Raw genomic sequence first — 72,089 nt, forward strand, 5'->3', positions numbered from 1 at the left:
TAGATTGGTTCCACTGGTCGGCACAACATCGAGGGCCGAAGGGCCTGTATTGCGCTGGAATGTTCGATGTTCTATATTGTATGAATGATAGGTTTGGCCCAGAAGTTAAAATTATAAACTGGGGCAAGGGCAATTTTCATGATATCAGGCAGGAACTTTCAAAACTTTCAAAAGTTAACAGGGGAAGTCGGTGGGAAGGCAAATGGACGGCTGGTAAGTGGGAGGCTCTCAAAAGTGTATTAACCAGGATTCAGTGGAAACACATTCCTCTTAGAGTGAAGGGCAAGGCTGGGAGAATACGGGAACTCTGGATGACTCGAAATATTGAGGCCCTGGTCAAGAAGAAGAAGGAGGCACATAAGAACATAAGAAATAGGAGCAGGAGTCGGCCATCTAGCCCTTCGAGCCTGCCCCGCCATTCAATAAGATCATGGCTGATCTGTCATGGCTCAGTTCCACTTTCCCGCCCTCTCCCCATAACCCTTAATCCCCTCGCTTATCAAAAACCCATCAACCCGCGTCTTAAATATATTCAGCGAGGCAGCCTCCACCCCTTCAACAGGCAGAGAATTCCAGAGATTCACCACCCTTTGAGTGAAGAAGTTCCTCCACAACTCCGTTCTAAACTGCCCCCCCCTTTATCTTGAGGCTGTGCCCTCTAGTCCTGCTGTCCTTTCTAAGTGGGAAAATCTCTCTACCTCTACCCTATCCATCCCCTTCATTATCTTATACGTCTCTACAAGATCGCCCCCTCAGCCTTCTAAACTCCAACGAGTACAGACCCAGTCTATTTAGTCTCTCTTCATAGTCCAACCCACTCAACTCCGGCATCAGCCTAGTGAACCTCCTCTGCACTCCCTCCAAGGCCAAAATATCCTTGCGCGAGTGCGGCGACCAAAACTGCACACAGTACTCCAGCTGCGGCCTCACCAATGCCCTATACAGCTGCAGCAAGACCTCCCTACTTTTATATTCAATCCCCCTCGCTATAAAGGCCAGCATCCCATTCACCTTCCTGACCACCTGCTGCACCTGCAGACTGGGTTTTTGCGATTCGTGCACAAGGACCCCCAGATCCCTCTGCACCGTAGCATGCTGCAGCTTTACACCCTTTAAATAGTAATCCCTCTGACTATTATTTCTACCAAAGAGGGACATGACATACAGAGGCAGCTGGAATCAAGTGAAGCCCTTGAAGAGTATGGGAGCGTAGGAGTAGAGTTAAGAGGTAAATCAGGAGGGCAAAAAGAGCTCACGAGTTTGTTCCGGCAAATAAGGTGAAGGCGAATCCAGAGAGCTTCTCCAAATACATAAAGTGAAAAAAAGCAGCAAGGAGGGAGTAGGACATCTTAAGGATCAGCAAGGTCATATATGTATGGGTGAAATCCTAAATGAATATTTCTCGTCAGTATTTACTGTTGAGAAAAGCATGGATGTTAGGGAACTTGGGGAAATAAATCTGATGTCTTGAGGAGTGTACGTATTACAGAGAAAGAGGTGCTGGAAGTCTTAAAGTGCATCAAGGTAGATAAATCCCCAGGACCTGATGAAGTGTATCCCAGGATATTGTGGGAGGCTAGCAGATATATTTGAATCATCGATAGTCACGGGTGAGGTGCCCGAAGATTGGAGAGTGGCAAATGGCCTTTGTTTAAAAAGGGCTGCAGGGAAAAGCCTGGGAACTACAGGCCAGTGAGCCTCACATCTGTGGTGGGTAAGTTGTCGGAAGATATTTTGAGAGAGATCTACAGGCATTGGAGTTTGCACGTTCTCCTCGTGTCTGCGTGGGTTTCCTCCGGGTGCTCCGGTTTCCTCCCACAGTCCAAGATGTGCGGGTTAGGTTGATTGGCCGTGCTAAAATTGTTCCTTAGTGTCCTGAGGTGCTTAGGTTAGAGGGATTAGTTGTTATAGTATGTTGGGATATGGGGGTAGGGCCCAGGTGGGATTGTGGTTGGTGCAGACTCGATGGGCCGAAGGGTCTCTTTCTGCACTGTAGGGTTCTATGGTTCTATGGTCTATGGCATTTTGAGACACAAGGACTGATTAGCGACATTCAGCACGAGTGGAAAATCATGTCTCACAAATTTGATTTTTGAAGGGGTAACCAAGAAGGTAGATGAGGGCAGTGCAGTTGATGTTGTCTACATGGACTTTAGCAAGGCCTTTGACAAGGAACTGCATGGTAGGTTGGTGCATAAGGTTAAATCTCACGGCATCCAGAGTGAGGTATCTAAATGCATAGAACATTGGCTTGATGACAGAAGAGGGTGATTGTAGAGGGTCTCTTTTCAAACTGGAGGCCTGTGGCCAGTGATATGCCTTAGGAATCAGTGCTGGGTCCACTGTTACTTGTCGTTTATATCAATGATTTGGGTGAGAATATAGGGGGTATGGTTAGTAAGTTTGCAGACGACACCAAGACTATTGGCGTGTGGACAGTGAAGGAAGTTGTCTCAGATTGCAACGGGATCTTGATCAATTGGGCCAGTGGGCTGACAAATGGCAGATGGAGTTTAATTTACATAAATGTGAGGTTATACTTTTTGGTAGATCAACCAGGGAAGGACCCAGTTAATGGTAGGGCGTTGGGGAGAGTTACAGAACAAAGAGATCTCGGGGTACAGGTTCATAGCTTCTTGAAAGTGGAGTCACAGGTGGACAGAGTGGTGAAGAAGGCATTCGGCATGCTTGGTTTCATCGGTCAGAACATTGAATACAGGAGTTGGGACGTCTTGTTGAAGTTCTACAAGGCATTGGTAAGGCCACACTTGGAATATTGTGTACAGTTCTGGTCACTCTATCATCGGAAGGCTATTATTAAACTAGAAAAAGTGCAGAAAATGTTTACTAAGATGCTACCAGGACTAGATAGTTTGAGTTATAAGGAGAGATTGGATAGATTAAGATTTTTATTTCCCCTCTGGAGTGTAGGAGGCTGAGGGATGATCTTATAGAGGTCTATAAAATAATGAGGGGCACAGATCAGCGAGATAGTCAATATCTTTTCCCAAAGGTAGGGGAGTCTAAAACTCAAGGGCAGAGGTTTAAGGTGAGAGGGGAGAGATACAAAAGGGTTCAGAGGGGCATTTCTTCACACAGAGGGGGGTGAGTGTCTGGAACGAGCTGCCAGAGGTAGAAGTGGAGGTGGGAACAATTTTGTCTTTTAAAAAGCATTTAGACAGTTACATGAGTACGATGGGTATCGAGGGATATGGGCCAAATGCGGGCAATTGGGACTAACTTCGGGTTTTAAAAAGAGGGTAGCATGGACAAGTTGGGCTGAAGGGCCTGTTTCCCTGCTGTAAACCTCTGTGAGTCTATGACTTGTTGGTCGGCCTCACTTCATTGGTCAGTCAGCCATGATTGGTCAATCAGAGAGTTGGTTTTGTTTGATTAGTCAGTCGGCCTCACTCACTGGGCCAATCAGATGACCACACTCGGTAGTCGTCCTCCCTATCTCCGCCAGTCGGCCTTGTTCTGTTGGTTCCCGGGCCAGCGTTGTTTGTTCGGTCAGTCAGTCGGCCTTTCTCACTTGTTCAGTTATTTGGCCTCGCTCGTTGCCATCAGACGCTCGATCAGTTAAGTCGGCCTCACGCACTCAGTCAGTTATTCGGATTTGTCCAATCAGTGAGCTCGGTAGACTTTATGTAAGCCTTCTCAGGTTGATTGGTCAGTCTGAGTGGGTCAGTCAGGCGGCCTGACTCGCTCAGTCAGTCAGCCTCCCTCTATCCCTCGGTCAGTCTCTCAGCTTCACCAGATCGTTCAGTCAAGGAACCTTTGCTCCCTCGGTTGTCGGCCACTCTCAGTCGTTCAATGAGCCAATCGGACTCACTCGGCAAGTCAGCCTCACTCGGTTGGTGAGTCCTCCATCCTCGAAGTATCAGTCAGTCTGCCTCACTCACTCAGTCAGTCTGCCTCACTCACTCATTCAGTCTGCCTCACTCACTCAGTCAGTCTGCCTCACTCACTCATTCAGTCTGCCTCACTCACTCAGTCAGTCTGCCTCACTCACTCATTCAGTCTGCCTCACTCACTCACTCACTCAGTCAGTCTGCCTCACTCACTCAGTCAGTCTGCCTCACTCACTCATTCAGTCTGCCTCACTCACTCAGTCAGTCTGCCTCACTCACTCATTCAGTCTGCCTCACTCACTCAGTCAGTCTGCCTCACTCACTCATTCAGTCTGCCTCACTCACTCACTCACTCACTCACTCACTCACTCAGTCTGCCTCACTCACTCATTCAGTCTGCCTCACTCACTCACTCACTCACTCACTCGTTCAGTCTGCCTCGCTCATTCAGTCTGCCTCACTCACTCAGTCAGTCTGCCTCACTCACTCACTCACTCACTCAGTCGGTCAGTCAATAGGCATCACTTGCTCCATCTATCAGTTGATGTCACTTCCTCAGTCAGTCATTCAGCATCACTCATTCAATCATTCAATCTCTTTGTGATTTCATTCAGCCTTGCCCAATCAGCCATTGAGCCTCTCTTGGTTCATCATTCGAACTCTCTGGGTCGGTCACTCAGACACAATCAGTCAGTCGGTCGGCCCCATTTGGTCAATCATTCAGCCTTGCTTTGTCCGTCAGTCAGCTTCACTTGGCTTTTGGTTGCCTCACTACATCAGTCACAGACAAACCCTGGTCCCTTATCTATAATTAGAGGGTTATAGACCAATCTGTGTGAGGGATGAATATGATGAACAGATTGCCTGGCCAATTGGGAGCGCAGGAATTCTGGGAGGCTAGTGAGGGATCGCGACATTGGACAACTTGGCCAAACAACGGGAGAGCAGGAATGGTGAGTGGTCAACTTCTCCAGTCAGATACAGGAATCAAAATGATTGACATGTGGATCAACCAACTGGAGAGCAGAGTTGTTGCATCATTTGAGTGTTCAATATGAAGTCAGAGAGTCCATGTGAGTAGAGCTTCCCCTCAGGTTTTAATGAATTGTTGAAATGTAGTAAAGGGGAATTTCAGCACACTTTTCAACTCCTGTCTGAACTTAGTTTGCGTCACAGCGTAAATGGCGGTGTTTGTGCAGCAACTCAGGAGCTGCAGCATGAAGCCAAATTCCAGAACAAAACCATGTAACCATACAGAATAATAACCCAACCAAAACATCCGGTTCCATATCGAATAGACCAGTAATACTGACCATAACAGCATGAAATTGGCAGAGATAACAAACAATAAAATAATGGATTTCCTTCGGTTCTCCATCTCTGGATCTCCAGCACTCTCTCCAATCTTGTGAGCTTGGAGTCTCCTGCGTGCTCTGCTGCTTACTAAAATGTGTCTGATGGTGAAAATATTGAGCATCAGGATTATAACAAATGGGCAAAACGGGTTTAGAATGTAGTGGACAAACTCAATTGTCCCCCAGACCGGAGATTGCAGAACATCCCATGTGACAACACAAAACAAGGGGGTATTGAACAGGTAATATTTATCTAATAACATAAAATACCAGAAAATGTTCTTTAAACAGCTCAGTGCAGTCACTGTTCCCAGAACCACAGCTGCCGTTTTCTCACTGCAATATTTACTTTTCAGTTTGGGGCAGCAAATGCCCACAAATCGATCAAAGGTGAAAGTGACGGTGAACCAGACAGAACAATCCGTTGCTGCATAAACTAAAACAGCGTGAATATTACACACACGGATGGACTCCAGGAAAACAAACTGTTGCGCAAAGGTAATTGGAATTTGTCTCAATATCAGGTCAAGGATAATGACCAGTAAATCTCCCATTGACATGGCCATCAGGTAACGAGTGACACATTTGGACAGTCCACAGTTTCTGTTCTTCAGTGTCACAACTGTGATTATATTCACTGGAAGGAAAATAAAGAATTAAATTATACATCAGGCTGCGGAAGCAATTGTCTCTTTGAGTGAGGTGATGTTGCCAAATACACACACACAAAACACACACAAAACACACACAGACACACACAAAACACACACACACACAAAACACACACACACACACACACAAAACACACACAGACACACACAAAACACACACAAAACACACACACACACAAAACACACACAGACACACACAAAACACACACAAAACACACACACACACACACAAAACACACACAGACACACAAAACGCACACAAAAAACACACACACAAAACACACACACACAAAACACACACAGACACACAAAACACACACACGCACAAACACAAAACACACACACACACAAAACACACACAGACACACAAAATGCACACACGCACAAACACAAAACACACACACACACAAAACATACACAGACACACAAAACGCACACACACACAAACACAAAACACACACATACACAAAACACACAGACACACAAAACGCACACACACACACAGACACACATACAAAACACACACACATACATACAAAACATAAGCACACATACAAAACACACACATACAAAACACACACACATACAAATACATTCAGGCACACAGTCTCTCAGACACTTACACACTGACACCATTTCATACAAAAACACAAACAAAAAGCACCCACTCACAATCATGCACACAGGAATACACTATCCTCTCACACACACAAACACACACAGAAATACACTCACAATTATACACACTTACACACACACACACTCATTCATTCTCACTAAGACACATTCTCACACAGACAGAGTTAAATTCAATCACTCACACACATACTCATTCTATTTCACACACACACTTATATCCAGACATATATGGAATCCCACTCACACAGACAGTCACTCACACACACATTCACATACACAGACTAACAAACAAACATTGGCTCACCAAATGAAACTCACAGTCAAACACACACAAACATACACTCACACACATCCAACCGCACACACACAATTACATACTCAAAAACACAAACATGCAAACACACATGTGCATTCTCATGCTCACTATCACACACACAGACTCAAACACACACACACATGTACACACACCTTGTCTCTCACACACACAGGATGGAATGTTATTAGTGCGTCCATCCGAGTTTCACTCTATCCCACTCGAGGCCAAACGGGAATTCCATTCTCGAGCCTCACAAACCCCGGAACTGGTGTTGGTGTGTAGTAAAATTTCACTGCATTCTCTTCCACACACCCACCAACCCTTGACACACAAACACTCCCAACTCTGACACCCCCAAACACATACATTCACATACTCACACACGCAAACTCCCTTTCTCCCTCTTTCTCACACACACAGGAGCAAATAACACACAAAATTTACACACTCTCACACACACAAACACACACACACAAACACAGACAAACTTACACACGCTATTCTCTTCCAAAAACAAACACATACACAGATTCACACGCAAACATAAACACACTCATACATATAGATAGAAACACAAACCCTCTCTCTCTCTCTGCCTCTGTCCATCACACATACACACACACACACACACAAACATAGACACACACACACACACAAACATAGACACACACACACATGTACATACACACACACACAGAGGCACACACGCACACAACACATCCCACACTGGCACAGCCATGGACAAAAACATAGATAGATACACAGATATACACACAGACACTGACACACACACCGACTCTCTTACTCACCCATTAAAGCAGATACACGCTCACACAGACACTCACATATTCTCTCTGAATTATACCCACAGACCAACACACAAGCACACACACTCCCTCACGCACAAAGTCATTCACACACACAATCTCTGTCACGCACATATACATTCACACACATGCACACTTACTCTCTCATGCAAAATGACATTGAAACATTCTCACTCAGACAAATAAAAACACATACAGATATGCTAACACTGACACAAAAACACCTGCAAAGACACAACCTTCCTCTCTAAAATGCACGCACCCACTGAAACACACACTGGCAAACAGACTCTCTCACACACACACACACACACACACACACACAGTCTCCCTCTCTCATACACTCCCACTCAAATATAGAAACTCCCACACTAGAAACGTACACAGATACACACACACACACATGGATATTTACAAAATTGCACACTCTCTCTCACAAAAAACTAAATAGACAAACAAACCCTGACATAAAAGCACACACATGAACAAAGACACGGTTTTTTTCTCCCTTTCTCTCCCACGCACATACACTCAAACACATACTCACACACCCACATACACACTCACTGACCCTCGCACAGTTTCTCACTCTCATACATACCCACACATCCACACAAACTCCCACACAGAAAGGCCCATAGACGCATTCCCAAACAGAAACACACATACACCATCTCACACACTCAGTCACATAAACACACACACAAACTCACACTTTCGCACAGTTTCTCTCCCTCTCTCTCACACACAAATATACAAACACCCTCACAGGTAGAAAATATACACTCACACAGAAACACACACAAACACACACACAAACATACTTTCACAAACACAAATAATCAACCAAATTCACATAAACCCATACTCTTTCTCTCATAGTCTCTCTCTCTCTTACACACTCACTTATAGAAACACACACACTCTCACACACACTCACACAACCTCACACACACACACACTCGCATATACACACACACTCACCGAAACTCACATTCTCACATACACTCACATAGAAACACACACACACAAACTCTCACACTCACTCTCACAAACACACACGTACTGACACACACTCTCACACATGTACACGCAAGCAAACAGACATGCACATACACTCCCACACAATGACATTCTCAGGGATACACACAAGCATTGATGCACAGACACAGGCACACACACATACTCACACACTCAGCAACTCAAACACACACAAACACAAACATGCACTCTCCGTTACACACACACTCTCATTTACCAACACACACACATACTCACACACTCAGCAACTCAAACACACACAAACATGCACTCTCCGTTACACACACACTCTCATTTACCAACACACACACATACTCACACACTCACACTCAAACATGCACACACACAGATAAGCGTGCGGGCATACACACACACGCTGTCTCTATCACAGACACACACACGCACACAGTTACACACAAACAGTGACGCACACAGACACAATCACACAATCTCTCACCAAACATACACACTCACACACTCAATCACACAGACACCCAAACTCTCTCTTACACACACACACACACACACACACACACACACACACACACACACACACACACACACACACACACACACATGCCTGATATGTATCCCAAGTGTTTTTCTATCAATATGTTGAAAGTCCAATAAAGCACAGCCCAGTGCTGGATCTGGTTAACACCATAAGACAAAGGAGCAGAATTAGGCCCCGTGGCCCATGGAGTCTGCTCCACCACTCAGTCATGGCTGATTATGTTTTTCTAATCCCCATTTTTGTGTCTGCGTGGGTTTCCTCCGGGTGCTCTGGATTCATCCCACGATCCAAAGATGTGCGGGTTAGGTTGATTGGCCAGGCTAAATTACCCCTTAGTGTCCTGAAATGCGAAGGTTAGAGGGATTTGCGGGTAAATCTGTAGGGATTAGGAGGGAGGGCCTGGATTGGATTGTGGTCGGTACAGACTCGATGACCTTTTTGAGCAGTGTAGTGTTTCTATGATTCTATCATTCTCCTGCCTTTCCCATAGCTCCTTGTTTATTTGGAGTAAGGGGAATTATGAGGCTATCAGGCAGGAAATTGGAGGCTTAAATTGGAAAGTGATTTTCTCAGGGAAATGTACAGAAGAAATGTGGCAAATTTTCAGGGAATATTTGTCTGGAGTTCTGCACATCAACGTTCCAGTGAGACAGGGAAGTTATGGTAGGTTACAGGAACTGTGGTGTAGAAATAAATCTAATCAAGAAGAAAAGAAAAGCTTACAAAAGGTTCAGGGAGCTAGGTAATGTTAGAGATCTAGAAGAGTATACAGCTAGTAGAAAAGATCTTAAGAAGGAGATTAGGAGAGCCAGAAGGGATCATGAGAAGGCCTTGGCAGGCTGGATTAAGGAAAACTCCAAGGTATTCTACAAATGTGAAGGGCAAGAGGGTAAGATGTGAAGGAATAGGACCTACCAGGTGTGACGGTGGGAAAGTTTGTTTGGAACCGATAGAAATAGCAGAGGCACTCAATGAATACTTTACTTCAGTATTCACAGTGGAAAAGGATCTTGGTGGTTGTAGTGCAGACTTACAGCAGACTGAAAAGCTTGAGCATGTAGGTATTAAGAAAGAGGATGTGTTGGAGCTTTTGAAAAGCTTTAGATAAGTCACCAGGACCAGATGGGATGTACCCCAGGTTACTGTGGGAGGCGAGGGAAGAGATTGCTGAGCCTCTGGCAATGATCTTCGCGTCATCAATGGAGACGGGAGTAGTTCCAAAGGATTGTGGATGTTGTTTCTTTATTCAAGAAAGGAAGTAGAGATAGCCCTGGAAATTATAGACCAGTGAGTCGAATCTCAATCCTGAGAGGCAGGATTTATGAACATTTGCAGAGGTATAACATGATTAAGAATAGTCAGCACGGCTTTGTCAAAGGCAGATCATACCTTACGAGCCTGATTGAATTTTATGAGGATGTGACTAAACACATTGATGAAGGAAGAGCGGTAGATGTGGTTTATATGGACTTCAGCAAGGTGCTTGATAAGGTGCCCCATGCAAGGCTTATTGAGAAAGTGAGGGGGCATGGGATCCAAGGGAACATTGCTTTGTGGATCCAGTACTGGCTTGCCCACAGAAGGCAGAGAGTGGTTGTAGATGGGTCTTTTTCTACATGGAGGTTGGTCACCAGTGGAGTGCCCCAGGGATCTGTTCTGGGACCCTTACTCTTTGTGATTTTTATAAATGACCTGGATGAGGAAGTGGAGGGATGGGTTGGTAAGTTTGCCGATGACACAAAGGTTGGTGGTGTTGTGGATAGTGTGGAGGGATGTCAGAAGTTGCAGCGTAACAGAGATAGGATACAAGACTGGGCGGAGAAATGGCAGATGGAACCAAGGGGGCAAACTGAGTCTGAAACTGGAGGACATTTGAAGGAGATTGGATGAATATTTCTTATCAGTCTTCACTCAGCAAAAGGAGGTAGATTTCAAGAAAAGAGACATACAGTTTCACAAAGGAAAAGGGGAGTGTCCAGTTGCATACACAAAGTTTATTGCTGGGTCGCTTATAGATTGTTATGATACAAGTGACAATGTGGTGGATGACACATAGATTGGCAAGACGGTGAACAGTGAAGAAGATGTTTGTCGGTTACGGGAGGATATCAATGTCTCGATCACATGTGCAGAACATTAGCAGATTGTTCAAACATCTGACAAGTGCCTTGGGGCGCACTTCGAAAAAATAGATAGCCTTGGGCTTGTACTCGCTGCACTTCAGGAGAATGAGTGGGGATCGCTTCAGGCTCTGTAAAATACTGAAGGGGACTTTGAACAGATGTCTGTTCCTTTAGGGATATCTAAAACAAGAGATCACAGAGATTGAGAGAAGTTCTCTTCACTCAAAGGTGAATCCATGGAATTCTCTGCCCATTGAAGTGGTGGAGGCTGCCTCGCTGAATATGTTTAAGTCACGGGTAGATAGTGCAGATTTGCAGCAGACTGAAAAGCTTGAGCATGTAGATATTAAGAAAGAGGGTGTGTTGGAGCTTTTGAAAAGCTTTAGTTAAGTCACTGGGACCGGATGGGATACACCCCAGGCTACTGTGGGAGGCAAGGGAGGAGATTGCTGATCTTCTGTCGATGATCTTTGCATTGTCAATGGAGATGGGAGAGATTCCAGAGGATTGGAGGATTGAGGATGTGGTTCCTTTATTCAAGAAAGGAAGTAGAGATAGCCCTGGAAATTATAGACCGGTGAGTCTAACCTCAGTGGTTGGTAAGTTGATGGAGAAGATCCTGAGAGACAGGATTTATGAACATTTGGAGAGGTATAATATGGTTAAGAATCGTCAGCATGGCTTTGACAAAGGCAGATAGGGTAGATAGTTTTCTGATAGACAGGGGAATTAAGGGTTATGGGGAGAAAGCGGGAAAGTGGAACTGATCCACTTCAGATCAGCCATGACCTTATTGAATGGCGGGGCAGGCTCGAGGGGCTAGATGGCCGACTCCTGCTCCTATTTCTTATGTTCAAAACTGAGATGCAGAGAAACTGATCTCAGAGAATTATGAAAATGTGGAACTCGTTGCCCCAGAGTGCAATGGAGGCAGAATCAATCCACAGATTTGAGGAAGAGATAGATGGAGTAAATACATCCACACCTCCTTCCTCCAGAGAGGGATGTCGATGAGTGAGTAAAGCCTTTACTGTTGGAATATTATGTAACACATTCTGAAGTTACGTGCCCTGGTCAAAGGGATAAAGGAGCTGCCTATTATTTAAATGGAGAACGACTGCAGACAGAGGGATTTGTCAGTCCTCGTGAATAAACCGCAAAATGTTAGCATGCAGGAAGGCTAATGGAACGTTGGCCTTTAGTTTCAAAGGGAAGCCTTATTAAAACTATACAAGGAAGTACTTACACCACACTTGAAATAGTGTGAACAGATTTAGTCGCCTTCCCTAAAAAAAATGCACATCATAGATTGTGAGGAAGGGTGTCATAGTTTGCAGGAAGACTTGGACAGGTTGCAGAGCTGGGCCGAGAGGTGGCGGATGGAGTTTAATGCAGAGAAATGTGAGGTAATTCACTTTGGCAGGAATAACAGATGTGTCGAGTATAGGGCTAACGAGAGGACTTTGAATAGTGTGGATGAACAGCGGGATCTAGGTGTATGTGTACATAGATCCCTGAAAGTTGGGAATCAAGTAGATAAGGTTGTTAAGAAGGCATACGGTGTCTTGGCGTTTATTGGTAGGGGGATTGAATTTAGGAGTCGCAGCGTCATGTTGCAACTGTACACTACTCTGGTGCGGCCGCACTTGGAGTACTGTGTGCAGTTCTGGTTCCCACATTACAAGAAGGATGTGGAGGCATTGGAGAGAGTGCAGAGGAGGTTTACCAGGATGTTGCCTGGTATGGTGGGGAGGTCCTATGAGGAGAGACTGAGGGATTTAGGGTTGTTTTCGTTGGAAAGAAGGCGGCTAAGAGGGGATCTTATTGAAACATATAAGATGATTAGAGGTTCAGATAGGGTGGATAGTGATAGCCTTTTTCCTCGGATGGAGAAAGCTAGCACGAGGGGGCATGGCTTTAAATTAAGGGGGGGTAGCTACAGGACAGATGTCAGGGGTAGGTTCTTTACCCAGAGGATGGTGAGGGATTGGAATGCCCTGCCTGCTGCAGTTGTAAATGCGCCTAGTTTGGGGGCGTTTAAGAGATCCGTGGATAGGTTTATGGACGAAAAGGGATTGGTTTAGGTTAGTGGGTCATTGTTTTTGTAACTGGTCGGCGCAACATCGTGGGCCGAAGGGCCTGTTCTGCGCTGTAATGTTCTATGTTCTATGTTCTATGTTCTATACCGTTTAACAAATAGATTTGAAATATTAACAGGATGAAGACACTTACCAGGGACACCAACGATAGCTAGGATGGGATAGTAAATCCCTTGAATAACCATGAGTGCAAATTCAATGCGAGATGTTAATAGTTTCACATCTTTAGAAAGGTAGTAAAGACCCGAGATAAAACTCCTGTCGACTGTTGTAACATTCCAGTCCATCGCTCTCAGATTCTCATCCATTCCCATTTCTATATTTTCGGATTCTAATCACTCCTCTTCCTTTTCCTGAAACTACTGATCTCTGCTTGTGTCGGGGTCCACGCTCCCGCTGGAAGTGGAATAACACATTCAAAGGAAACCCATATTAATAGCAGAGGGGAAACCTTCTGAGACACTGGCCAGGCCCATGGAGACTGCCATTAATCATAGTCAATAAACAAACAGATTCAGATCATACCGTTCGTTTCAACACATTTTATATCAAAATGGACAAAAACAAATTGTTCATTCTGGATCACAGTAAGATTTGTGCTGAGCAATCTGCTGAGGGTTCTGACAGCTCACAGAACATCTCCGTTTCGTTGGGGGAAATATTGTAGTTCATAAGGACTGTCCTCTTGGCTTCAGGACCTGACACTATTTCAACACAAAAACATCCTCAAACCGGTCTTCTAATGTCTTTCTCAGTACACAGTTAGTGCGCAGTGAAGGAGTGAGCTTGAAGGAAGAAATTGCCTCTGATGATAACGGGTCTGGAATGAAAATAAATGGCCCATGGATTACGAATAAATTATATTTTATAAAGGTTTTCACGAGGTTCCCTGGTGATCTAGTGGTTAACATTCAGCGCACTCACCACCATGGCCCGGTTTCTTGTCAGGGATTAAAAATTTGATGAGCTTGAATCAAAATCAGCGACAGGCCTGTCTACACCAGTGGGAGTGAGATTCGTTTCTTCATGTCTGATTTGGAAATGTGCAACAGGTTCATAACAGGAAGAAGAGGCACAATGATAGAACATAGAACATAGAACACTACAGCACAAACAGGCCCTTTGGCCCACGAGTTGCGCCGATCACATCAACACCTACCAATCCATAGACCTATCTATAACCCCCAATCCCATTAAACCCCATATACTCATCCAGAAGTCTTTTAAAAGACCGCAGCGAGTTCGCCTCCACCACCACTGACGGCAGCCGATTCCATTCACTCACCACCCTCTGAGTGAAAAACTTACCCCTAACATCACTTCTGTACTTGCCTCCCCGCACCTTAAACCTGTGTCCTCTCGTAGCGACCATTTCAACCCAGGGAAATAGCCTCTGAGAGTCCACCCTATCTATTCCTCTCAATATTTTATAAACTTCTATCAGGTCGCCTCTCAACCTTCGTCTCTCCAGGGAGAAGAGTCCCAGCTCCCTCAACCTCACTTCATTAGGCATGCCTCCCAATCCAGGCAACATCCTTGTAAATCTCCTCTGTACCCTTCCAATAGCTTCTACATCTTTCCTATAGTGAGGCGACCAGAACTGCGCACAGTACTCCAAATGAGGCCTGACAAGGGTCTTATAAAGTTGCAGCATTACCTCCCGATTCCTAAACTCAATCCCTCGATTAATGAAGGCCAGTACACCATACGCCTTCTTGACCACATCCTCCACCTGCGAGGCCGATTTAAGAGTCCTGTGGACCCGGACCCCAAGATCCTTCTGCTGTTCAACACTACTAAGGCTCCTGCCCTTGATAGTGTACTCGTTCATCCCGTTGGTTCTGCCAAAATGGACGACTACACATTTATCCGCGTTGAAGTCCATCTGCCACTTCTCCGCCCAGTCCTGCATCCTATCTATGTCCTGCTGCAACTTTTGACATCCTTCCAGACCATCCACAACACCACCGACCTTCGTGTCATCAGCGAACTTACTAACCCATCCCTCCACTTCCTCATCCAGGTCATTTATGAAAATGACAAACAGCAAGGGTCCTAGAACAGATCCCTGGGGCACTCCACTGGTGACTGACCTCCATTCAGAAAAAGACCCATCTACAACCACTCTCTGCCTTCTGCAGGCAAGCCAGTTCTGGATCCACAAGGCCAAAGCCCCTTGGATCCCATGCCCGCTCACCTTCTCAAGAAGTCTTACATGGGGGACCTTATCTAACGCCTTGCTGAAGTCCATGTAAACCACATCCACGAGACTTCCTTCGTCAATGTGTTCAGTCACATTATCGAAGAATTCAACTAGGCTCGTAAGGCACGACCTGCCCTTGACAAATCCATGCTGACTATTTTTGATCATGTCAAACCTCTCCAAATGCTCAGATGGATTGCAGAATACTGCCAATAGAGAAGAGGATGCGAGAGAGATGGGGATGGATCTGGCTTACGATGGGGTAATTTTTTTACCGTTTACACTGACAGAAAAATACCCCAGATCTGGGTTCACATCTCGAGCTCAATGACAGGAACGTTCATCACTGAGTTAATTTAAAATAGGGCAGTCCGCTGGGACGGTGGTTAGCACTATTGCTTGATATCACCAGGGACCCGGGCTGGACTCCCGGCTTGGGTCACTGTCCGTGTGGATTCTCCATGTTCTCCCAGTGGTTTCCTCTGTGTTTTCTCCCATAGTCTAAAACAAGTGCATTGCCCGTGCTAAATTCTCCCTCAGTGCACGTGAACAGGCGCCAGAATGTGCCAGCTGGGGGATTCTCATTGTAGTTCATTGCATTAGTAATGAACCCCTATTTGTGACGGAGTGAATGAACTTTATACATTAAACTGTCCGGCTTTCGGTGACGTGGAAGCAGCTCTCACTCACAAACCAATATCTGTGAGGTTAACAAAGCAGGATGGAGAATGGCTCAGTTTAAATGCTGACACAGCTTGAGGAACGGAGAGTTGGAGTTCCCCAAGGAAAGCAGCAAAGTTTGAAAATAACGGTGCCCACCCTGTGGCTCCAAACCACCACCCTGAGATTCAGATTCTCGTACTCCACGACTAACCGAGACCAACACCGGCTGCTGTGATGCTCGCTCAGTTTCTTAACATCCAGGAAGACAGGTTATGTTTCCCATCCAGTGTGACAGCTTGTTCAGATTCCAATATTTGCAATTAACCGACCGACAGAATCCCCAAGAATTTCTCCTCCCAATCATCAATAACATCATTCAAATCTTCCACTTCTCAGCTGGACCTCCTCCTAAACATTCCAAAGAACTCTTGCCTTGGGAATCAACTGATTCCTATGGACCTTCCAACCTCACCCCCCACTCCCCACACCCATCTCACCCCCCATCCCATCTCACCCCCCACCCCATCTCACCCCCCACCCCGCCTCACCCCCCACTCCCCACCCCACCTCACCCCCCACCCCCCACCCCATCTCACCCCCCCACCCCGCCTCACCCCCCACTCCCCCACCCCACCTCACCCCTCACCCCCCACCCCACCTCACCCCCCACCCCCCACCCCACCTCACCCCCCACCCCCCACCCCACCTCACCCCCCACCCCCCCACCCCACCTCACCCCCCACCCCCCACCCCATCTCACCCCCCACCCCCCTACCCCACCTCACCCCCCACCCCCCACCCCATCTCACCCCCCACCCCCCCCACCCCACCTCACCCCCACCCCCCACCCCACCTCACCCCCCACCCCCCACCCCATCTCACCCCCCCACCCCATCTCACCCCCCCACCCCCCCACCCCACCTCACGCCCACCCCCCACCCCACCTCACCCCCCACCCCCCACCCCATCTCACCCCCCCACCCCATCTCACCCCCCCACCCCCCCACCCCACCTCACCCCCCACTCCCCACCCCACCTCACCCCATACTCCCCACCCCACCTCACCCCACACTCCCCACCCCACCTCACCCCCCACCCCTCACCCCATCTCACCCCCCACCCCATCTCACCCCCCCACCCCATCTCACCCCCCCACCCCCCCACCCCACCTCACCCCATACTCCCCACCCCACCTCACCCCATACTCCCCACCCCACCTCACCCCCCACTCCCCACCCCACCTCACCCCCCACCCCCCACCCCATCTCACCCCCCACCCCATCTCACCCCCCACCCCCCACCCCATCTCACCCCCCACCCCATCTCACCCCCCCACCCCCCCACCCCACCTCACCCCCCACTCCCCACCCCACCTCGCCCCCCACTCCCCACCCCACCTCGCCCCCCCACTCCCCACCCCACCTCACCCCCCACTCCCCACCCCACCTCACCCCCACTCCCCACCCCACCTCGCCCCACACTCCCCACCCCACCTCGCCCCACACTCCCCACCCCACCTCGCCCCACACTCCCCACCCCACCTCACCCCCCACCCCCCACCCCACCTCACCCCATACTCCCCACCCCACCTCACCCCCCACCCCCCACCCCACCTCGCCCCCCCACTCCCCACATCACCTCGCCCCCCACCCCATCTCACCCCCCACCCCCACCCCCCACCCATGGACTTTCCAACATAGTTTCTGGATCACTTGTTTTATTTTTGAGCTTCTGGGGATTCCCTTGAATGTTTGTATAAGGATGTGCATGGTATTGATGTCTTTTCTTTTGATTCACAAGTGATTCAGTCCGCCTTGTTGTCCAACGAGGGGCATACACGCGATGGGTCGTGTGTGGGCTGCTCTTGGTTGTTTCGAGATTGGCCTAGTGCTTCATGTCGTTAGTGTGCGCTTAAACTGGACCAGATACTGGGCAAGACGACAGCTCAGTGACTATCACTGTTTGCTGTGCAGACACATGGATTTGGGCCGGTGTCTGTGGGAGTTTGCGCATTCTCCCCGTGCTTGCGTGGGTTTTCTCCGGGTGCTCCGGTTTCCTCCCACACCCCAAAGATGTGCTATTAGGCTGATTGGTGTAACAAATTGTCCCTAAATTAGTCTCCCCTCAATCTGGTTTCCAATGTGGAGTGCCATCAGCGTAGACAAGGGTCACGGGTGGAAGAGGGGACTCACAATGTTAAAATGGCGGTGTGGGCTCGTTGGGCCGAAGGGCCTGTTTCCTGTGCTGTGTTGTTCTTTGTTCTTTGTACATCCTTTAATCCACTCTTTTTTCTGTAACATTTTGTGATTAAACTTTTGAATAGTTGTGAACATATTTGTGACAGTGAAGGGTTGTTCCTTTTCTAGGTGGAACTGTGAAACACGTTGACACACTGAGAGAAACCCACACGCAGAGAGTGACATAGAACATAGAACACTACAGCACAAACAGGCCCTTCGGCCCACAAGTTGTGCTGATCATATCCCTACCTACCAGGCCTATCTATAACCCCCAATCCCATTAAATCCCATGTACTCATCCAGAAGTCTCTTAAAAGACCCCAGCGAGTTCGCTTAGAACATAGAACAACATAGAACATTACAGCGCAGAACAGGCCCTTCGGCCCACGATGTTGCGCCGACCAGTTACAAAAACAATGACCCACTAGCCTATACCAATCCCTTTTCGTCCATAAACCTATCCAGAGATCTCTTAAACGCCCCCAAACTAGACGCATTTACAACTGCAGCAGGCAGGGCATTCCAATCCCTCACCACCCTCTGGGTAAAGAACCTACCCCTGACATCCGTCCTGTAGCTACCCCCCCTTCTACTGCCAACGGCAGCCGATTCCACTCACTCACCACCCTCTGAGTGAAAAACTTACCCCCGATTTAAGGAGAGACAAACAGACGGGAAACAAGCCCGATATCAAATTGGTTCCATTTCCAACTGCAAATTCCGTGAATGCTATTGTGGATCAACTGAAGTGGGAAAACTCCCGAGTGTCTGGATGGATTGGATTAAATTCGCTCTTTAGACAGACGTTTAAAACCAGGAATAATGAAATACTGGAAATCCCATCCAGCTGTAAGGTTAACCAGATTCCCCCCTTCTGTGGTGTATTTTCATTTAATGAAGATTGTTTAAAAAGCCATTCAACCCATAGCTTGAAACTCACTTTTCAGAATCAGCAATAATTTGCCTTTATTAAGAGACAGTTAGTGTCAGAGACAAACAGCCGTACAACACAGAGAGGGTCTTCAGGTCCATGGAACCAGGAAAGTTGCACTCATCCCATTTCCCTTCACTTGCTCCATGTTCTTGAATGTTCTGATGTTTCAACTCTTCACCCAAGTATTTACTGAAAGTTGTAACTTTTGCCACCTCCACCATCTTCCCAGGATGTTCATTCCAGATTCCCACCACTCCTGAGTGATCTTGTTTTCCTGAAATCCCCCCGGAATCGACTGTCCCTTACAGTAAAACTCGACCCCTCGTGTTTGACCCACAGGCAGGGGGAACGGTCGATCTTCACTGAAACAAAACAGGGAAACCCAAGAATGCTGAAAGAAAGAGAAGGTTCCGAGTTAGCATTGGATAGGCCAGGTTCAAGTGCAAAGAGGTGATTTTCCGAGTGGTCTGGCGGTTAGGATACAGCGCTGTCATTCCTTTTACGCCCTTATCGATTCCCAGGCAGCAAACAAAGATTTACAAAACACCAATTAAGAAGATCAGGAATTAATTCCAGATCGAAAACAGAAGTTATACTTGTGTCAGTTTGAAGAGCAGGGGAAAAAAATCCATCCCATTCCTCAAATGACTGACGTATGACCAGAGATTCACTTGGTTAGGATTATCTTCCATAGAGTTCAGACGGATGAGGGAGGTTCTTATAAAATTCTAACAGGACAAGACGAGAGGCAGGGAGGGTGCTCTGGGTGGTGCGGGGGTCCAGAACCAGGGTCACAGGCGGAGAATTCGGAGTGTACCATTTAGAGCGGAGGGCAAGACACGTTTCTCCACCCGGAGAGCCTGTGGAATTCGTTACCCCAGGGAGTTGTTGATGTCAAAACATTGAATGTATTCAAGAGGTGGCTGGATAAGGCACCTGGGGCAAATGGGAGCAAAGTTTACCGAGAGAAAAAACAGCATTAGGAACTGAGTTGGACAATCAGTCACGATCAGAATGAATGGCGGAACCAGTTCCAAAGGTGAAACTGCCTCCTCGTTCTCCTATCCCCCGTTTTTCTATGTTTGTATCTGCGAATGTATTATATTGGTTAGAATTGAAAAGAGACAGAAAGCAGAAAGAAACACTTTGATTATTTTTGGAGGAGGAGTGTACCAAGCTCGATGTTTTTACAGCGGAAATGTCTGAGATGGAAAACAGGGAGTTGAAAGACACGACTTGAAAAGAACAGAATTTGAGATTGGTCAGGTACTTTAACTGAAGGATATCTGGTGTCTCTGTGTGAGTCTTATAGTTGATGCTGGAGCTCTGATTTTTCCCGCTGTGATACAAGTCCATCCAGCTGAAAGGTTAACCATGTTCCTCCCTTTACAGCTACCACGAGGCTTGTTTCCATTTAATGAATAATTAAACAATAATCTAGTCGCTCGGGACTCAAACAGGGGCCACAGTCTCGTATCCTGACCACGTGGTTCCCTCAGGAAGTTGATGTGTGATTTCCGTCCATCATCTCTGTCCCCAGTGCTTCATTCTAGGTCACCTTCCCTGCAGAGAGTGGAACACAGTCGTTCCATCATTTTGTAGCAAAATACATTTCCCTCCCTTGTATTAAGATCCCTTCACATTTTGGCATTGAGAAAATATCAACTTTAGTAATTTTGTGGGGGTTTTTTTGTCATGACTCCTGGTTCCTACTGGGACTGGACGACAAGGCAACCCAGGCTCCACCATCACTTCCTCAATGTTTCATTGTCCATCATTCCTTGTGCCAGTTAATCCATCAGACATTGCTCCTTATCACTGACATTGGCCTCACTCGGTTAGTTAGTTGACCACACTCAGCGAGTCAGTAGACCTGACTTGGTCAGTCAGTTGGCCTGGCTTATTTGGTCAGTGGGTTGGCATCACTTGGTGGGTCAGACAGTGGGCCTCGATCGCTCACTCAGTAAGTTGGCCTCACTCTCATGGTCAGTCAGTCAGCCTCCCTCACACTGTCAGTTGGCCCTGCTCATTCAGAAAGAACATAGAACATAGAACATAGAACATAGAACACTACAGCGCGGAACAGGCCCTTCGGCCCACAATGTTGCGCCGACCAGTCTTATTTTTAAAAAAAACATTGACCCACTAATCTAAACCAATCCCTTTTCGTCCATAAACCTGTCCACCAATCTCTTAAACGCCCCCAAACTAGGCGCATTTACAACTGCAGCAGGCAGGGCATTCCAGTCCCTCACCACCCTCTGGTTAAAGAACCTACCCCTGACATCCGTCCTATAACTACCCCCCCTTAATTTAAAGCCATGCCCCCTCGTGCTAGCTTTCTCCATCCGAGGAAACAGGCTATCACCATCCAACCTATCTAAACCTCTAATCATCTTATATGTTTCTATAAGATCCCCTCTTAGCCGCCTTCTTTCCAGTGAAAACAACCCCAAATCCCTCAGTCTCTCCTCATAGGACCTCCCCTCCATACCAGGCAACATCCTGGTAAACCTCCTCTGCACCCTCTCCAAAGCCTCCACATCCTTCCTGTAATGTGGGGACCAGAACTGCACACAGTACTCCAAGTGCGGCCGCACCAGAGTTGTGTACAGTTGCAACATGACGCTGCGACTCCTAAATTCAATCCCCCTACCAATAAACGCCAAGACACCGTACGCCTTCTTAACAACCTTATCTACTTGATTCCCAACTTTCAGGGATCTATGTACACATACACCTAGATCCCTCTGCTCCTCCACTCTATTCAAAGTCCTCCCGTTAGCCCTATACTCAACACATCTGTTATTCCCACCGAAATGGATTACCTCACACTTCTCCGCATTAAACTCCATCCGCCACCTCGCGGCCCATCTCTGCAACCTGTCCAAGTCACCCTGCAAACTTCGACACCCTTCCTCACAATCTACCACACCTCCGACTTTGGTGTCATCAGCAAACTTACTGATCCACCCAACTATACCCTCATCCAGATCATTAATAAAAATTACAAACAGCAGTGGCCCCAAAACAGATCCCTGAGGCACACCACTCGTAACCGAACTCCATGATGAATAATTACCATCAACCACCACCCTCTGTCTCCTGTCTGCTAACCAATTCCTGATCCAAGTACCTAAATTACCACCAATCCCATACATCTGCATTTTCTGCAGATTGTCGTTTATATCAATGATCTGGGTGAGAATATAGGGAGTAAGTTTGCAGACGACACCAAGACTATTGGCGTGTGGACAGTGAAGGAAGTTATCTCGGATTGCAACGGGATCTTGATCAATTGGGCCAGTGGGCTGACAAATGGCAGATGGAGTTTAATTTACATAAATGTGAGGTTATACTTTTTGGTAGATCAACCAGGGAAGGACTCAGTTAATGGTAGGGCGTTGGGGAGAGTTACAGAACAAAGAGATCTCGGGGTTCAGGCTCATAGCTCCTTGAAAGTGGAGTCACAGGTGGACAGAGTGGTGAAGAAGGCATTCGGCATGCTTGGTTTCATCGGTCAGAACATTGAATACAGGAGTTGGGACGTCTTGTTGAAGTTGTACAAGACATTGGTAAAGCCACACTTGGAATATTGTGTACAGTTCTGGTCACCCTATTATAGAAAGGATATTTGTGAACTAGAAAAAGTGCAGAAAATGTTTACTATGATGCTACCAGGACTAGATAGTTTGAGTTATAAGGAGAGATTGGATAAATTAAGATTTTTATTTCCCCTCTGGAGTGTAGGAGGTTTAGGGGTGATCTTATAGAGGTCTATAAAATAATAAGGGGCACAGATCAGCTAGATAGTCAATATCTTTTCCCAAAGGTAGGAGAGTCTAAAACTAGAGGGCAGAGGTTTAAGGTGAGAGGGGAGAGATACAAAAGGGTTCAGAGGGGCATTTCTTCACACAGAGGGTGTCTGGAACGAGCTGCCAGAGGTAGAAGTAGAGGTGGGAACAATTTTGTCTTTTAAAAAGCATTTAGACAGTTACATGAGTACGATGGGTATCGAGGGATATGGGCCAAATGCGGGCAATTGGGACTAACTTTCGGTTTTAAAAAGAGGGTAGCATGGACAAGTTGGGCTGAAGGGCCTGTTTCCCTGCTGTAAACCTCTGTGAGTCTATGACTTGTTGGTCGGCCTCACTTCATTGGTCAGTCAGCCATGGTTGGTCAATCAGAGAGTTGGCTTTGTTTGATTAGTCAGTCGGCCTCACTCACTGGGCCAATCAGATGACCACACTCGGTAGTCGTCCTCCCTATCTCCGCCAGTCGGCCTTGTTCTGTCGGTTCCCGGGCCAGCGTTGTTTGTTCGGTCAGTCAGTCGGCCTTTCTCACTTGTTCAGTTATTTGGCCTCGCTCGTTGCCATCAGACGCTCGATCAGTTAAGTCGGCCTCACGCACTCAGTCAGTTATTCGGATTTGTCCAATCAGTGAGCTCGGTAGACTTTATGTAAGCCTTCTCAGGTTGATTGGTCAGTCTGAGTGGGTCAGTCAGACGGCCTGACTCGCTCAGTCAGTCAGCCTCCCTCTATCCCTCGGTCAGTCTCTCAGCTTCACCAGATCGTTCAGTCAAGGAACCTTTGCTCCCTCGGTTGTCGGCCACTCTCAGTCGTTCAATGAGCCAATCGGACTCACTCGGCAAGTCAGCCTCACTCAGTTGGTGAGTCCTCCATCCTCGAAGTATCAGTCAGTCTGCCTCACTCACTCATTCAGTCTGCCTCACTCACTCAGTCAGTCTGCCTCACTCAGTCAGTCTGCCTCACTCACTCATGTCTGCCTCACTCAGTCAGTCTGCCTCACTCACTCACTCACTCACTCATTCAGTCTGCCTCACTCACTCAGTCAGTCTGCCTCACTCACTCACTCACTCAGTCGGTCAGTCAATAGGCATCACTTGCTCCATCTATCAGTTGATGTCACTTCCTCAGTCAGTCATTCAGCATCACTCATTCAATCATTCAATCTCTTTGTGATTTCATTCAGCCTTGCCCAATCAGCCATTGAGCCTCTCTTGGTTCATCATTCGAACTCTCTGGGTCGGTCACTCAGACACAATCAGTCAGTCGGTCGGCCCCATTCGGTCAATCATTCCGCCTTGCTTTGTCTGTCAGTCAGCTTCACTTGGCTTTTGGTTGCCTCACTACATCAGTCACAGACAAACCCTGGTCCCTTATCTATAATTAGAGGGTTATAGACAAATCTGTGCGAGGGATGAATATGATGAACAGATTGCCTGGCCAATTTGGAGCGCAGGAATTCTGGGAGGCTAGTGAGGGATCGTGACATTGGACAACTTGGCCAAACAACGGGAGAGCAGAAATGGTGAGTGGTCAACTTCTCCAGTCAGATACAGGAACCAAAATGATTGACATGTGGATCAACCAGCTGGAGAGCAGAGTTGTTGCATCATTTGAGTGTTCAATATGAAGTCAGAGAGTCCATGTGAGTAGAGCTTCCCCTCAGGTTTTAATGAATTGTTGAAATGTAGTAAAGGGGAATTTCAGCACACTTTTCAACTCCTGTCTGAACTTAGTTTGTGTCACAGTGTAAATGGCAGTGTTTGTGCAGCAACTCAGGAGCTGCAGCATGAAGCCAAATTCCAGAACAAAACCATGTAACCATACAGAATAATAACCCAACCAAAACATCCGGTTCCATATCGAATAGACCAGTAATACTGACCATAACAGCATGAAATTGGCAGAGATAACAAACAATAAAATAATGGATTTCCTTCGGTTCTCCATCTCTGGATCTCCAGCACTCTCTCCAATCTTGTGAGCTTGGAGTCTCCTGCGTGCTCTGCTGCTTACTAAAATGTGTCTGATGGTGAAAATATTGAGCATCAGGATTATAACAAATGGGCAAAATGGGTTTAGAATGTAGTGGACAAACTCAATTGTCCCCCAGACCGGAGATTGCAGAACATCCCATGTGACAACACAAAACAAGGGGGTATTCAACAGGTAATATTTATCTAATAACATAAAATACCAGAAAATGTTCTTTAAACAGCTCAGTGCAGTCACTGTTCCCAGAACCACAGCTGCCGTTTTCTCACTGCAATATTTACTTTTCAGTTTGGGGCAGCAAATGCCCACAAATCGATCGAAGGTGAAAGTGACGGTGAACCAGACAGAACAATCCGTTGCTGCATAAACTAAAACAGCGTGAATATTACACACGCGGATGGACTCCAGGAAAACAAACTGTTGCGCAAAGGTAATTGGAATTTGTCTCAATATCAGGTCAAGGATAATGACCAGTAAATCTCCCATTGACATGGCCATCAGGTAACGAGTGACACATTTGGACAGTCCACAGTTTCTGTTCTTCAGTGTCACAACTGTGATTATATTCACTGGAAGGAAAATAAAGAATTAAATTATACATCAGGCTGCGGAAACAATTGTCTCTTTGAGTGAGGTGATGTTGCCAAATACACACACACAAAACACACACAAAACACACACAGACACACACAAAACACACACACACACAAAACACACACACACACACACACACAAAACACACACAGACACACACACACACACACACAAAACACACACAAAACACACACACACACAAAACACACACAGACACACACAAAACACACACAAAACACACACACACACAAAACACACACAGACACACACAAAACACACACACACACAAAACACACACACACACAAAACACACACAGACACACACACACACACACACACAAAACACACACAGACACACACACACACACACACAAAACACACACACACACAAAACACACACAAAACACACACACACAAAACACACACAGACACACAAAACGCACACAAAAAACACACACACAAAACACACACACACAAAACACACACAGACACACAAAACACACACACGCACAAACACAAAACACACACACACACAAAACACACACAGACACACAAAATGCACACACGCACAAACACAAAACACACACACACACAAAACATACACAGACACACAAAACGCACACACACACACAAACACAAAACACACACATACACAAAACACACACAGACACACACACATACAAAACACACACACAGACACACATACAAAACACACACACATACATACAAAACATAAGCACACATACAAAACACACACGTACATACAAAACGCACACATACAAAACACACACACACAAAACACACACAGACACACACACATACAAAACACACACACAGACACACATACAAAACACACACACATACATACAAAACATAAGCACATATACAAAACACACACATACATACAAAACACACACACACATACAAAACACACACAAACATACAAAACACACACAGACACAAATACATTCAGGCACACAGTCTCTCAGACACTTACACACTGACACCATTTCATACAAAAACACAAACAAAAAGCACCCACTCACAATCATGCACACAGGAATACACTATCCTCTCACACACACAAACACACACAGAAATACACTCACAATTATACACACTTACACACACACACACTCATTCACTCGCACTAAGACACATTCTCACACAGACAGAGTTAAATTCAATCACTCACACACATAGTCATTCTATTTCACACACACACTTATATCCAGACATATATGGAATCCCACTCACACAGACAGTCACTCACACACACATTCACATACACAGACTAACAAACAAACATTGGCTCACCAAATGAAACTCACAGTCAAACACACACAAACATACACTCACACACATCCAACCGCACACACACAATTACATACTCAAAAACACAAACATGCAAACACACATGTGCATTCTCATGCTCACTATCACACACACAGACTCAAACACACACACACATGTACACACACCTTGTCTCTCTCTCACACACAGGATGGAATGTTATTAGTGCGTCCATCCGAGTTTCGCTCTATCCCACTCGAGGCCAAACGGGAATTCCATTCTCGAGCCTCACAAACCCCGGAACTGGTGTTGGTGTGTAGTAAAATTTCACTGCATTCTCTTCCACACACCCACCAACCCTTGACACACAAACACTCCCAACCACAAACACAAATGCTCTGACACCCCCAAACACATACATTCACATACTCACACACACAAACTCCCTTTCTCCCTCTTTCTCACACACACAGGAGCAAATAACACACAAAATTTACACACTCTCACACACACAAACACACACACACAAACGCAGACAAACTTACACACGCTATTCTCTTCCAAAAACAAACACATACACAGATTCACACGCAAACATAAACACACTCATACATATAGATAGAAACACAAACCCTCTCTCTCTCTCTGCCTCTGTCCATCACACATACACACACACACACACAAACATAGACACACACACACACACACACAAACATAGACACACACACACATGTACATACACACACACAGAGGCACACATGCACACAACACATCCCACACTAGAACATCCATGGACAGAAACATAGATAGATACACAGATATACACACAGACACTGACACACACACCGACTCTCTTACTCACCCATTAAAGCAGATACACACTCACACAGACACTCACATATTCTCTCTGAATTATACCCACAGACCAACACACAAACACACACACTCCCTCACGCACAAAGTCATTCACACACACAATCTCTGTCACGCACATATACATTCACACACATGCACACTTACTCTCTCATGCAAAATGACATTGAAACATTCTCACTTAGACAAATAAAAACACATTCAGATATGCTAACACTGACACAAAAACACCTGCAAAGACACAACCTTTCTCTCTAAAATGCACGCACCCACTGAAACACACACTGGCAAACAGACTCTCTCACACACACACACACACACACACACACACACACAGTCTCCCTCTCTCATACACTCCCACTCAAATATAGAAACTCCCACACTAGAAACGTACACAGATACACACACACACACACACATGGATATTCACAAAATTGCACACTCTCTCTCACAAAAAACTAAATAGACAAACAAACCCTGACATAGAAGCACACACATGAACAAAGACACGGTTTTTTTCTCCCTTTCTCTCCCACGCACATACACTCAAACACATACTCACACACCCACATACACACTCACTGACCCTTGCACAGTTTCTCACTCTCATACATACCCACACATCCACACAAACTCCCACACAGAAAGGCCCATAGACGCATTCCCAAACAGAAACACACATACACCATCTCACACACTCAGTCACATAAACACACACACAAACTCACACTTTCGCACAGTTTCTCTCCCTCTCTCTCACACACAAATATACAAACACCCTCACAGGTAGAAAATATACACTCTCACACACAAACACACACAAACACACACAAACATACTTTCACAAACACAAATAATCAACCAAATTCACATAAACCCACACTCTTTCTCTCATAGTCTCTCTCTCTCTTACACACTCACTTATAGAAACACACACACTCTCACACACACTCACACACACACACACTCGCATATACACACACACTCACCGAAACTCACATTCTCACATACACTCACATAGAAACACACACACACAAACTCTCACACTCACTCTCACAAACACACACGTACTGACACACACTCTCACACATGTACACGCAAGCAAACAGACATGCACATACACTCCCACACAATGACATTCTCAGGGATACACACAAGCATTGATGCACAGACACAGGCACACACACATACTCACACACTCAGCAACTCAAACACACACACACACAAACATGCACTCTCCGTTACACACACACTCTCATTTACCAACACACACACATACTCACACACTCACACTCAAACATGCACACACACAGATAAGCGTGCGGGCATACACACACACGCTGTCTCTATCACAGACACACACACACACACAGTTACACACAAACAGTGACGCACACAGACACAATCACACAATCTCTCACCAAACATACACACTCACACACTCAATCACACAGACACCCAAACTCTCTCTTTCACACACACACACACACACACACACACACACACACACACACGCACACACACACACACACACACACACGCCTGATATGTATCCCAAGTGTTTTTCTATCAATATGTTGAAAGTCCAATAAAGCACGGCCCAGTGCTGGATCTGGTTAACACCATAAGACAAAGGAGCAGAATTAGGCCCCGTGGCCCATGGAGTCTGCTCCGCCACTCAGTCATGGCTGATTATGTTTTGCTAATCCCCATTTTTGTGTCTGCGTGGGTTTCCTCCGGGGGCTCTGGATTCATCCCACAATCCAAAGATGTGCGGGTTAGGTTGATTGGCCAGGCTAAATTAGCCCTGAGTGTCCTGAAATGTGAAGGTTAGAGGGATTTGCGGGTAAATCTGTAGGGATTAGGAGGGAGGGCCTGGATTGGATTGTGGTCGGTACAGACTCGATGACCTTTTTGAGCAGTGTAGTGTTTCTATGATTCTATCATTCTCCTGCCTTTTCCATAGCTCCTTGTTTATTTGGAGTAAGGGGAATTATGAGGCTATCAGGCAGGAAATTGGAGGCTTAAATTGGAAAGTGATTTTCTCAGGGAAATGTACGGAAGAAATGTGGCAAATTTTCCGGGAATATTTGTCTGGAGTTCTGCACAGCAACGTTCCAATGAGACAGGGAAGTTATGGTAGGTTACAGGAACTGTGGTGTAGAAATAAATCTAATCAAGAAGAAAAGAAAAGCTTACAAAAGGTTCAGGGAGCTAGGTAATGTTAGAGATCTAGAAGAGTATACAGCTAGTAGAAAAGATCTTAAGAAGGAGATTAGGAGAGCCAGAAGGGGTCATGAGAAGGCCTTGGCAGGCTGGATTAAGGAAAACTCCGAGGTATTCTACAAATGTGAAGGGCAAGAGGGTAAGATGTGAAGGAATAGGACCTATCAGGTGTGACGGTGGGAAAGTTTGTTTGGAACCGATAGAAATAGCAGAGGCACTCAATGAATACTTTACTTCAGTATTCACAGTGGAAAAGGATCTTGGTGGTTGTAGTGCAGACTTACAGCAGACTGAAAAGCTTGAGCATGTAGATATTAGGAAAGAGGATGTGTTGGAGCTTTTGAAAAGCTTTAGATAAGTCACCAGGACCGGATGGGATGTACCCCAGGTTACTGTGGGAGGCGAGGGAAGAGATTGCTGAGCCTCTGGCAATGATCTTTGCGTCATCAATGGAGACGGGAGAGGTTCCAAAGGATTGTGGATGTGGTTCCTTTATAGAACATAGAACATTACAGCGCAGAACAGGCCCTTCGGCCCACGATGTTGCGCCGACCAGTTAAAAAACAATGACCCTCTAACCTAAACCAAACCCTTTCCATCCATAAACCTATCCACGGATCTCTTAAACGCCCCCAAACTAGGCGCATTTACAACTGCAGCAGGCAGGGCATTCCAATCCCTCACCACCCTCTTGGTAAAGAACCTACCCCTGACATCCGTCCTATAACTACCCCCCCTTAATTTAAAGCTGTGCCCCCTCGTGCTAGCTTTCTCCATCCGAGGAAAAAGGTTGTCACTGTCCACCCTATCTAAACCTCTAATCATCTTATATGTTTCAATAAGGTCCCCTCGTAGCCGCCTTCTTTCTAACGAAGACAACCTCAAATCCCTCAGTCTCTCCTCATAGGACCTTCCCTCCATACCAGGCAACATCCTGGTAAACCTCCTCTGCACCCTCTCCAAAGCCTCCACATCCTTCCTATAATGTGGGGACCAGAACTGCACACAATACTCCAAGTGCGGCCGCACCAGAGTTGTGTACAGTTGCAACATGACGCTGCGGCTCCTAAATTCAATCCCCCTACCAATAAACGCCAAGACACCGTATGCCTTCCTAACAACCCTATCTACTTGATTCCCAACTTTCAGGGATCTATGTACACATACACCTAGATCCCTCTGTTCATCCACACTATTCAGAGTCCTCCCGTTAGCCCTATACTCTACACATCCGTTATTCCTGCCAAAGTGAATTACCTCACACTTCTCCGCATTAAACTCCATCTGCCACCTCTCGGCCCAGCTCTGCAACTTGTCCAAGTCTCCCTGTAGACTAAGACAACCTTCCTCACAATCTACCACACCTCCGACTTTGGTGTCATCAGCAAATTTACTAATCCACCCAACTATACCCTCATCCAGATCATTAATAAAAATTACAAACAGCAGTGGCCCCAAAACAGATCCCTGAGGCACACCACTCGTAACTGAACTCCATGACGAATACTTACCATCAACCGCCACCCTCTGTCTCCTATCTGCTAGCCAATTCCTAATCCAGTTTCCTAAATCACCCTCAATCCCATACATCTGCAATTTCTGCAGACGCCTTCCATGGTGAACCTTATCGAACGCCTTACTAAAGTCCATATATACCACGTCAACTGCCTTACCCCCATCCACCTCTTTGGTCACTTTCTCAAAAAACTCAATAAGGTTAGTAAGGCACGACCTACCCTCCACAAAACCATGCTGACTATCTCTAATCAATTCATTACTCTCCAAATAACTATAAATCCTATTTATTTATTTATTCAAGAAAGAGAGAAGAGACAGCCCATGAAATCATAGACCAGGGAGTCTAACCTCAGTGGTTGGTAAGTTGATGGAGAAGATCCTGAGAGACAGGATTTATGAACATTTGGAGAGGTATAATACGATCAAGAATAATCAGCACGGTTTTGTCAAAGGCAGATCATGCCTTACTAGCCTGGTTGAATTTTTTGAAGATGTGACTAAACACATTGACGAAGGAAGAGCAGTAGATGTGGTTTATATGGACTTCAACAAGGCATTTGATAAAGTGCCCAATGCAAGGCTTATTGAGAAAGTGAGGGAGCATGGGATCCAAGGGAACATTGCTTTGTGGATTCAGAACTGGCTTGCCCACAGAAGGCAGAGAGTGGTTGTAGTTGGGTCTTTTTCTACATGGAGGTTGGTCACCAGTGGAGTGCCCCAGGGATCTGTTCTGGGACCCTTACTCTTTGTGATTTTTATAAATGACCTGGATGAGGAAGTGGAGGGATGGGTTGGTAAGTTTGCCGATGACACAAAGGTTGGAGGTGTTGTGGATAGTGTGGAGGGATGTCAGAAGTTGCAGCGTAACAGAGATAGGATGCAAGACTGGGCAGAGAAATGGCAGATGGAACCAAGGGGGCAAACTGAGTCTGAAACTGGAGGACATTTGAAGGAGATTGGATGAATATTTCTTATCAGTCTTCACTCAGCAAAAGGAGGTAGATTTCAAGAAAAGAGACATACAGTTTCACAAAGGAAAAGGGGAGTGTCCAGTTGCATACACAAAGTTTATTGCTGGGTTGCTTATTGATTTTTATGATACAAGTGACAATGTGGTGGATGACACATAGATTGGCAAGATGGTTTAACAGTGAAGAAGATGCTTGTCGGTTACGGGAGGATATCAATGTCTCGATCACATGTGCAGAACATTAGCAGATTGTTCAAAAATCTGACAAGTGTCTTGGGGCGCACTTCGAAAAAAATAGATAACTTTGGGCTTGTACTCACTGCACTTCAGAAGAATGAGTGGGGATCGCTTCAGGCTCTGTAAAATACTGAAGGGGACTTTGAACAGATGTCTGTTCCTTTAGGGATATCTAAAACAAGAGATCACAGAGATTGAGAGAAGTTCTCTTCACTCAAAGGTGAATCCATGGAATTCTCTGCCCATTGAAGTGGTGGAGGCTGCCTCGCTGAATATGTTTAAGTCACGGGTAGATAGTGCAGATTTGCAGCAGACTGAAAAGCTTGAGCATGTAGATATTAAGAAAGAGGATGTGTTGGAGCTTTTGAAAAGCTTTAGTTAAGTCACTGGGACCGGATGGGATACACCCCAGGCTACTGTGGGAGGCAAGGGAGGAGATTGCTGATCCTCTGTCGATGATCTTTGCATTGTCAATGGAGACGGGTGAGATTCCGGAGGATTGGAGGATTGCGGATGTGGTTCCTTTATTCAAGAAAGGAAGTAGAGATAGCCCTGGAAATTATAGACCGGTGAGTCTAACCTCAGTGGTTGGTAAGTTGATGGAGAAGATCCTGAGAGACAGGATTTATGAACATTTGGAGAGGTATAATATGGTTAAGAATCGTCAGCACGGCTTTGTCAAAGGCAGATAGGGGAGATAGGTTTCTGATAGACAAGGGAATTAAGGGTTATGGGGAGAAAGCGGGAAAGTGGAACTGGTCCACTTCAGATCAGCCATGACCTTATTGAATGGTGGGGCAGGCTCGAGGGGCTAGATGGCCTACTCCTGCTCCTATTTCTTATGTTCAAAACTGAGATGCAGAGAAACTGATCTCAGAGAATTATGAAAATGTGGAACTCGTTGCCCCAGAGTGCAATGGAGGCAGAATCAATCCACAGATTTGAGGAAGAGATAGATGGAGTAAATACATCCACACCTCCTTCCTCCAGAGAGGGATGTAGATGAGTGAGTAAAGCCTTTACTGTTGGAATATTATATAACACATTCTGAAGTTACGTGCCCTGGTCAAAGGGATAAAGGAGCTGCCTATTATTTAAATGGAGAATGACTGCAGACAGAGGGATTTGTCAGTCCTCATGAATAAACCGCAAAATGTTAGCATACAGGAAAGCGAATGGAACGTTGGCCTTTAGTTTCAAAGGAAAGCCTTATTAAAACTATACAAGGAAGTACTTACACCACACTTGAAATAGTGTGAACAGATTTAGTCGCCTTCCCTAAAAAAAATGCACATCATAGATTGTGAGGAAGGGTGTCATAGTTTGCAGGAAGACTTGGACAGGTTGCAGAGCTGGGCCGAGAGGTGGCGGATGGAGTTTAATGCGGAGAAATGTGAGGTAATTCACTTTGGCAGGAATAACAGATGTGTCGAGTATAGGGCTAACGAGAGGACTTTGAATAGTGTGGATGAACAGCGGGATCTAGGTGTATGTGTACATAGATCCCTGAAAGTTGGGAATCAAGTAGATAAGGTTGTTAAGAAGGCATACGGTGTCTTAGCGTTTATTGGCAGGGGGATTGAATTTAGGAGTCGCAGCGTCATGTTGCAACTGTACACTACTCTGGTGCGGCCGCACTTGGAGTACTGTGTGCAGTTCTGGTCCCCACATTACAGGAAGGATGTGGAGGCGTTGGAGAGGGTGCAGAGGAGGTTTACCAGGATGTTGCCTGGTATGGAGGGGAGGTCCTATGAGGAGAGACTGAGGGATTTGGGGTTGTTTTCGTTAGAAAGAAGGCGGCTAAGAGGGGATCTTATTGAAACATATAAGATGATTGGAGGTTTAGATAGGGTGGACAGTGATAGCCTTTTTCCTCGGATGGAGAAAGCTAGCACGAGGGGGCATGGCTTTAAATTAAGGGGGGTAGTTATAGGACGGATGTCAGGGGTAGGTTCTTTACCCAGAGGGTGGTGAGGGATTGGAATGCCCTGCCTGCTGCAGTTGTAAATGCGCCTAGTTTGGGGGCGTTTAAGAGATCCGTGGATTGGTTTATGGACGAAAAGGGATTGGTTTAGGTTAGTGGGTCATTGTTTTTTAACTGGTCGGCGCAACATCGTGGGCCGAAGGGCCTGTTCTGCGCTGTAATGTTCTATGTTCTATGTTCTATCAGAGACAGTCCTGAAAAAAAATCACTGGGTTGATCCCGGGAATGAAGGGATTTTCTTAAGAGGAGAGGTTGAATAGATTGGGCCTGAACTCACTTGAGTTCAAAAGCAACAGAGGTGACTGTACTGAGACACGTGGGAGTCTCAGGGGGTTTACAGAGTCCATGCTGACAGGTTGTTTCTCCGAGCGAATCTACGACCAGAGGGTGCAATCTCAATGTAAGGCATCGTCCATTGAAGACAGAGATGAGGAGGAGTGTATTGTCTGAGAGGGTAGTGAATCTCTGGTATTCTTTACCCCTGAGAGCTTCAGAGGCTGGGTGGTTAAGGAATCCTTAATCCAAGGCTGGGATTGTCAAATCTTTAATCCGTTAAGGAATCGAGGCTTGTGGGATGAAGTGGGAAGTTGGAGTTGAGAATTATATCAGATCAGCCTTGATCTCATTGAATGGTGGAGAAGATTTGATGGACAGAATAGCCTAGTTCTGTCCCGATGTTTTTAACAGTTTTATGCTCTATTGGTTTTTGCTGAGACCTCTTCTTCCTCCTTTGAGGTTAGATACATTTTCTCGCCCCCTTCTTGTTGCAGTGTCTTACCCCTCAGTGATCACACAACAAGCCAGAGACATGCCAAGTACCCTGGAAGGTGCAGGGAAGAGAATGCTCCTCTCAAAATGTGCGTCACTTAGGAGATCATCAGTTATTATTGATCCTGAGCAGAACTCTCTGGTCTATAGATTGTTCCCGTATCCAGCACCCAGGAAACCATCAACATTGAGGGAGGATAATCAATGCACTGGAAGGTACTGGTTGCTGTGCCTGAAACTTGTTGGTTTTGCCATGAGAAGACAGCATTGCCCATGATCCAGAGTTGTACACTGGCACATTGCAAGGTCCAGGACTATGTGCCGAGGGATATATTACAGCTTGGGTTAACCGCACAGGGGAGATATTAATGCCTGGGAGTTTCCGCCGAGACTATACCAAGGGGCTAGAAACTGTCGATGACCTTGGGCTGAATGACTGATCTCGAATGCACTTTGTAGATGACAAGTGTGGTAATTTCATTGAGGAAACTCAGAGTGGAGCATGTTGTACGGGGAAATGATGAATAAATAGAACACCAAACATCAAACATTACAGCACAGTACAGGCCCTTCAGCCCTCGATGTTGCGCCGACCAGTGGAACCAATCTAATGACCCTCTAACCTAAACTATTCCAATGTTATCCATATGCCTATCCACTGACCATTTGAACGCCCTTAAAGTTGGTGAGTCCACAACTGCTGCAGGCAGGGCATTCCACACCCTTACTACCCTCTGAGTAAAGAACCTACCTCTGACATCCGTCCTATAATTACCACCCCTTAATTTAGAGCTATGTCCCGTCGTGTTAGCCATCACCATCCGAGGAAAAAGGCTCTCACTGTCCACCCTATCCAATCCTCTGATCATCTTGTATGCCTCAATTAGGTCACCTCTCAACCTTCTTCTCTCCAATGAAAATAACCTCAAGTCCCTCAGCCTTTCCTCATAAGACCTTCCCACCATACCAGGCAACATCCTGGTAAACCTCCTCTGCACCCTTTCCAATGCCTCCACATCTTTCTTATAATGCGGTGACCAGAACTGTACGCAATACTCCAAGTGCGGCCGCACCAGAGTTTTGTACAGTTGCAACATGATCTCATGGTCTGTACTACTGCATCTTCCGTAATGTACAATTTAATTTTTTTTTCTCATTTGCTTTTACACATTTTGTCAAGAAAGGAAAATGAAGGGAATGTGTTTGGTGAAATTGTATAATATTTCTGAAAAACTATTTTAGATTCAATATAAATATTAAATGGATAAAGATAATCTAGTCCTCAGGTTAAAAAGTTTAAATGTGCCCGCTCTGTGATTAGGGTTATGTCTTGCTGATGACTATAAATTGTGTAATTTACATCTTTCACTGACATTGTTAAAGTTCGAAACAGTTTGATAGAAATGTTGCTACACTGCTTATACTGTTTTGAGAAGAGGTTGCACTCTGTTCATACTGGCCTGCAGAGTATAATTAAAAAGTCATTCTGGATCATGTAGTTAATTTGAGATGTCTGTGATTATACCAGATCTGTACAGCTCAGGGACATTAACATTAGTTAAGTTCACACTGCAGATACGCACCAATAACTTTGTGTTTATTCCTTTCCTGCACTCGTCCCAGATCCTGGAAAATTCTGATCTTTCAAGTTCTCAGCTTTTAATGTTTGGAAGGCTTCAAGTCTCCATGATGTTTGTAGGCAGTGCATTCCAGATTCCTGCCCACTCCCCCCCCACTGCCCCCACCAGCTACCGCCACCCCCCCCCACCCTCCTCTCAAATCTCCTCTTAATCACCTGCCCTTCATCCTAAAGCTGAGTTCTCGTGACTGACATTTCAATCAATGGGAACAGTTGCTCCCTTTACCCTGATCCTCATCATTTATTACAACTCAATCATGCCTCCTGTGCCATCTCAGCTCTCGATACAACACTCCAAGCTTATACAACATCTCCTTACAGCTCAAATGTTCCATCCTGGGCAACATTCTGGATAGTACTCATGATGTGGAGATGTTGGTGTTGGACTGGGGTAAACACAGTCAGAAGTCTGACAACAGCAGGTTAAAGTCCAACCGATTTATTTGATAGTAAACTCACAAGATTTCGGGGTTTGTCTCTTCGTCTCCATTCACCTGACGAAGGGACAAACCCCGAAAGCTTGTGAGTTTACTATCAAATCAATCGGTTGGACTTTAACCTGGTGTTGTCAGACTTCGTACAACATTCTGGATCCAGTGGTTGGGAAACAGAAATTGAGATTAGAACTGAACATCATGAAATCCATGTTCCCAAGCAAGATCATTAGATAATGAAATTACAAATATAAAAGCTGATATAAGGAATTACCAGGGACCTCAAAAGTAGCAAAGACGAGAAAAAGGAATATCAGAAACAATGAAACATTTGGAGTAAGTTCCACTTCAGATCCGCCATGATCTTATTGAATGGCGGGGCAGGCTCAAAGGGCTAGATGGCCGACTCCTGCTCCTATTTCTTACGTTCTTAAGTTATGTTCTAAGTTCAACACTGAATACAGAGACTGAAAAGAGCGAGCACAAGTACAAACAGGCCAGAGAACAGAGCAACAGTCATACCGTTAAACAGAGAGATTTGAAATATTAACAGGATGAAGACACTTACCAGGGACACCAACGATAGCTAGGATGGGATAGTAAATCCCTTGAATAACCATGAGTGCAAATTCAATGCGAGATGTTAATAGTTTCACATCTTTAGAAAGGTAGTAAAGACCCGAGATAAAACTCCTGTCGACTGTTGTAACATTCCAGTCCATCGCTCTCAGATTCTCATCCATTCCCATTTCTATATTTTCGGATTCTAATCACTCCTCTTCCTTTTCCTGAAACTACTGATCTCTGCTTGTGTCGGGGTCCACGCTCCCGCTGGCAGTGGAATAACACATTCAAAGGAAACCCATATTAATAGCAGAGGGGAAACCTTCTGAGACACTGGCCAGGCCCATGGAGACTGCCATTAATCATAGTCAATAAACAAACAGATTCAGATCATACCGTTCGTTTCAACACATTTTATATCAAAATGGACAAAAACAAATTGTTCATTCTGGATCACAGTAAGATTTGTGCTGAGCAATCTGCTGAGGGTTCTGACAGCTCACAGAACATCTCCATTTCTTTGGGGAAATATTGTAGTTCATAAGGGCTGTCCTCTTGGCTTCAGGAACTGACACTATTTCAACACAAAAACATCCTCAAACCGGTCTTCTGATGTCTTTCTCAGTACACAGTTAGTGCACAGTGATCGATGGTGTTGATATATGAGGAGAGACAGAATTGCTTAGCAACATAATCTGTGGAGTTTAGGAGAATGAGGAAGGATCTCTTCAGCCCAGACTAGGTAACATTCTCTTGACTCTCCTCTGTACTCCTTCTCATCTAAAGAAAAATAGTGCAGCACGGAAACAGGCCCACCAAGACTGTGCCTTAACAGGACGTGGAGACCCTGGAGAGAGTGCAGAGGAGGTTTACCAGGATGCTGCCTGGTATGGAAGGGCTGGGTTATGAGGAAAGATTGGGCAAATTGGGGCTGTTTTCCCTTGAAAGATGGCGACTGAGCGGGGATCTAATCGAGGTGTATGAGATTATGAAGGGTATAGATAGAGTAAACAGTGGTAAGCATTTTCCTAGGTTGGATACAAAAATCAAGAGGGCCCACAGGCTTAGGGTGAGTGGTGGGGGGGCGGGGGAGGTATAATTCGGATGTTAGAGGGAGGTTTTTCACACAGAGGGTTGTGGGGGCCTGGAATGCACTGCCAAGTAGGGTGGTGGAGGCAGGCACGCTGGGGTTGTTTAAGGCTTACCTAGGTAGGCACATAAGCGGACTAGAGATGGAGGGATACAAAGGATTGTTCTAAATAAGGATCAAGAGCCTTAGGACGTTCCTGGAAATCAACTGATTCCTACGGACTGTCCAACATATTTTATGGCTCACTTGTCTTACGTTTGAGCTTCTGGGGATTCCGTGAATGTCTGTCTAAGTTGTGTATGTTATTGATGTCTTTTTTTTAATCCACAGGTGATTGGGTCCGCCTTGTTGTCCAACACGCGGTGGGTCGTGCGAGGGCTGCTCTTGGATGTTGTTTCGAGAGTTGCCTAGTGCTTCACGTCGTTAGTGTACGCTTAAACTGGACCAACTGACGGGCAACACGACAGCTCAGTGACTATCACTGATTGCTGTGCAGACACATGGATTTGGGTCGGTGTCTGTGGGAGTTTGCGCATTCTCCCCGTGCTTGCGTGGGTTTTCTCAAGTGGCAGCGTGGGCTTGTTGGGCCAAAGGGCCTGTTTCCTGTGCTGTGTTGTTCTTTGTGTTTGTTTTTTTGTATATCTCTGGAATCAAGTATTTTCTTGCCTCTCCCTGGTCCCTCCACTCTTGCCCATTCATGAGTCAATCCAGATGCCTCTGGATCATTATTAAAGAATCTGCTTCCACCATCTCCTCTGGCAGTGCGTTCCAAACCTTTACAAAGCTCCGTGTGAAAAACCTGCCATGTATACTTATTTTAAACTTTTACTCTCTCAATTCTGATCAGCAGTACGGTGGCAGAGTCCCTGTCTCACAGCACCAGGGACCTGGGTTCAATTCCAGCCTTGGATCACCGTCTGTGCGAAGTTTGCACTTTCTCCCCATGTCTGAGTGGTTTTCCTCTGGGTGGCACTGGTTTCTTCCCTTAGTCCAAAGTTGTGAGGGACAGGTTGATTGGCCGTGCTAAATTGACACTGGCGTCAGCGCGATTCACAGGGCAAATATGTGGGGTTATGGGAATAGGGCCTTTGTGGGATTGAACATAGAACATTCCAGCACAGTACAGACCCTTCGGCCCTCAATGTTGCACCGACCAGTGGAACCAATCTAATGACCCTCTAACCTAAACTATTCCAACGTTATCCATATGCCTATCCACTGACCATTTGAACGCCCTTAAAGTTGGCGAGTCCACAACTGCTGCAGGCAGGGCATTCCACACCCTTACTACCCTCTGAGTAAAGAACCTACCTCTGACATCCATCCTATAATTACCACCCCTTAATTTAAAGCTATGTCCCCTCGTGTTAGTCATCACCATCCGAGGAAAAAGGCTCTCACTGTCCACCCTATCTAACCAAAGAACAAAGAACAAAGAACAACACAGCACGGGAAACAGGCCCTTCGGCCCAACGAGCCCGCGCCGCCGTCCTACTATCTCAGTGACCTATTCATGATTTTAGTCTACGCCTAACGTGCGAGGATCAGGGAGGTCCAATTTAGGGACAATTTTAGTACCCAATCAATCAGCCTAAAAGCACTAAAACCCTCTGATCATCTTGTATGCCTCAATTAGGTCACCTCTTAACCTTCTTCTCTCTAATGAAAATAACCTCAAGTCCCTCAGTCTCTCCTCATAAGACCTTCCCACCATACCAGGCAACATCCTGGTAAACCTCCTCTGCACCCTTTCCAATGCCTCCACATCTTTCTTATAATGCGGTGACCAGAACTGTACGCAATACTCCAAATGCGGCCGCACCAGAGTTTTGTACAGTTGTAACATGACCTCACGGCTCCAAAATTCAATCCCTCTACCAATAAAAGCTAACACACCATACGCCTTCTTAACAACCTTATCAACCTGGGTGCCAACTTTCAGGGATCTATGCACATGTACCCCGAGATCTCTCTGCTCGTCAAAAATAAATACATAAATATATATATCAATGTATTTAAGTCACGGGTAGATAGGTTTCTGATAGACAAGGGGATTAAGGGTTATGGGGAGAAAGCGGGAAAGTGGAACTGATCCACTTCAGATCAGCCATGATCTTATTGAATGGCGGGGCAGGCTCGAAGGGATAGATGGCTGACTCCTGCTCCTATTTCTTATGTTCTTATTAAAAATGGAGATGGGAAGGAATTTCCACCCTCAGGTTTTCAGTATGCTGGTCAATTCCATTTTCTGGAGATAGCAACTAATATTAATCATCAAATTTATCATACTAATTTACATATTCAAAAGTATTAACAAGTTAGTGTCATTGTAGACAGGCAGGATGAGAATTCTAGATCACATTCAGATTAGACATATTCTAATTGAAGATTTTATTTCCTACAATTTTCTTTCTACAATTGCTAATGTTTCAATGAATAGTTTGATGATTTGATAGCTGTTAGTTGCTCCCATTGAATATTACTTTGATGAAATTTAAACAAATTATAAAAGTGTTACCTGACTTCAAATTTTCCAAGCGGTTGTACACTTTCCTACTATTTCAAAATGCAAATCCGTGCTTTTTTCTCTTGTTCTTGACCTGAATCCAAATCAAGTTGCGAGTTGTCAGTTGGGGAGGATGACCCCCGACCCCGGCCCACCAAGCTGAATCGAGGCTGTTTGTTTCCAGGACAATTCCTTCCAGGATGAAGAAGGTCACTCTGCAAATAACCAGGCAGTGAAACAGCTCTGCTTCATTTGGTGCAGAACTGGGAAATCGTGTCAGAAGCTGTCTGATGGTTTGAACATTCAGAGTTAAGGAGGAGTGCACTCACTGCTGAGATTGAGATTCAGAGATCTGGGAATGCAGAATGCTCAACTCCTCTACTGGATGTTACTCTCATTTACCCGTCCTATCCCTCACCCACCCTGCCTCTCCTTTCCATGGCCCAAGTCTCCTTCCGTCATCTGGTCACTGTCTTTCCTGCCCCGTCTCTCCATCCCTCCCCTGCCCCCCCGTCCCCCTCTCGTCCGGTCTATCCCTCAAAAACAATCACTTTACCTCCCTCGCCCTATTCTCCCTCCCTCACCCTATTCACTCTCCCTCGCCCATTTCACCCTCCCTCACCCTATTCTCCCTCCCTCGCCCTATTCTCCCTCCCTCACTCTATTCTCCCTCCCTCGCCCTATTCTCCCTCCCTCGCCCTATTCTCCCTCCCTCGCCCTATTCACTCTCCCTCGCCCGTTTCTCCCTCCCTCGCCCTATTCTCCCTCCCTCGCCCTATTCACTCTCCCTCGCCCGTTTCTCCCTCCCTCGCCTTCTCTTTCATTCATTTCTTCTCCTCCTCTTTCACACCATTTTTCCTCATTCACCCCGTCTCTCCCTCAGTCACATTCTCTCTCCATCCATCACTCGATCTCTCCCTCCCTCACCCCGTCTCTCCCTCAGTCACATTCTCTCTCCATCCATCACTCGATCTCTCCCTCCCTCACCCCGTCTCTCCCTCAGTCACATTCTCTCTCCATCCATCACTCGATCTCTCCCTCCCTCACCCCGTCTCTCCCTCAGTCACATTCTCTCTCCATCCATCACTCGATCTCTCCCTCCCTCACCCCGTCTCTTTCACCCTCACTGAGTTTCTACATTCCTCACAATTTCCTAACACAATCGACAGGAAATTTCTCCATCCCCCCCCCCTCCCCCGTCTCATCTCGTCTCTCACTGCATCACCCCACTTCTCCTCCTATCTATTCCATCTCTCTGTCCAACACCCGCCCCCCCCCCACCCTGTATTTCCCTCTTTTAACCCCTTTCTCCCACATTTGCTCTGTCTGGAGATGGAGAGAGAGGTTCCCTCCATCAGCCCGTCCCTCGCGCATTTGCTTCTGCCTCCACCTTTCTGTCCCTTGTCTCATCTCGCCCTCCCTCGCCCCTCCTTTTTTTAACCTTGACCCGTGCCTCCTCCCCTCCCTCCGTCTGGCCATCTCCTCATCCTGTCTCTCCCTCCCTCGTTTGTCACTCTTTCCATCCCTTCATCTCTCCCTCCCTCTGCTCAGCTCCCCTTCCCTCCCCTCCCCCCTCCCCTCCCCCAATTCCCTCAGCCCCCAATTCTCTCCCCCCTCATTCTCTCTCCCCCCTCATTCTCTCTCCCCCCTCATTCTCTCTCCCCCTCATTCTCTCTCCCCCCTCATTCTCTCTCCCCCCTCATTCTCTCTCCCCCTCATTCTCTCTCCCCCTCATTCTCTCTCCCCCTCATTCTCTCTCCCCCCTCATTCTCTCTCCCCCCTCATTCTCTCACCCCCCCATTCTCTCTCCCCCTCATTCTCTCTCCCCCTCATTCTCTCTCCCCCCTCATTCTCTCACCCCCCCCATTCTCTCTCTCCCCTCATTCTCTCACCCCTCATTCTCTCTCCCCCCTCATTCTCTCTCCCCCCTCATTCTCTCTCCCCCTCATTCTCTCTCTCCCCTCATTCTCTCTCCCCCTCATTCTCTCTCTCCCCTCATTCTCTCTCTCCCCTCATTCTCTCTCCCCCCTCATTCTCTCTCCCCCCTCATTCTCTCCCCCCTCATTCTCTCTCCCCCCATTCTCTCTCCCCCCTCATTCTCTCTCCCCCCATTCTCTCTCCCCCCTCATTCTCTCCCCCCCTCATTCTCTCTCCCCCTCATTCTCTCTCCCCCCATTCTCTCTCCCCCTCATTCTCTCCCCCCCCTCATTCTCTCTCCCCCCCTCATTCTCTCCCCCCCCCATTCTCTCTCCCCCTCATTCTCTCCCCCCCCATTCTCTCTCCCCCCTCATTCTCTCTCCCCCCATTCTCTCTCCCCCCTCATTCTCTCTCCCCCTCATTCTCTCTCCCCCCATTCTCTCCCCCCCTCATTCTCTCCCCCCCCCATTCTCTCTCCCCCTCATTCTCTCCCCCCCCCATTCTCTCTCCCCCCTCATTCTCTCTCCCCCCATTCTCTCTCCCCCCTCATTCTCTCTCCCCCTCATTCTCTCTCCCCCCATTCTCTCTCCCCCTCATTCTCTCCCCCACCTCATTCTCTCTCCCCCCATTCTCTCTCCCCCCATTCTCTCTCCCCCCTCATTCTCTCTCCCCCCATTCTCTCTCCCCCTCATTCTCTCCCCCACCTCATTCTCTCTCCCCCCATTCTCTCTCCCCCTCATTCTCTCCCCCACCTCATTCTCTCTCCCCCCTCATTCTCTCTCCCCCCCATTCTCCCCCCCTCATTCTCTACCCCCCCATTCTCTCCCCCCCCATTCTCTCCCCCCCCCCATTCTCTCCCCCCCCCCACCTCCCCCCCATTCCAACTCTTTGTCTTGCCCTCCCAGGACCCATGTCTCACTCCGTCACCCGATTTCTCCTTCCTTCCAACCATCTGTAATGTTCTATGTTCTATGTTCTATGTTCTATCTGTCCCTCCGTTGCCTGAGCACTGCCTTCACCACCCCAACTCACCCTCTCACTCTTTACCTCATCACATTTCTCTCTCCATCACTCCCTCCCTCGCCCTGTGTCCCCCCTCCACCCGTGTCCTCCGTGCCTCACTATTTTTCTAAATCAGCCACTCCGAAGTTCCTTCCTTCCACCCGTCTCTCCTCCCTCACACTGTCTCTCCCTCATTTGCCACATTCTCTCCATTCCACACCTTGCACAGTTTCCCCGACCCTCTCCTAATTCCTGCACTCCTTGCCTCTCCATCCCGCCATCTCTTTTCCCTTGCCCTGCATCACACTCGCTCACCCTTTTCTTCTCCTCACCCCTTTCCTTCCTTCTTTGCCAAGTCTCTCCCTCCATTGCCCCGTTTCCCTCTGCTCCATCCCTTCTTCACCCTGCCTCTTTCCTTGCCCCAGCGTCCCCTCCCTTGCCCCGTCCCCGTCTCTCTCTCCCTCCTTCATCCTTTCTCTCTCCTCTTTGCCCTGTCCCTCCCTCTCTGCCCTGTTTCTCTCTCCCATGGCCCAGCTCTCCCTTCCTTTCCCTGTCTCTCACTGTCTTCTCGCTTCCTCACCTCGTTTCTCTCTTCCTCATCACTGAACTCCCTCCCTGCTTCGCCCTGTCTCTCCCTCCCTCTCCTCTAGTTCCCTCCTTTGCCCTTTCCCTCACTCTCTCCCATGTATCTCCCTCCCTCACCCTATCTCTTCATTTGGCATCCCATTTGTCCACATATTACTTGGTCTCTGTCTACTTTACCGAAACTCTCCCTCCTCCATTCCAGTTCTCCATCCTTCGAGCCATTTTTCCCTCGTTAGAAAGATGCCTCAGCCAGCTTTCCCAAACTTCAATCAGCCGCCTGAGTGCTCCCTCCGTTCCACATTCTCCCAATCCACCACCCCTTCCATCGCCCCTTCCCGCCTTCTCCCTCACCATCTCTCCTTAATTTGCCTGTTGCTTTTTCCCTTATCATATGTCTCTCTCTCTCTCTCCGTGCCTCTCTCCGTTACCCCCTCTATTTGTCTCCATCTTCAATTCCTTACAACTTTTCCAGCTCAGCGCTCCTTCTACAACACCCCCACACCGTCCCATCCCCCCACATACCTCCTCCCTCATACTGTCTCTCCCTCATTTGCCCGTCTTTCTGGCTGTCTCTCCCCCAATCTTTTCATTTTTTTCCCCCCTCGCCCTGTCCCTCACACTTTCCATCTCCTCTTCGTCACATCACTCCCTTGTAAGATTTGCCCCGGCTCTCACAACATCGCCCCAGCTCTCCCTCCTTCTTCTGGTCCCTTCCACATTCCTTCCCCTGATCTCCCTCCTTTGCCCCATCTCTCCCTCTTTCAACCGACACTCCCCCTCCCATCACCAAATCTCTCCCACTATCTGTGATAACTCTCTCTTGAACCATCCTGGCTCTCCCTCCCATATCCCATCCCTCCGCTCCTCTTTCAGTCCTACTCTCCCTTGAGCCATCAATCCATCTCTCACTCTACCAACCTATCCTTCACCCGGGGCCCATTCTTCATCACTTTTTTCATCGTTCACCCCCTTCTCTGTTCCTCGATTCATCTCTCCATCCCTTTCAACTTCAGTTGCATTGAAATTGCCTCCATCGCCGCTTCTCTCACCTCTCACCTCCATTGACCCATCTCTGTCTCCTTCTTTCACCCCATCGCTCCCCCTTCCACCACACCTCTCTCTCCTCAACCCATCTTTCCCTCATTCCCTCCCTCATTCCCTCCCTCATTTGCCTCATCTCTCCCTTAATTACCCTGTCTCTCCATCCATCGCCCTGTATCTCCCCCATTACCCTGTTTCTCCATTCATCACCCTGTATCTCCCTCCATCATCCCATTCCTCTCTCTTCCTCGCCCAATTTCTCAATTCTGCATTACATTTCTAACTCTGTCACTCCAAGAATTAAGTCCAAAATGGAAATGATCCAGTGACAGATAATCAACGAAACAATCGGAGATCTAAAGATGGGACTGGTAGTGTTTGAGTGGACAGCATCTGTCTTCTTATTCTTGGTAGATAAAAATGATCAACACAATCCAGTGTTTGGAAATAAGTAAGTGAGTCTAAAAATAAATACTTTCCATCACTGAACTCAATGCCATAATGTGCTTGTTCATATATTTAAAAAACTTCAGACCGTGTTGCTACCTCAATGCCCCTGAGGTGATTTGACAGTGTATAAATTAAAGGCTTTGGGAATATATAATCTCATGGTTGAAAGGAGAGACTGCCAGCAGCTCGAAGGGATTCTTCACATTGCGCTGAAAATGCTGTATCTACTAAATATGGCTGTGAAAATAATCTACACAATCATTGCCATTATTGGTGTTCCTGGTAAGTCACTAAAAATAGTAAATTTGTGTAATTCTGTGTGAGTTTGGCTCTCTGATTTTAAACTCGAGCTGAAAATATTCCAGACTGATCGATGTTATTCAGTTAAATCGCATGTCTTGAAATATCTCTGTGGTTTTAATCATTTTCATAAACTGGCAACGAACCTCACGGGTTCACTGATCGAAATTTATCATATTTAGTGGATTTCTGTGTATTGCTTGATTGGGCTTCAGAGCAGAGGATCTCTCTGAAATAACACTGAGTGGGAGAAAGAATAACATCAAACCTTAACTGTGGATCACTAACCAGAGACGAACATCTGATACCAGTGAACAGGGTCAGTCAGTCAGTGCAGAACTGAACTGATTGTGGTTCTTTCACCCCAGTGGAGTATCTAATCGAAGGATCCATATTTTTCTGGCACTCTCAGTCCATGTCTAATTGTATTCTGCTTGAGGGAAAAAACTGGAGTGAAATAACTTGTCTTTATCTTGAATTATGTTTTTAAAACTGGTGAGTGAATTGCTGGGCTCATTCCATCGAGTCTTTGGAATCACTTAAAAAAAGGAAGAGGTTGGATTTGTTTTAATAATGTCTGATGGTCAGTGTATGATAGAAAATTTCTCAATAGCCTGGTTTTATATTGAAGAGAAACATCTTGTTCTTGATATTTATACAACCCAACAACAGACATACAGTATTCTGTGATAATTTTTTAAAAATCAGATTTCTTCATTTTCTATTAGTCTGAAAATGACCGCCACTGTTTTCATTCCAATTATTATGGTTCTCTTTAAACTATGTTGTTGCTTCAAGCGACTTGTTAATCTCATCGTCTGAACACGCAAACTCCTCAAAGCATTCAGATACTTAATTCATATCGAGTGATTGAGAAACATGTTTTTCTAATCAAAGATACTGAGCTGTCATGCAATTAATTTTCAATTCAAATACCCCATTTTATATTAATATTTTTTATTATTTATTATTAGTTAAAGTTATTATTAATACCCTACTGAATTTAGTTGTATTTTTCCATTATGGTCATTATCATTCTCAGTCTGGATTTGTTTGTAAATGTTGAAACTACCATGCTAATTCCTGATTCCATATTGCTGTTGTAAATGGGGAAGGACAGTGATACCAGCGCTGATCCTTGTTGAAAATCATTTCCCACCTTCCAGCAAACAGAGGAGACCTCATTAACACCAAGACCTGTGTTCTGTCTCTGCAGCCAGTTCGTTGTGCATTCTGACGCTAGGGTTTTATTTCCATTTGCTCGGAAATTACTCATGCGTCTGTTAACTCTGAACTTATGAAGGCATTTAGAAAGTCAAAGTGTCTGACATCGATCACATTACTCTCATCTACCTTTGCTAATAATTCTTAAGCAACTGAAATTAAAACTGTCAACAATTATCTGAATATTGGGTTACTCTGTTTCATCATCTGTGTTACTTGATTTTTTAAAAATCTTTTTGAGTTGGTTCATTTAATTATTTTCATTCTGAGATTGTCCTGGACGATTGATCCTTAGAACCCTACAGTGCAGAAAGAGGCCCTTCGGCCCATCGAGTCTGCACCAAACACAATCCCACCCAGGCCCTACCCCCATATCCCTACATATTATACCCGCTAATCCCTCTAACCTACACATCCCTGGACACTAAGGGGCAATTTCTTAGCACGGCCAATCAACCTAACCCGCACATCTTTGGACTGTGGGAGGAAACCGGAGCACCCGGAGGAAACCCACGCAGACACGGGGAGAATGTGCAAACTCCACACACAGACAGTGACCCGAGCTGGGAATCGAACCCAGGACCCTGGAGCTGTGAAGCAGCAGTGCTAAGCACTGTGCTACTGTGCCACCCATCACGTAACATACAGCCTATCACATAAATGAATAATGTGGTTGATGAAACTCAGTGCGATGCTAGTTACGTAGGCAGTAAGTCGTAAAAACTGTCAGATCATATCAAACAGCATGTCTTTCTGCTGGTGGGTAGGGGAGGACCTTCACTGACCAGCAGCAGGGTCCTCTGGTCCTGTTGAATGCTCTCCCATCACTGTGAAAACCAGAGCAGAGATATACCATCGATGGGGGCAGAAGACCCTGACAGCGTGAACAGCACAGAGTCCGACCCTGCAGCTCAGAAGGGTAAGGATAGGTGGAGGGAAGCAGTAATGATAGGGGACTCTACAGTGAGGGGGTCGGACAAGCGATTTTGTGGAGGCGGATGGGAAACTCGGATGGTAGTTTGCCTCCCTGGTGCCAGGACCCGGGATGTTTCTGATCGCATCCAAGATATCCTGGGAGGGAGAGGAGCCAGAGGTCGTGGTACATATTGTTACTGCTGACATAGGTAGGAAAAGGGAAGGGGTCATGAAAAGAGAATGTAGGCAGTTAGGTAGAGAGTTGAGAAGAAGGAACACAAAGGTAGTAATCTCGGAATTGCTGCCTGTGACACAAGACGGCAAGAGTAGGAATGGAATGATGTGGAGGATGAATGCGCGGCTGAGGGATTGAAGCAGGGGGCAGAGATTCAGGTTTCTGGATCACTGGGATCTCTTTTGGGACAGATGTGACCTGTACAAAAAGGATGGGTTGCATTTGAATCCCAGGGGGACCAATATCCTGGCGGGAAGGTTTGCTAAGGCTACTGGGGAGAGTTTAAACTAGAACAGTTGGGGGGGTGGGAATCGAAGTGACTGGGAGAGAGGAGGTTAGCTCACAAATAGAGAGAGCTTGTCGACAGTGTGAGAGGGAGGATAGGCAGGTGATGGAGAAGGGGAGCACTCAGACCGAAGGTTTGAGATGTGTTTATTTTAATGCAAGGAGTGTTGTGAACAAAATGGATGAGCTTTGAGCATGGATCACTACTCGGAAATGTGATGTGGCCATTACAGAGACTTGGATGTCTCAGGGACAGGACTGGATTCTTCACGTGCCGGGATTCAGATGTTTCAGGAAGGACAGGGAAGGAGGCAAAAGAGGTGGTGGAGTGGCACTGTTGATCAGGGATAGTGTCACAGCTGTAGAAAAGATGAATGCCGTGGAGGGATTGTCCACAGAGTCTCTGTGGGTGGAGGTTCGGAACAGGAAGGAATCATTAACTTTACTGGGTGTTTTCTACAGGCCATCCAATAGTAACAGGGAGGTGATTGAGGAGCAGATAGGGAAACAGATCCTAGAGAAATGTAATAATACAAGTTCTCGTGATAGAGATTTTAGTTTCCCAAATATCGATTGGAATCCCCCTAAGGTTTAGATGGGGAGGAGTTTGTTAGGTGTGTTCAGGAAGGTTTCCTGACACAATATGTGGATAAGATATGTGGCTGTATGTGATTTGGTTTTGGGAAATGAACCTGGGCAGGTGTCTGATCTCAGTGGGAGAGCATTTTGGGGATAATGATCATAATTCTATCTCCTTTACACTCACATTGGAGAGTGATAGGATCAGACAAGTTAGGAAATTATTTAATTGGGGTAAGGGGAATGATGAGGATATCAGGCAGGAAATTAGAGGCATAAATTGAAAAGAGGTTTTCTCAGGGAAATGAACAGAAGAAATGTGGCAAATTTTCAAGGAATATTTGTCTGGAGTTCTGTACAGCAACGTTCCAATGAGACAGGAAAGTTATGGTAGGTTACAGGAACTGTGGTGCACGAAAGCTGTAATGAATTTAGTCAAGAAGGAAAGAAAAGCTTACAAAAGGTTCAGGGAGCTAGGTAATGTTAGAGATCTAGAAGAGTATACGGCTAGTAGGAAGGAACTTAAGAAGGAAATTAGGAGAGCCAGAAGGGGTCATGAGAAAGCCTTGGCAGACAGGATTAAGGAAAACTCCAAGACTTTCTACAAGTATGTGAAGAGCAAGAGGATAAGATGTGAAGGAAAAGGACCTATCAGGTGTGACAGTGGGAAGGTTTGTGTAGAATCGGTAGAAATTGCAGAGGTACTTAATGAATCCTTCAGTATTCACAGTGGAAAAGGATCTTGGTGGTTGTAGTGCTGACTTACAGTGGACTGAAAAGCTTGAGTATGTTGACATTAAGAAACAGGATGTGTTGGAGCTTTTGAAAAGCATCAAGTTAGATAAGTCACCAGGACCGGATGGGATGTACCCCAGGTTACTGTGGGAGGCGAGGGAAGAGATTGCTGAGCCTCTGGCAATGATCTTTGTGTCATCAATGGAGACGGGAGAGGTTCCAGAGGATTGTAGATGTGGTTCCTTTATTCAAGAAAGAGAGAAGAGATAGATAGCCCAGGAAATCATAGACCAGTGAGTCTAACCTCAGTGGTTGGTAAGTTGATGGAGAGGATCCTGAGAGATAGGATTTATGAACATTTGGAGAGGTATAATATGATTAAGAATAATCAGCACGGCTTTGTCAAAGGCAGATCATGCCTTACGAGCCTGGTTGAATTTTTTGAGGATGTGACTAAACACATTGATGAAGGAAGAGCAGTAGATGTGGTTTATATGGACTTCAGCAAGGCACTTGATAAGGTGCCCCATGCAAGGCTGATTGAGAAATTGAGGGGGCATGGGATCCAAGGGGACATTGCTTTGCGGATCCAGAACTGGCTTGCCCACAGAAGGCAGAGAGTGGTTGTAGATGGGTCTTTTTCTGCATGGAGGTTGGTCATCGGTGGAGTGCCCCAGGGATCTGTTCTGGGACCCTTACTCTTTGTGATTTTTATAAATGACCTGGATGAGGAAGTGGAGGGATGGGTTGGTAAGTTTGCCAATGACACAAAGGCTGGTGGTGTTGTGGATAGTGTGGAGGGATATCAGAAGTTGCAGTGAGACATAGATAGGATGCAAGACTGGGTGGAGAAGTGGCAGATGGACTTCAACCCAGGTAAGTGTTTGGTGATTCATCTTGGCAGGTCAAATAGGATGATAGATCATAATATTAAGGATAAGACTTTTGGCAGTGTGGAAGATCAGAAGGATCTTGGGGTCCGGGTTGATGGGACGCTCAAAGCGGCTTCGCAGGTAGAGGATGTGGTTATGGTGGTGTATGGTGTACAGGCCTTCATCAATCGAGGAATTGAGTTTAGGGGTCGGGAGATAATGCTGCAGCTTTATAAGACCCTTGTCAGACCCCACTTGGAGTACTGTGCGCAGTTCTGGTCACCTCACTACAGGAAGGATGTGGAAGCTATTGAGAGAGTGCAGAGGAGATTTACAAGGATGTTGCCTGGATTGGGAGGCATGCCTTATGAGGATAGGCTGAGAGAGCTCGGTCTTTTCTCCCTGGAGAGACAAAGGACAAGGGATGACCTGAGGTGTATAAGATGATGAGAGGTATTGATTGAGTGGGTTTTCAGAGGCTTTTTCCCAGGGCTGAAATGGCCGCCACAAGAGGACACAGATTTAAGGTGCTGGGGAGTAGGTACAGAGGAGATGTCAGGGGTAAGTTTTTCACTCAGAGGGTGGTGAGTGAGTGGAATCGGCTGCCAGCGGTGGTGGTAGAGGTGGATTTGACAGAGTCTTTTAAGAGACTTTTGGATAAGTACATGGAACTTAGTAAGATAGGTATGCCTAGTAGGTAGGTACATGTTCAATGCAACTTGTGGGCCGAAGGGCCTGTTTGTGCTGTAGTTTTTCTATGTTTCTATAAAGAAACATATAATCCTGGGGGTTAGACAAAATGGGGAAGAAATTTGGAGTGAGGAAGAGGAGTAGAATACGCCTGATGTGACATCTAACTCCTTAAGCTATCCAGTTCAGGGAAGCGTTCAATCTGTGTTGGTCTCTAATAATCGGCTGCGGAAGGAATGGCAAATTCTCTTGCCAATATTTCTTTACGGTTTGAGACTAATTGGGAAACCTGTCCAGTCTGAGTTAATCCTATAAAACACATCAGATGAGAAATCCAAATTCTCAGCAATGTTTGAATGAGCAGATTGTGTGGTTTTCCTCCATCGAAGTGAGAGATGTGTAATTCACAGCTTTCTGACCCCTAGTCTCTGCTAAACCAGCAGTGTTATATTGGCTACTTCTCAGTCAGGAGGGTTAATCTACAACACAACTGCTCTAACAACCGCTGAAATTCTCTCTTTACTGTTGGTTCAGACATGGTCAAAGTTTACTCACTAACTTACCAGCTTTTATCCCTTTCTCTCTGACAGTTAACTTACTGGGAATTGTGATCCTGAGTCGGGGAAAGTGTGGCCTCTCCACCTGCACCACTCGCTACTTGCTGGCCATGGCAGTTGCGGACTTCTTGTTCATCATCTTTCTGCCTATTCTCACCTACGTCAATAAATATTACTTCCCCGAGAATTTCCTCTCTCTCACTCCCGTGTGTCGTGTTAAGGATGTCCTGCTTCTTGTAGCCAGAGACTGTTCTGTCTGGTTCACTGTTGCTTTCTCCTTTGATCGATTTGTGGTCATTTGCTGCCAAAAACTGAAAACTAAATATTGCACCAGGAAAACTGCGGCTGTGGTTCTGGCAACAACTGGCATCCTGATCTCTGTGAAAAACATTCCCTGGTACTTTGCAATAGAACCTGGAAGGGTAACCGGAAACGTGCAGTGGGGCTGTAAAGTAAAAACAAGCATTTACACTGATCCTGGGTGGATTGGATATTCCTGGTTGCAAGCAATTTCAACCCCATTGCTCCCATTCAATTTAATCCTGTTGATTAACTCTCTGACAGTCAGACACATTTTAGTAACCAGTCGAGTCCGGAAGGGACTGAGGGCTCACAGTAAAGAAGAAAATCAGAGCGACCCCGAGATGGAAAGCAGAAGGAAGTCAATTATTTTACTCTTCAGCATATCCGGAGTCTTCCTTCTCCTCTGGTCAGTGTATGTTATGTCATTTATCTATGGTAAAGTGACAGGAATAGTTTACTTCACTATTCCAGAATATATATTCCAAAAAGTTGGATCTATGCTGCGTAATGTAAACTGCTGCACAAACACATTTATTTACATGATGACTCAATCCAAATTCAGGGACCAGATCAGAATTGCGGTGAAATATTTGGGCGCATCAATTTTTAAATTTAGTGCAGAAGCAAAACTGACTGGCAGCCAATCAAAGACTTGAAAAGCTAACACATCATCCAATCACATATCAGGATCGCTCACTGATCACATCAGCCAATCAAAGAATGAATTGCCACTTGACCACCTCAACCAATTACAGACTGATTCTCCAACTAACCGCCTCCACCAATCAGCAAAGCCGCACGCTGACAGCCGTGTCTGTCACTCACTGATCTCCGCAATTTGATTGTCAGCGGATCGGCTACTCAGGGATTGGGACTGTTAAACTTTCCCCAGCAATTTACTCCCTTTGCCTCTTTCAATATTCTGGTATACATTGGATCAGATCGTGAGGACTTGTCTACATTAATATTTCTGAAGCCCCCGCAACAACCCCTCCTTTTTGATCTCAACATGACCAAAACTACCTACACTCCCTTCCCCCATCAACACCAGCTCTTTCTCTTGGTGAAAACTGATGCAAAATACTCATTTAAAACCTCACCCATTTCCACTAGCACCACGCATAGATTTCTTCCTGTGTCCTTGAGTGGGCCAACTCTGGTACACACTTGCTCTTTACATATGTAATCCCAAAAGTCCTTGGGATTTTCCTTAATCCTGGTGACTTTATGTGACTCCCCTTAGTCATGCTGACTCCTGGCTTAAGTTTATTTCTACTTTCTTTGTATTCCCCACTTGTTTCATGTGTTCCCAGCCTCCTAACACTCACAAACACCTCATTTTTCTTTGTTGACAACACTCACAATATCTGCTGTATCCAATGTTCCTGAACTCGCCATAAATCATCCTTAAATGAACGTGAATTCATATCAAGTTTCACTTGAACACCTCCAATAGACCAGATGTTGATTTGCCCTCATACATCTGCCCCCAATCTACAATCTTCAGTTCTTTCCTATTGTTGTAATTAGCCTTCCCCCAGTTTAGCACCTTCACGTGAGCTCTACACTTATCTTTAACCATCAGTACGTTTAATGAATTGTGACCACTGTTCCCAAACTGCTCACTTACTGAAAAGCCAACCACCTTCCCGGGTTCATTTCCGAATACCAGGTCCAGTATGATCCCTTCCCTTGTTGGACTATCTAGATACTGTTTCGAGAAGCCCTCCTGGATGCTCCTTACAATTTGTGCCCCGCCAACCCCTTGGTTGTTCGAGATTGGCCTAGTGCTTCATGTGGTTAGTGTGTGCCTAAACTGGACAAGATACTGGGCAAGACGACAGCTCAGTGACTATCACTGATTGCTGTGCAGATACATGGATTTGGGCCGGTGTCTGTGGGAGTTTGCGCATTCTCCCCGTGCTTGTGTGGGTTTTCTCCGGGTGCTCCGGTTTCCTCCCACACCCCAAAGATGTGCTGTTAGGCTGATTGGCAGGAATAAATTGTCCCTAAATCAGATTCCCTCAATCTGGATAGCCATAAAACATTAGACAGGGGTCGTGGGTGGAGAGGGGGACTGGTGGTGTTGAGATGGCGGCGCGGGCTCGTGTTAAACCCCCAAACACTGTGTAACTAGACCGTTCCTATGCCTAAGCTCTACCCAATGTGTCCTCCCGCAGTGTAATATTCCCCTCAACCAGTCGAGCAAGTCACCCACCCCCTCGACATCCCGTCTCTATCCCACCTGAAACATTTGTATCCTGGAAAGTTACACACCCTGTCCTTCCGTTAACCAAATCAATGTAATGACAACAACTTAGTTCCAAGTATTAATCCAATGACTCAGTGCAAATGCCGTACCTATTGCAATACTTGCAATGAAGCAGATGCACTCCAGTCCAGCAGACCCACTTTGCCAGGGTTAGAAGGACACATTCAGAAAGAATTGCTGCGATTCTCTTATCCTGACCCACAACTTTTCCCACCCTGGTCTTGTTCTGAAATTTCCGCATGCGTTGGGAATACACACAACTCATCGGGCGAGCAAATATTCACAGGCCAGGCTACGCTGGAAACCAGCGGGAAGGCAGGTAAGGAGATGAATCTGTTTTAAATGTCTTTTACAATTCCTTATCGGGAACTTACCAATCCCAACTGAATCTCCCACCCCTCCAGGGATATTTCATTCCAGCAGGGTTTAGAATAGCTCCCCATGTTTGGGGAACTGGCGGAAAACCCTGCTGGAATGGAGGGGAGCCCCAGGGCGGCGGTGGGGTGTCGTGCCCCCCCCTGGGAATGGGCACCCTGGCAGATCCAGCCTGTGCCCCCAACACTGGCAAGGGGTAAAGTGCCCATGCCCAGGGAGCACCTTGGCACTGCCCACCGGGCACTGACAAGGAGACAGCGCCAATTGTGGGCAGGGTTCTAAGGGCAATCAGTGGGGTTGGGGGTCCCGCTGCCCCTCTGTACGGCGACGGGACTGGGATGGAGGGAGCAGTTGTGCCAGGCAGCGGAGGTTTGTCTGGCTCGGCGCGGGGAAGGCGGGTGTCTGCTGGGGTAAGGGAGATGGCGATATCACCACTGCTGAGTGTGGGTGGGCGACCATAGGGGTGCTCCGGGGTGGGGGGTGGTCAGGGCTGGCCTGATAATTGTGGTGGGGGCTGCGATCAGACTGAGGGAGAGGGGGTATGGAGGGGGTATGGAGGGGTTGGGATCCCGGGCTGGCCAGCAAGTGGTGAGATTGACAGACTGGCACCACTGTGGTCATGATGTGGGTATGCCAGCGTTGGACTGGCGTAAACACAGTAAAAAGTCTGACAATACCAGGTTTTAGTCCAACCTATTTATTTGATAATATACTCACAAGCTTTCGAGGGGACTGCCTCTTCGTCAGGTGAATGGAGAGTTCTGGCCTCAGACAGAGCATATAAAGCACTGTGGTGTACAGATTTCCAGACCTGTCAGAGTCTGGTGTGATTAGGCCCTGCCCCCCCCCGGGTTGTTAATAAGATTCCCGACTGGGGAGATTAGAGTGAGAAGCTGAATGGACAAAACAGTTGTGATCTAGAACATTTTCCCCACTTTTGATGGAATCATCCCCATGAGCTTTCATCCACAATTCTACCCACTTTAAACTAAAGGACATTAATTCCCCTCATCCAGAATAATCTACAGTCAGTGGAATCATTTATGAAGTCTTGATAATTGGAGAATTTTGCAGCACCATGCACACAGGAGGATTCCAACAATTTTGGTATTTTAACCATTTCGATCAGAGTTTCGGATAGTGGATAACTCTCCGTCTCTCTCCGGGGTGCGATTCTCCCTGAATTGGTGGAAAATTGTTCTAGATTACAACAGTTTTCCCAGTCGAATCTCCCCACTCTGTGTCCTGCCCAGTTCCCAATCGTCGATATCATTAAAAACCCAGGGGGTGGGGGTTTGGGGTGGGCCTGACAGCTCTGGGACTCTGCACACGCGCAGTTGTCCCCATCTGCCAATCTCCCAGTTTACTGACCCGCTCTCCATGGCCAGCCAGCCCACGACTGTCACCGTGCTCCCTCCCATGGCCCAATCCCAACCCTGGCAACAACCCCCAGGTCAACACTGCCCCCCCCACCCCCGAGTGCCCTGATATTCAGCCTCCCACATACAGCAGTGGCGATACCCCCCCCACTCCCACTCCCATCCCCATGCTGGATTCAGACCTCCCCCTGGGAGGCACATTGCACCCCCCGAGAGGCCAGCTTCCCCCGACAGACCACCGTCTCCCCCCCACCCCCGACCTACACCAGTTACTGCCCTCCCACCATCCCGGACTGACGCTGTCTGCAGCGTGGCAGCCAGACCCACCACCCCCAAAGATGACCCCCTAGGCCCTGCCCACAGTAGCCCCCGCCACCTTGGCACTGCCCAGTGCCCAGGTTCCCCCTTGGGCATGGGCACTTTGCCGTTTTTGCAATGCCGGGGGGGGGATCAGGCTGGCACTGACAATGTGCCCATGCCCAGGGGGCACAACCCCCCCCCCCCACCCCATCAGCCTGCCCTCCAGGGGTACCCCATTTTCTCCCCCCACTCCCCTGTCCATTCCGGCAGTGTCTCCCGTTAGTTCCCTGAACGTGGGGAGCTGTTCTGAACCCCGCTGGAATGAAGCCACTCCTGGCAGGATGGGAGGTTCTATCGGGACCAGCAAGTTTCTGATAACGATACGCTAAAAATACTTAAACTCGTTTTAAAAATATTCAGATGGTTTACCTGTGTTCCCAATGGTTTCCCTGTAGTCTTGACTCCGGCTGCTCTCTGAGCACACGTTCCTGGCACGTGGGCAAATCCCTGAAAAAGGGCGAGGACACACATCTCCCACTTGTGGGTTGCGATGGGAGAATCACTCCTTTCATTCCTACATTCATGTTGTAATGTGCAAACTGGCAGCAGACATTTTGGTAACCAGGTTTTATTTTAACAGTTTCTTTTTCACATGGGGAGCAGGAGGGATTAAACGAGGGAGAGGCTGAGACTGTGGAATCCATCAACAAACAGATCCTTGGAAATAGAATGGAGACTCTGTCCATCATTGAGGTTCTCTCTCCACTAACAGCCGTGTCTCTCGCTCTGTGTCCACCCAACCACCTCCAGCTGTTTCCATTTCCTCCTAGTTTTCTCTCTCCCCCTGCCTGTCTCTCTACACCTGTCACTGTGGCACTTGCTGTGACTCGTAAGCCACACACAAACTACCTCTCTCTCTCCCTCAGTTTTTCTCATTCTCCTTTCATCCATTTTTTCAATGAGAAATAAAAGATCGAATAGAGAGAGTGAGAGAGAGGGGTCCACATGAAGAATTTGCAAAAACTTCATTACAACATCAGCCCCACACCCCCCCGTCCACCTCGTGTCTCCAGAAGCTGCTCAGTTCCCCCTTTCAGTTTGCGATGGGGCTGCTGATTCCTTCGATCACTTTGTAAAATGTCCCCCTTTTATCCCCAGGTCAGACTCACTGAAATGATATGAGTTATGCCACACCCGGGAACCATACAATGGAGCTCTTCACATCCTGTCTCGCTTTCTCACAGACATTTCCCTGTGTTTGTCTGTCTGTGTGTATCTCCATTCACTGGGAAGTGAGAGAGAAACACACAGACAGAATTAGCAGGGGTGATTCTCTCAAAAGTGCTGAATTGGTGGGAAAATTGTTCTTGATCGTCAGTTGTTCTGCTTCGTCAGTCCACACTTGATCACACTCCAATCTCCCCCTCTGTGCAAAGGTCCCAATCGTGAATCTCGCTAAAAACCCAGGGGACCATGCCTGTTCAGGCCAGAGTCCGACAGTTCTTGAACTCTGCAACTGCTCGATGGTCCTGATCTGTCAGTCTCCCATTTGCTGGCCAGCTAGATCGCTGACCAGCTCGGAACCACGCAGTGGTACCCCTCCAGCCCCACAGCACAATCGCGGCCCCCATGACAATTCCCAGGCCAATCATGACAGCACCCCGCTCCCCCCAGCCGCCCCAAACTCCCCTCGCTTGCTAGAGGGATATAGAACATAGAACATAGAACACTACAGCACAAACAGGCCCTTCGGCCCACGAGTTGCGCCGATCACATCAACACCTACCAACCTATAGACCTATCTATAACCCTCAATCTCATTAAACCCCATATACTCATCCAGAAGTCTTTTAAAAGACCCCAGCGAGTTCGCCTCCACCACCACTGACGGCAGCCGATTCCACTCACTCACCACCCTCTGAGTGAAAAACTTACCCCTAACATCACTTCTGTACTTTCCTCCCCGCACCTTAAACCTGTGTCCTCTCGTAGCGACCATTTCAACCCGGGGAAATAGCCTCTGAGAATCCACCCTATCTATTCCTCTCAACATTTTATAAACCTCTATCAGGTTGCCTCTCAACCTTCGTCTCTCCAGGGAAAAGAGACCCAGCTCCCTCAACCTAACTTCATAAGACATGCCTCCCAATCCAGGCAACATCCTTGTAAATCTCCTCTGTACCCTTTCAATAGCTTCTACGTCTTTCCTATAGTGAGGTGACCAGAACTGTGCACAGTACTCCAAATGAGGCCTGACAAGGGTCTTATAAAGTTGCAGCATTACCTCCCGATTCCTAAACTCAATCCCTCGATTAATGAAGGCCAGTACACCATACGCCTTCTTGACCACATCCTCCACCTGCGAGGCCGATTTAAGAGTCCTGTGGACCCGGACCCCAAGGTCCTTCTGCTCTTCAACACAACTAAGACTCCTGCCCTTGATAGTGTACTCGTTCATCCCGTTGGTTCTGCCAAAATGGACGACTACACATTTATCCGCGTTGAAGTCCATCTGCCACTTCTCCGCCCAGTCCTGCATCCTATCTATGTCCTGCTGCAACTTTTGACATCCTTCCAGACCATCCACAACACCACCGACCTTCGTGTCATCAGTGAACTTACTTACCCATCCCTCCACTTCCTCATCCAAGTCATTTATGAAAATGACAAACAGCAAGGGTCCCAGAACAGATCCTTGGGGCACTCCACTGGTGACTGACCTCCATTCAGAAAAAGCCCCATCCACAACCACTCTCTGCCTTCTGCAGGCAAGCCAGTTCTGGATCCACAAGGCCAAAGCCCTTTGTGGATATACGTTACTACATTTTTCTTGTTCCTATTATATTTATTTGCATGCATTTTAATGCAGACCAATCTATTCATAGAACTGACACAAGACAAAAAACACAAGCAAACCAGCAGATGCACACACATTCACAGACACAAAATCATACAAACACATAGAAACTCACAAACACAGACACAAAGGCACATGCAGGCACACACACACACACACACAGACACACACACACACACACACACACTTGGATAAAAATTTTCAGACTTACATAAACATAGACAAACACACACTCACACACACTGTCACAGACACTCACACAGAGGCAGACTGAGACCAAGAAGGATTTATGTCAATTTTACTCCTGGATATTAAGTGATCACAGCAACAAGTGTAAAGCTCGCTGTATGGGTTTCATTATGAAATTAGATAATGTGTGAATATTTTGCCGTAGCTCAGGGTGGAAGGGGAATCGATGATTTCGCTGCTCTCTGTAAGCGTTCTGAACAAATATTAAACTGGAAAGATTATAAAGTTTGAATTGTAATATCTAATGTTGCCAAGTATCTCGGAGCAGAGTGGATGTGATAAAGGATGGAATGCAGCCTGGGAGCAGAAGGATGAAAGAACTGTGCAGAGTGAATGGTTCTTGTTGTTCGGAGGGACGGAGAGTGGCAGGAATGGATGGAGGAAGGGATAGAGAGACACACAGATGGATGGAAGGAGTGATGGAGAGAGGCAGAGTATAAAGGAGGGAGGGATGGAGAGAGGCAGGGACAGATGGAGGGAGCCATGGAGAGGGGCATGGATGGATGTGTGGGTGGAGGATGGATGGATGGAGAATGGCAGGGATGGCTGGACGGAGACATGGATAGATGGAGGAATGGACAGAGGGATGGAGGGAGGGATGGAGGGAGGCAGGGAGTACGGACACAGGGATGGATGGAGGGAGGGGGGGAGGGATGGATGGAGGGAGGGTTGGATGGATGGAGGGAGGGAAGGATGGAGGGAGGGATGGATGGATGGAGGGTTGGAGGGAGGGATGGATGGAGGGAGGGATGGATGGAGGGTTGGAGGGAGGGATGGATGGAGGGATGGAGGGTTGGAGGGAGGGGTGGATGGAGGGAGGGATGGATGGATGGAGGGAGGGAGGGAGGGAGGGATGGATGGAGGGATGGAGGGAGGGAGGGATGGATGGAGGGTTGGAGGGAGGGATGGATGGAGGGATGGAGGGTTGGAGGGAGGGATGGATGGAGGGAGGGATGGATGGATGGAGGGAGGGAAGGATGGAGGGAGGGATGGATGGATGGAGGGTTGGAGGGAGGGATGGATGGAGGGAGGGATGGATGGAGGGTTGGAGGGAGGGATGGATGGAGGGATGGAGGGTTGGAGGGAGGGATGGATGGAGGGAGGGATGGATGGATGGAGGGAGGGAGGGAGGGATGGATGGAGGGATGGAGGGAGGGAGGGATGGATGGAGGGTTGGAGGGAGGGATGGATGGAGGGATGGAGGGTTGGAGGGAGGGATGGATGGAGGGAGGGATGGATGGATGGAGGGAGGGAGGGAGGGATGGAGGGAGGGAGGGATGGAGGGAGAGCAGCAGCGATAGATGGATGGACAGGTAGGGATCAGATGTAGGGATAATGGAGAGTTGCAGGGATGGATGGAGGGAGGGATGGAGGGAGGGATGGAGGGTGGTGGAGTGGATGGAGGGAGGATTGGGGTGAATGTGAGACTCTGAAATTTACATTGTGAAGAGGTTCCCAAAATCCCCGAGCAGCGGAACGGGGGAAACCTCTGGGTGGGGATGGCACTGCTGGTCCTCACCTGGTTGGAGGTAATAAATTGTCCCTAAATTAGTTTCCCTCAATGTGGAATGCCATAATCATAGATAAGGGTCATGGGTGGAGGGGGGGACTGGTGATGTTAAAATGGCGGCGTGGGCTCGTGGGGCCGAAGGGCCTGTTTCCCGGGCTGTTCTTTGTTCTTTGTTCCTGGTCCGGATGAGTTGTGTCCCGTGCTGTTGTGGGAGGCAGAAGAGGAAATTGCAGGGACTCTGGCTGCCCAGTAGGTGCCAGAGGACTGAAGAACGTGGTTGTACTATTTGAGAAAGATTGTAGAGATAAGCCAGGGAATGACACACCAGTGAGTCTCACGTTTGTTGTTGGGAAAATACTGGAGAAGATTCTGAAGGGAAGAACCTATCGCCATTTGGAGATGAAGGGTATGATCAGGGATAATCAGCATGGTTTTGTCAGAGGGAGGTCATGCCCAACAAATGTGATTGACCTTCTTGAGCATGTAACCAGTTGTGTGGATAAGGGTGGTGCAGTTGACGTAATTTGCATGGATTTCAGCAAAGCCTTTGTCAAACAAGTTTTTTATCCAGAAGATGGTAACGCTCTGGAATGAATTGCTTGAAATGGTTGTGGAGGCGGATGCCTCACATTCTTTGGAAAAAAAATACCTGGATAAGTCCTCGTCACATTATAACATTCAAGGATATAGTCCACTATTGGTAGCTGAAAAATTGAACAATTTATATCAACTGCTGACCACCCAGAGTCGCAGGGGGCTTCAAAACGGGAACACCAAACTTTAACAACAATGTTGAGGGCTTATTGTCAAGTCTAGCCAGAGGATTGGGAAGAAGAAATCCATTTCTACTGTGCAATTCGGATCCTCTCCTTCTTTCTCCTCCCTCTCGCTCATCCGTCTCCCCACTCCTCACTTTGTCCACATTTTCCATTCCATCTCTCCCCTTCCTCTCCCATCTCAGCACTTATACCCTTCTGTTAGACGCCCCCTACCCTTTCTCCCTTCCACACTCTCTTAAGTCTTTCTGTCCACTTCCTCATTCCTCTTCCTTCCCCATTGTTATTGCCATTCTTACTTTCCTATTATTTTCTCCCCTCTATTTGTCCCTCCCTCTCTCTCCTCTATTCCATAAACCTTTACCCAAACTCTCTCCATTTCCTCTCTCAAGTCAATCTCTCTACTCTTTGTTCCCATTCCCCACTCCATATCTCCCCTCCCTCCTCCCCTCCCTCCTCTTACACTCTCCTCTTACACTCTCCTCTTACATTCTCCTCTTCCTTTGTCCACTCCTCTCCCCTCCTTCTCTCCTGCCCTCTCTGCACTCCATCTCTCAAGGCATTCTCTCCACTCCCTCCTTTCATCTCCTGCCCTCTTTCCACTCCCTCTCTCAAGTCCCTCTCTCTATTCTCTCCTTTCCCTCTCCCTAACGCTATTATCAAGCATATTCTCACTATCTCACATCCCTTTTACCTTGCCCCCTTTTCTCTCCCTCTTTTCCCTCCCTTTCTGCTTTCCCTCTCTCCCCTCACTCTCTCCCCATGCTTACTCGCATCTTGCACTCCGCTGACTTTCTCCTGCCACTCTCTCCCCTCCCCGCTCCCACTCTCTCCCCTCCCACTCTCTCTCCTCTCCCCTCCCACTCTCTCCCCTCCCACTCTCTCTCCTCTCCCCTCCCACTCTCTCCCCTCCCACTCTCTCTCCTCTCCCCTCCCACTCTCTCCCCTCCCACTCTCTCCCCTCCCACTCTCTCTCCTCTCCCCTCCCACTCTCTCCCCTCCCACTCTCTCTCCTCTCCCCTCCCACTCTCTCCCCTCCCACTCTCTCTCCTCTCCCCTCCCACTCTCTCCCCTCCCACTCTCTCTCCTCTCCCCTCCCACTCTCTCCCCTCCCACTCTCTCCCCTCCCATTCTCTTTTCTTGCCACGCATGTTAAAAGAAGATAACAGAACTCTGTTTTTCAATTTAAAATATGCTTTATTGAGTGTTGTGTTTAGCTAAAACAATGTGAATCCAGTGATATGCGCAAGTCTCCCAGTCTCTCCAAATTTACTTCTCCGATAATCCAGTCCTTTCTTTTCCACTCTGTTTCTCTCTCTCGCAGAATCTCCTTTTTTCAGTTCCTGTCTCTCTATCCCAGTGCTGAGATTGGTCAATGATTTGCAAGCTCTCTCACCAATTGGTGCTAAGTTTTCTGAGTAACAATGTGAATGGGTTATAATCAGTGCTGATCCCATCAAACCCTCCCACAGGCAGTTGGTATTTTCGGGTAATTTTCATTGTCCAAGCACATACCGAAGAAACACAGCCGCTGATTGGTTAAGACAGGTATTACTCAACCAATGAAACGATTCAGTGGAAATATTTGGCATCTTGTAACATTTTGGACTGTTTTGTTTGGCTTTTGGTCAAATATCAAGATATTAGTTGGATGTCTCGCACTGCTCAGAGATTTAGAATGCATTTATATAACGACTGACTGGCAATCACCGCCAGCTCTACTCTTGCTCCTCAGGTTGTCGGCTGTTGTGTTTGGATCAGTGACTGGTGTACATTGCTGTCAGGTAGAGGCAGAGATTGCTGATTTGCTGAGCTTTCTCTGGGTCACTGTCATTGGATTCAGTGTCTGTAGGTCTCAGAATGGAATGATCTGATGGGCTGCAGAAATATTACTCACTTATCCCATTCTCTGACTGGCCCATGTCATCTGTATTTATGATGTGGAGATGCCGGCGTTGGACTGGGGTAAACACGGTAGGAGGTCTGACAACACCAGGTTTAAGTCCAACTGATTTATTTGATAGTAAACTCACAAGCTTTCGAGGTTAACCTGCTCATCAGGTGAATGAAGAGTTCAATCTGTATTTATCACAGGACTAAACTTCTAGAATGGCTGATGAACCTTTCCATCAAAATCAGGGTCCAGAACTGAGTGAGAGGTTTTTCAGCTGCTTGAACAAGAGCCCGTATTGTCCAAGGCCATTCAACTCGGCAAATTAATCTTTCTAACTGGTTAAGGCTGCTGTTAGTCACCCAATCAGAATCCCCAAAACCTGAAGGTTTTTTTGGAAAGAAAGGTGGAGGTGTATGATTGGTTCATTTTCATTCAATAGGTGATCTACCCAATTGGCAAACTCAGACAGTCAGCCCACGTATTGGCTGTGGAGGCTGTAAGTAATTGGGCGAAGTTTAGGACTTGGTCAAGGCTGTTGTCAGTTCGTGATTTGCTGATTTGTCCATCATCAGCCACAGCTACCTGAGCGGCTGAGAGTGGAAACGGGCTGTTGTCTGCTGCTTTATTTCATCATTAGGAGAATTGATGTGAACGGATACTTCATTATATTCATGATCTGCTCCCTGAACTTCGACTGAGTCACGACATAAATGAATGTGTTTGTGCAGCAACTCAAATTCTGCAGCATAAATTCAACTTGTGAAAATACATATTCAGCAGTGTTGTAATCACCTCGAAAATTTCCTGACATTTTGTAATATAAGAATTCTATAACATAACATGACCACAGGAGAATGAAGCTGGCAGATATAGATAAGAGCAAAATCAAAGACTTTTTTCTGCTCTCCATCTCTGGGTCACTACCATTCTGCCATTTTTTCTGAGCCATGAGTCCCTTCCGGACTCGGCTGGCCACTAGCATGTGCCGCACTGTCAGAGAGTTGATCAAAAGTATTAAAATAAATGGGAGAAATGGGGTTAAAACTGTATTTAAACTGTCAAAACCAATCCATGTGGGGTCAGTTTGAAATCTAGACTTTTCAATACAGAACCATGGTACATTATTGATTATCTCTCCAGGTTCAATCGCAAAGTACCAAGGGGTGTTTTTTAAACAGAGCAGGATGCCAGTTGTTCCCAGAACGACAGTCGCAGTTTTCCCGGTGCAATATTTAGTTTTCAGTTTCTGGCAGCAGATGGCCACAAATCGGTCAAAGGAGAAAGTGACGGTGAACCAGACTGAACAGTCAATGGCTGCACTGAACAGGACAATGTGAATACTGCATACAGGGGTGATGTCCAGGAAACTAGTTCCAAAATAATAATAACTGACCCGCCACAGTACAACCTGAGTGAAAATTACCATCAGATCCGAAATCGCCATGGCCACCAGATAGCGAGTGGTGCAAGTGGAGAGCCCACATTTTTCCTGGGTTAAGATCACAATCGCCAGTAAATTAACAGCATGAGATAGAAGGGAAATTAGATGGAGAATTAACGATTTACACTTCTCTGTACAGACAGGAAATCCAGGATATGGTTAGTGTCTTATCCCAGGGAGGGACAGAACACTGTTAGTGTCTGATCCAGGGGAGGGTCCAGACCTGGTTATTTCTGTAGCTGCTGTACTTCTAAACAGCGTGTGTGTCTGAAACTGGTGATTTGTATGTTGATTCAGCGATCTTGGTGCAGATATAAAGCTGGACATTTTTTGAACCTGATGAGTCTCTAGATGTAGTGACGATTGGAAAATGGGTGTGATGTGAACCCTGGGAGGATTTGAAACTGGGCAGAGGGCATCATCCCAAACTCAGTCAAACAGCCTGCCCCAAATCCCTCACCCCACCCCCCAAACAAATCCCATCAACAGAAAGCAGTGGGTACAAGGTAGAAAGTGGGAGTTCAGAGGGCTGTGTGTGTGTGTGTGTGTGTGTGTGGGGAGGGGGTACGGGGGGAGAAGTGGTAGCGATATCCTTCAGTTGATATGCTTGTCTAGCGAGTGACAGTGTGTCGATATCAAGTTAATAGTGAATATTTACTGAATAATTCAAGGGTGTATTCTGATTTTAGACATGTAGGGAGAATGAGGGACGTGGGTGAACGTAGGGAACATTAGGAATATTGGAAAGGTGTGGGAAATTGAGCGTTGTGCATTGGGGTTCATGGCATTTGTTTGGGGGGGGTGAGGGATTTGGGGAAGGCTGTTTGAGTGAGGTGGGGATGGGAGCTCCCTGCCCCAATGTCAGACCCTCCCAGAGCTCACATCACACCATTCTCCAATTGTCACTATACGTGGAGACTCATCAGGTTCAGAAAATGTCCAGCTTTATATCGGCACCAAGATCGCTGAATCAACAGGGACAACAAATCAGCAATTTCAGATACACACGCTGTTTAGAAGTACACCACGTGTAATAAATAACCAGGACTGGACCCTCCCCTGGGTCAGACACGAACCGTATTCTGTCCCTCTCTGGGGTCAGACACTAACCAGGGTCATACCCGACCCGAGATCAGAGAGCAACCACGTTCAGACCAGCCTCAGATGCAGTCAATGTTATCACTGCTGCGGTGTGTGTGAAACAGTGACAATTACTTTAGGCATAGCGTAACACTATACAACTGCTGACACACAGACTTAGACAACTTCGAGTGTTAGAGTCACTTACCAGAAACACCAATAACACTAATGCTCGTGTAGAATATTTTCTTCACCATTTCAAATGCCAGATACATTCTCAGTGTGAGGTGATATGTCCCTTCGCTCTGCAGGTAATCTCTGCATAACTCTGAGGTGGTGGTGCAGTCAGATACAGTTTAATTTATACGCTGTGTCATCGCGACTGGGATAATAGGATTGCGACATCGCTCAACTGAGATTTTTGTTTTCAAATGAACAAACACTTGATGACATCAATTTAGGGAGTGGGTCCGGGTCCATAGGACTCTTAAACCGGCCTCGCAGGTGGAGGATGTGGTCAAGAAGGCGTATGGTGTACTGGCCTTCATTAATCGAGGGATTGAGTTTAGGAGTTGGGAGGTAATGCTGCAACTTTATAAGACCCTTGTCAGACCCCACTTGGAGTACTGTGCGCAGTTCTGGTCGCCTCACTACAGGAAGGATGTGGAAGCTATTGAGAGGGTGCAGAGGAGATTTACAAGGATGTTGCCTGGATTGGGAGGCATGCCTTATGAAGATAGGTTGAGGGAGCTGGGACTCTTCTCCCTGGAGAGACGAAGGTTGAGAGGCGACCTGATAGAGGTTTATAAGATGTTGAGAGGAATAGATAGGGTGGATTCTCGGAGGCTATTTCCCAGGGCTGAAATGGTCGCTACGAGAGGACACAGGTTTAAGGTGCTGGGGAGCAGGTACAGAGGAGATGTCAGGGGTAAGTTTTTCACTCAGAGGGTGGTGAGTGAGTGGAATTGGCGGTGGTAGAGGCGAACTCGCTGGGGTCTTTTAAAAGACTTCTGGATAAGTATATGGGATTTAATGGGATTGGGAGTTACAGATAGTTCTATGGCTTGGTAGGTATGGATGTGATCGGCACAACTTGTGGGCCGAAGGGCCTGTTTGTGCTGTAGTGTTCTATGTTCTAATATGTTCATTTCTGAGATTGAGTTGCTACTTTTCAAAGAATGGACCTTGTTAATCACATAAATTAAAAGCTCATTAAATTAAAAGATGTCTTCACCATCCAAAGATACTGTTATCTCAAACACATTCATAAGAACATAACATAAGAATATAAGAAATAGGAGCAGAAGTAGGCCATCTAGCCCCTCGAGCCTGGCCCGTCATTCAATAAGATCATGGCTGATCTGTCGTGTCTCAGTTCCACATTCCCGCCCTCTCCCCATAACCCTTAATCCCCTCTCATCAAAAACCCATCAACCCGCGTCTTAAAAATATTTAGCGAGGCAGCCTCCACCACTTCAACGGGCAGAGAATTCCAGAGATTCACCGCCTTTTGAGTGAAGAAGTTCCTCCTCAACTCCGTTCTAAACAGCCCCCCCTTTATCTTGAGGCTGTGCCCCCTAGTCCTACTGTCCTTTCTGAGTGGGAAGAGTCTCTCCACCTCTATCCTATCCATCCCATTCATCATCTTATACGTCTCAATGAGATCTCCCCTCATTCTTCTAAACTCTAACGAGTACAAGCCTAGTTTATTCAGCCTCTCCTCATAGCTCAACCCCCTCAACTCCGGAATCAGCCTAGTAAACCTCCTCTGCACTCCCTCCAAGGCCAAAATATCCTTGCGTAAGTGCAGCGACCAAAACTGCACACAGTACTCCAGCTGCGGCCTCACCAATGCCCTATACAGCTGCAGTAAGACCTCCCTACTTTTATATTCAATCCCCCTCGCTATGAAGGCCAGCATCCCATTCGCCTTCCTGACCACCTGCTGCACCTGCAAGCTGGGTTTTTGCGACTCATGCACAAGGACCCCGAGGTCCCTCTGCACTGTCACATGCTGCAGCTTTTCGCCACGTAAGTAATAGTCCTTCCTACCATTATTCCTACCAAAGTGGACCACCTCGCACTTGCCAACATTAAATTCCATTCGCCAGTTCCTGGCCCATTCACCCAGCCTATCTAGATCCTTCTGCAGACTCTCCACACCCTCCGCACAATTTGCCGTTCCCCCAATCTTGGTGTCATCAGCAAATTTCGACACCATACACTCGGTTCCCTCCTCCAGATCAGCTATATAAATGGTAAATAGCTGAGGCCCCAGCACCGACCCCTGGGGCACTCCTCTAGTCACCGACCGCCAATCCGAATGGCACCCATTGACCCCCACTCTCTGCCTCCTATTTGACAGCCAATCCTCTATCCACGCTAACACCCTACCCCCAACTCCATGTCCCCTGACCTTCTGCAATAACCTCTTGTGAGGTACCTTGTCAAACGCCTTCTGAAAATCCAGAAAGACCACATCCACCGGCTCTCCTCTATCCACTGCCCTAGACACATCCTCATAGAACTCCAGTAAATTTGTCAGACACGACTTCCCCTTAACGAAACCGTGCTGCGTCTGCTCTATCAAGCAATTCCCCTCAAGATGCCTCGCTATTTCCTCTTTGATGACGGATTCTAACATTTTACCTACAACAGACGTTAAACTAACCTGCTTATAATTCCCCGCCTTTTGCCTGCCACCTTTCTTAAACAACCCCTAACATCTCCTCTGTACCTGCTCCCCAGCACCTTAAACCTGTGTCCTCTCGTAGCGACCATTTCAGCCCTGGGAAATAGCCTCCGAGAATCCACCCTATCTATTCCGCTCAACATTTTATAAACCTCTATCAGGTCGCCTCTCAACCTTCGTCTCTCCAGGGAGAAGAGCCCCAGCTCCCTCAACCTATCTTCATAAGGCATGCCTCCCAATCCAGGCAACATCCTTGTAAATCTCCTCTGCACCCTCTCAATAGCTTCCACATCCTTCCTGTAGTGAGGCGACCAGAACTGCGCACAGTACTCCAAGTGGGGTCTGACAAGGGTCTTATAAAGTTGCAGCATTACCTCCTGACTCCTAAACTCAATCCCTCGATTAATGAAGGCCAGTACACCATACGCCTTCTTGACCACATCCTCCACCTCCGAGGCCGATTTAGAACATAGAACATAGAACACTACAGCACAAACAGGCCCTTCGGCCCACGAGTTGCGCCGATCACATCAACACCTACCAACCTACAGACCTATCTATAACCCTCAATCTCATTAAACCCCATATACTCATCCAGAAGTCTTTTAAAAGACCCCAGCGAGTTCGCCTCCACCACCACTGACGGCAGCCGATTCCATTCACTCACCACCCTCTGAGTGAAAAACTTACCCCTAACATCACTTCTGAACTTCCCACCCTGCACCTTAAATCTGTGTCCTCTCGTAGCAACCATTTCAACCTGGGGAAATAGCCTCTGAGAATCCACCCTATCTATTCCTCTCAACATTTTATAAACCTCTATCAGGTGGCCTCTCAACCTTCGTCTCTCCAGGGAAAAGAGTCCCAACTCCCTCAACCTAACTTCATAAGGCATGCCTCCCAGTCCAGGCAACATCCTTGTAAATCTCCTCTGTACCCTCTCAATAGCTTCTACATCTTTCCTATAGTGAGGCGACCAGAACTGCGCACAATACTCTAAATGAGGCCTGACAAGGGTCTTATAAAGTTGCAGCATTACCTCCCGACTCCTAAACTCAATCCCTCGATTAATGAAGGCCAGTACACCATACACCTTCTTGACCACCTCCTCCACCTGCGAGGCCGATTTAAGAGTCCTGTGGACCCGGACCCCAAGCTCCTTCTGCTCTTCAACACTACTCAGACTTCTGCCCTTGATAGTGTACTCGTTCATCCCGTTGGTTCTGCCAACATGGACGACTACACATTTATCCGCGTTGAAGTCCATCTGCCACTTCTCCGCCCAGTCCTGCATCCTATTTATGTCCTGCTGCAACTTTTGCCATCCTTCCAGACCATCCACAACACCACCGACCTTCGTGTCATCAGCGAACTTACTTACCCATCCCTCCACTTCCTCATCCAGGTCATTTATGAAAATGACAAACAACAAGGGTCCCAGAACAGATCCTTGAGGCATTCCGCTGGTGACTGACCTCCATTCAGAAAAAGACCCATCCACAACCACTCTCTGCCTTCTGCAGGCAAGCCAGTTCTGGATCCACAAGGCCAAAGCCCCCTGGATCCCATGCCCTCTCACCTTCTCAAGAAGTCTTGCATGG

General features: G+C 47.0%; 2 protein-coding genes across 2 annotated transcripts; both read right to left on the bottom strand.

Moving 5' to 3' along the window:
* Nucleotides 1-4,941: 4,941 nt before the first annotated feature.
* Nucleotides 4,942-13,744, bottom strand: LOC145357539 (putative G-protein coupled receptor 139). Its single transcript, XM_080210993.1, has 2 exons — nt 13,570-13,744; nt 4,942-5,843 (listed from the first exon to the last, which is right to left on the bottom strand). The coding sequence occupies exons 1-2, from the start codon at nt 13,742-13,744 to the stop codon at nt 4,942-4,944; spliced, it is 1,077 nt and encodes a 358-aa protein (XP_080067119.1).
* An 11,200-nt stretch (nt 13,745-24,944) lies between these two features.
* Nucleotides 24,945-38,556, bottom strand: LOC145357200 (putative G-protein coupled receptor 139). Its single transcript, XM_080210319.1, has 2 exons — nt 38,382-38,556; nt 24,945-25,846 (listed from the first exon to the last, which is right to left on the bottom strand). Exons 1-2 carry the CDS (start codon nt 38,554-38,556, stop codon nt 24,945-24,947), a joined length of 1,077 nt encoding a protein of 358 aa, XP_080066445.1.
* Nucleotides 38,557-72,089: the final 33,533 nt, after the last annotated feature.

This window comes from Carcharhinus amblyrhynchos, chromosome 23 (assembly GCF_965287045.1).
Source record: "Carcharhinus amblyrhynchos chromosome 23, sCarAmb.v2.hapA, whole genome shotgun sequence".
NCBI classification, from domain to species: domain Eukaryota; kingdom Metazoa; phylum Chordata; class Chondrichthyes; order Carcharhiniformes; family Carcharhinidae; genus Carcharhinus; species Carcharhinus amblyrhynchos.

Coding starts and splice junctions, on each gene's coding strand:
- LOC145357539 (XM_080210993.1), bottom strand. CDS start 13,744: ATGGATGAGAATCTGAGAGCGATGGACTGGAATGTTACAACAGTCGAC. Junction 5,844..13,569: donor AGCTATCGTTGGTGTCCCTG/GTAAGTGTCTTC, acceptor TTTTCCTTCCAG/TGAATATAATCACAGTTGTG.
- LOC145357200 (XM_080210319.1), bottom strand. CDS start 38,556: ATGGATGAGAATCTGAGAGCGATGGACTGGAATGTTACAACAGTCGAC. Junction 25,847..38,381: donor AGCTATCGTTGGTGTCCCTG/GTAAGTGTCTTC, acceptor TTTTCCTTCCAG/TGAATATAATCACAGTTGTG.